General features: G+C 39.9%; 1 protein-coding gene across 1 annotated transcript; it reads right to left on the bottom strand.

Annotated features, from left to right (window-relative positions):
• Positions 1-15,325: 15,325 nt before the first annotated feature.
• Positions 15,326-48,207, bottom strand: Papolg (poly(A) polymerase gamma). The gene is made up of 22 exons (XM_034509133.1): positions 47,927-48,207; positions 44,608-44,769; positions 43,212-43,278; positions 38,271-38,352; positions 37,933-38,042; positions 36,841-36,894; positions 34,925-35,036; positions 31,432-31,521; positions 28,312-28,450; positions 26,352-26,424; positions 25,663-25,783; positions 25,234-25,318; positions 24,442-24,495; positions 22,747-22,866; positions 22,214-22,323; positions 20,418-20,539; positions 20,017-20,186; positions 19,561-19,649; positions 19,263-19,483; positions 18,703-18,768; positions 18,490-18,546; positions 15,326-16,744 (listed from the first exon to the last, which is right to left on the bottom strand). Exons 1-22 carry the CDS (start codon positions 47,941-47,943, stop codon positions 16,646-16,648), a joined length of 2,220 nt encoding a protein of 739 aa, XP_034365024.1. The 5' UTR covers positions 47,944-48,207; the 3' UTR covers positions 15,326-16,645.
• Positions 48,208-72,089: the final 23,882 nt, after the last annotated feature.

The following is a 72,089-nucleotide window of genomic DNA, read 5'->3' as shown; positions in this document are numbered from 1 at the left end:
TGTTTACCAACATGAGCACGGGCCACCTCTGCTGTTTTCAGAGATGTTCTATATCTTCAAACAACACAAATCCCCTTGAAAAGGTTGACAGTGTGACAAAGTGCCACAATGATCCTGCCTGAGGCAGCCGCAGAGAGATTTTGCTGACCCACCTCTGCTCTACCTCTCGTAGGAAATGCTCCCTGGAAACTGGGTTGAGGGAGTCTGGAGTGGTTGGACTTGGTCAGTCACTGCTCCTGACTGACCCCCTTCATGATCACATACTGTTGCCAGGTTCTAGGGTAAACTCTGGACACCCAGCACCTCATCCCTCTCCCCTGAGTAGGGTTGGTTGGCAACAGAGGACAGGCCATGCACACTTCCCATCCTGTTTGAGTCACTCCGGTGTTTCGGAGAGATGTTTTAGTCATCCTTAGAACAGGTTGGCTTTTGAATTAATCAAGCCCATGAAGGAGAATCCAGGCAGTCTACACAGCTGGGTCTCATCCTCACCTCCGTCTTTACTTTGTAACTTTTCTTTCTGGAATTTCCTATTTTACCCTAGACTCTCAGCTCAGGCAAGCTCTGGGAAATTTTCCCCGAGCCCCGAGGCTGGAGGGGTGTGGCACTGTCTTTGTTCTCCAAAGGTTTTGTGCTCACCTCATCTGCTGTAGATGTCTGTCTGCCCAGGTCTCTGGTACAGTGTTAGGCACAGGATAGGTTCCTACTTAAGATGTATGTAATGTGTTACACTAGAACAAAGAGCATAAATTCCAAGAGACTGGAGAAAGCCACACTTAACAACCCTCCGACTGTTCCACATTCCCCCATACCTACTCTCTGCCCCCCAGTCTCCACAAGGCTGTCCCCACCCCACCCCTGACCACACTAGATCTCTAAACTCCCTGGGGCCTCCAGTCTCTTGAGAGTTAGGTGCATCTTCTCTGACTGAACCCAGAACTGGCAGTCCTCTGCTATATATATGTTGGGGGCCTCATATCAGCTGGTGTATGTATGCTGCCTGGTTGGTGGTCCAGTGTCTGAGAGATCTCAGAGGTCCAGGTTAATTGAGACTGCTGGTCCTCCTACAGGGTTGCCCTCCTCCTCAGCTTCTTCCAGCTTTTCCGTAATTCAACCACAGGGGTCAGAAGCTTCTGTCTATTGGTTGGGTAAAAATATCTGCATCTGACTCTTTCAGCTGCTTGTTGGGTCTTCCATAGGGCAGTCATGACAGGTCCTTTTTTTTTTTTTTTTTTTTTTTTTTTTTTTTTAGCTCTCCATAGCCTTAGTACTAGTGTCAGGCCTTGGGGCCTCCCCTTGAGCTGGATCCCACTTTAGGTCTGTCTTTGGACCTTCTTTTCCTCAGGCTCCTCTCCATTTCCATCCCCGCAGTTCTTTCAGACTGGAGAAAAGAGAAGTCAATTCCCAGAGGCAGACATCTCTGAGTCCAAGGGGAGAGCAGAGAGAATCACATAACGTAACTTACTCTAGAGCTGCGGCTTCCTCAGGGCCTCGGCTGGCTTCTACGATTTCCCTCTCCAGGTCTTGTATTAAACTTGTAGTGTTGCTATGACCAAATATCCTGTCAGAAGCATCTTCAAGAAGGAAGGGTTTATCTGGCTCATGGTTTGAGGAAATACAGCCCATCCCTTCTCCACTGAGATTTATCATGTCTCTGTTAAGACGCTGGGGAAGCCAGCTTCTGTCTTCCACCTTGAGTCACTCAACATGGACGCTCTTGTTGTTCCGCCCTTTGCCTATCTAACTGACAGGACAACTTAAGGAGGTAGAAGGGAAAAGGCTTCCTCATCTGGGCACTGGGACCCACACCTTTCCCTTCCAACTGTGAAGGTAAACCATCATCATACAGAGAAGAAACTGAAGACCTGACTAGTTAAGCGTCTAAAGGTGCACCACACAGCTGATAACAGTTTCGGGGGCCACACAGAATTCTCTACCTTCTGTTTTACAGTGATTTGGGGAAGGTTGGAGCTAGAATTCTCAATGTCAGTGACTAAAAACTATGTATCTTAAAGATCAGTGTCTCTAGTTCTTATCAGACACCACAACCTTCACAACTAATTCCATGATGGTAATAAGACGCCCGACATTGCCTGTCTATGGTTTGCAGTTTGGGAGGTTGAAAGGGCAGCACATCGGGAACACGTGAGAGAGGGAGAAATCATGTGGCAAGATGGAAGTCAGTGAGCACTTCAAGGGTGGGGTTCCCTGTAGTGAAGTAGCTCTCTCCTTAAAGCTACCAAGTACTCCAGGGGGCGGAGCCTTCAGTAGACCACTTCCTTCCCAACAGGCAACGGGCATCCTCTGTCTTAGAAGCACCCCTTAACATGCTTACACTTAGTACCTAGCCTCCAGAGCGGGTCTGTTCCGCGTACAATCAGACCATCTCCAGCATAGCAGTGGTAAACTGCGACCCCTAAAGAGCACCGCTGTAGAGGTTAGGCAGCTACGCCCCTGCATGTGGTGGCCGAGGTGGCTTGCAAGTACTGAGGTAGGTACTCAGAAAGACTCACAAGAGCCCTTGCTGGAGTCAGCACAGGGACCAAATGGACCAGGAGAGGAAAAGAGTATCTTATTCTCACCTTTTGTTGAGGGAGGAAGTGATGAATGTCTCTGACACCCCTACCACGGCAGATCAGATCTCCCATGGAGGAAACTCAGGAACCACAAGACAGCCACCGCACTGGAGGCTCGCTAGGCGCCTTGGCGGCCTGTTTCTCCTTTAGCTCATGTGCGAGGTTTCCGCCCCTGCAGACATTCCCTTGTGACAAGTGGAAAGCTAGCTTAAAAAAAAAAATCTGGAAAGAATGAATGCAGCAAAGCGAGAGCAGATACCAGGAGCCTAGCCAGAGGGGACACACTGAGCCCTGGACAGGCTGGAAGAAGGGGGCTTCCCGAGGAGGCCCCGCAGTGCTGACCCAAGTTCTCTGTAGCCTGAGCTTCTGACAGGCCCTCTTGACTCCTGCATTAAGTGGTCAGCTGTGAGAAGGGCCACAGGGCAGGTACTGCCTTCAGCCCTAAATCACACACATGGGCAATGTGGTACTCTGGCCAAAGTTCACTTATGATCAGAGTGACCCCAGCAACTCTCATATTCTTAGCTCCCCTTCTTAGCTCCCCGTGCCACGGTCTGCTTTGCTGAAAAGTGGGAGTGTTAATAATGGTGTCTAAATTAATGTGGATATAGAATACGGTCAGAACAAAGCATGGTATGGAGTCTCCCTATGTGAGCACACTGGCTTTGATTTCTGCAGCTGACACCTGCCCTCAAGCTGTTCCTACATGGAGGTTGCCATCTTATTCAATACTTAAGTGAAAGGCTGATATAAAATAATGATTTTTATAATCTTAGCCTGTTCCTCTCCAAACTTCCGCCAAGAATATTACTTCCCCCCACCGGGCTGTGATTTCTTGCTTTGTGCATCTCCTTGTCTTTTTCTTTTCCCCACAGCCATGCTCCAGAAGGGCTGTGGAAGCAAGCACTATCCTTGGGGTAGGGTGGGGCGCTGAGGAAAATTTGATGGGAGCCCCGATGACTCACGAGCTGCTCATGTTTAGACAGAGAGCCCAAACTGGAGTTTTTGGGCCATGAAATAAAGCTGTTTCCACCTGGGGCAGACGTGGTCCCTGGAAACCATGGTCTTACCCTTTTTGTTCCTAGGTCTTACAAACGCAGGCGGCATTGGCTCATCTGGATGCGGGTGTGGCCTTTGGGGGACCTGGCTAATTTGTCTTGTTTCTAGTTTCCTAAAGATCCTTCCATCTTTGTGGAAAGCCATGGGGTATGTTATTCTGAATGCCACCTCAGTCATTCTCCAGAAGCCCATGCACAGGACGGTCAGTGGGGACTGCTCAAGGTGAGAACCTTTCTCGAAGAACCTGGGATAGATAGAAGCCAAGCTCTTAGGTTGTCACAAAGGCAGCTCCCACCAGTGGCACTAAAGCCCAGGAGTCTGTGACCACTTGGAAAGGAGTATAGAGCAGACTGATTCCTAGTCCCTGTGTACACTGCCAGATACTGCTTGCTCTGGAATCAGGCAGTGGCTCTCAAGTTGGGGCAAATTCTACAGAGGCTGTGACTGCAAGCTGCAGCAGCCAAAGCTGTCTGGCAGCTGAGGGTGAGCACCTGTGCCCTGGAGCAGCCACCAGCTGAGCTCTGGGCCCCTTCTTCCTCTCCATCCTTTTACATACTATTTTATTCCCACAGTGTAGTACTTAATGCCGGGTTTTAACAGTCTCTCCGGCATGTACTCAGATTCCATTTCTGCTGTTCGTCTGACAAGGCTGGCAACATCTATGTTTCAGGTGCTGTTCAAATGCAGAGGTAGGTGTACAGGTGCAGATTGTAGAGTAAGAAAAAACCTCAGACTTCTGCCACAGGACACCAGCATAGCAGGTACGTGTTTTGTGTGGAAGTCAGGCCTTGTGTGCATGAAGGGGGAATGTATGGCCACACAGAGACCTGAGAGTGAGGGCCACAGGCTGAGTCAAGGGTGCACTGGGAAATGTTCCTGGCCCACAGGGAGAGTGTGCTCAGGAGGGGAGATAAAGACGGCGAACCTCATGTAGGAAATCCAGAGCAGGTGAATCTGCAGGCAGAAAACAAGGTTGCTCAGGATTGGGTAAGTGGGTGAACCTGGGGAGCTCTCTCCCTCTGGTTCTTCCGAAGTGATGGAAATGTTCTGTAGTTCCCTGATACGGAGGCTGCACAGCCCCGCCAACGCACTAGAGCTGCACGGCTGTTTACACCAAGTGCGGAAGCTTTTTGTCATGTGAAGCACCTCTTAATAGAGCTATCTAAAATCACGGCCAATGTCTGACTGCGCGCAAGGCAGTGAGGGGCCTGTGAACCAGCTGAGGGGTGTGAGTCTACGCCAGAAGAGACAGGAAGCTTCCCTGAAGTCAGTCCAGGGAATGACTGGATTTACATTTGAAAAACATCTCTTTGCTCTGTGCTGAAGGGGCAGGTGTGGGAGCCGGGAGCAGCTTGTAACAATCCTAGGGAAAGATCGAGGTGGCGCCCACTAGGTGCTGGAAGCTGAGAACTATGTGGTTGCATATGTACCCTCTTTACTGGGGGTTCCGCAGGGAATGCGGTGTGTGTGTGGGGGGGGATGGGAAGATGGGGTGACTTTTGGTACTAAATAGTACAGTCTCCATTTACCAGAATGGAGAAGGCTGTGAGAGTAACTCATTTGGGGTTGAAGATGAGAGCTACTTTTGATATGTGAAGCTTGTAAGGTCTCCTAGGCCAGTGGTAGTTGTGTCTAGAAAGCAGGCTGTCTGGAGGTGAAAGCTAAGGTCACTGGCATATGCATGCAGTCTAGTCTTGAGACTGACTGGATGAGACCTTGAGAGTACAGATCCAAGTTAAGGCCTACGGTCTGGCCCTTTGAACCTCAGGCTTTTAAGGTCTGGCCCTTTGAACCTCAGGTTTCTAAGGTCTGGCCCTTTGAACCTCAGGTTTGTTTCTAAGCCAAGGAAGGGCTACCTTGCACATCTCAGACTTCTTTACGCATTTTGCTCAGCACACTTTTGATCTTAGCATCTTTGGCTTTGCTGTGTCCTGCACACTGGTTACAAGTCAGCTATTTTACCAGAACACCAGATTCCTATGAAAGATCTGGCTCACATGTCCTGTGTAGGGGGAGATATTTAGAAATATTTAGAAATAACAAGCTGCGTCCTGTCCAGCTTGTTCCTGGGCAGCCACCATTTTCCTGCTGCTACTCAGCTATGACGCAGGCCCTGGCACCCACAAGACACCAGTGTAGGGGATGGCTCTGCCAATCCACCACACAGCATCCACAAAGCTCGGCTGAAGCCCAGACAATATCTGCCCTGCCATCCTCAAAGTACCCAGTAGAAATGAGACTCTTAAAGCTTAATAATTATCTAAAGGATTTATATATTTAGAAATGCTCAATCAATAAGATGCCCACACGATTAGAGTTGTTACCCAGTATCTAACCTTTTGATAGAAGTTGCTACCCAGGGCAGCTTTCGACCCATCCGTGGTTCTCCATGGCTGCTAGCCTCTTTCTTCTCCTCCCCTTCCTCTCTTCTCCCAGCTCCACCTCCTCATCTACTGCCGGATCACCAAGCTCTACTGAGAATACAATGTAGCAGAATAAGTATCCTGCTGCAGTCCTGCTTTCCAGAGGAACACCTTTCTTGCCTTCAGGGCCATAAGAGTAAAGTCAACTCCTTTATAGAAAAACTAAGAGTCTTTGTTTCTCTAAGTGCCTTCCAGAATGGCAACTGCTTCTTCAGGGTGAGTGACCCAAGGGGGAAAGCAGGGCCAAGGCAGGAAACTAAGTCTCTACAATCTATTATCAGAAGTGGCATGCCATTGCTTGTGTGATGCTGTTAGAATGGAGTCGAGTGTAACTCCTCCAGGGGACCATACAGAGCATGAACACCAGGAGATCATTACACAAGACTTGAAGACGGTCCACGTATATTCTCTCCCCATATGGTTGCTCCTCTTCCAACCTGGTCCCTCAACACCTGCATGTGTTCCCAAAGGGGCTACCTAAGCACCTATCATCACTCAGTCTTCGAGGCCCCACCTCCGCTTTAAGGCATGTCCAGAAATCTAATTTAACAATAAAGCTTCCACCTTGATCTGTGACCTTTGATCTCTCTTCCTTCCTTCCTCCCCGTTCTTCTTGAGAAAGTGACCTTTATTCCTTGTGCAGCTTCCTCCTCCACAGCAGGCTCTGCTACAGTCACCAGCGACCTCCTAAATGCCAGGTCACGTGGCTGCCGCTTTCTTCAAGCTGACCTCTGCAGCACCTCCTTCTTCTTTTTGCAGTACTGGGGATGGAGCTCAGAGCCTCACAGATCCTAGGCAGGTGCTGTATGCTCACCACACCCCGCTCATTCTGCAGCATGCAGACTAAAGTGTGAGCAACACATCCTCAAGAAGAACAGTGCCTTCCCCGCAGCATGCAGGCACTGCGGATGCTTTAGTCTGTTGTGTGCTCACCTTGCCCCGCCCTCTCTGCAGCAAGCAGGTGTCCTCACACTCTTGTCTCAACAGTTTTAACTTCATCTTTTCAACCTCCCCAATCACTGGAGCTGTAGGATCAGAGCTGAGTCTCTGGCAGCTCTGATGGGCTAGGCTTGGCCGGCTGTCCTCAATAAGCCAATTAAACAAGTGATAGAGAAGCAGAGAAAAGAGATTTTTTTTTTTCCCCAATGTAGCCACATTGGGAAGAGGAGCAAGTAACAAAGGCCAGGAAATCCCCAACGCCCGTTTTCTGGGTCCCGATGCAAGGATTTGTGCTTAGCATGAGACAGGCCGTCCTGCCGAAGGGTGGTGGTACCGCCTATGGCTGTCTGGGCTTCAGGCTTTCTCTCCTGCAAGGTGGTAAGTTGTGAGAAGTCAGGGAAATGTCTTCCTAGGAACCAAATTCCTCCTCTGGCAGGTGGGCACCCAGTCTTCAGCCATTTTTTCCCCTCAAAGTATGGAATTCCTGGGGGGAAATTCCAGTCTTTTGGGGACCATTGCTTCAGGAATTGATGGCCACAGTATTCTACAGAGCACAATGTCCCAGAATCTCTTTGTTACTGCCAGGGTGATTGTGTTCTTTCTTTACCTACCCAGAGTCTGAGATTGCCTACGCTCTGCTGGCTGTCCCATGCTTCATGGCTTCTGCCCCTCCCCTGCACCACCCTAGCAAGTCTATGTTTTGTAAATGTTACTGCAGCTGGGAATTTTAGTTTTCCAACTCTGATGTGAAGGAAATAACAGTCTTCTTGACTGTAAGTCAACTTCCTGAGCTGGCAGGGAATTAATCTCAGAAATTGTTGAGTATCCTGTATTAGCTTCTTTTCTTGTTGCTGAGACTAAATATTTGTCCAGAAAAATAAACAAACAGAAACTCAAACCAAAATGAAAACCACTTAAAGATGGGTTTATTTTGACTTCTGTGCAGACAAGGTAGCAGAAGTTTGGGATGGCTGGTACAGTTGCCTCAACAGTCAGGAAGCAGAGTGGTGATCCTTGGTGCTCAGTCAGCTCTCTCCTCACTCAGTCCCTTGGATTAATGCCACCCATATCCAGGGTGGGTCTTCCCTCTGCAGTTCAACTTTTTGGAAGCAGGCTTACAGGCACACTCAGGAGTGTGCTTCCATGGTGAGGCTAAATCCAGTCACAAAGATTAACCATTACATCTCCTTTGGCCAGAAGTGTGACAAGGCTAGCTCCCCCAGGGATCCCTGATAGGCAAATCCATTGAGCTTGGGTTCTCACTGGGCTTTGGAGATGTTCCCTGATCCAGCTGAGACCAGGTTCACAGGTCAATAACCTTGATTAGAGCAAAGGCATATTTCTGCAGAATGTGTGTTCTTGACCCTGGGTCAATCCTCCTTACTGCATCTATCATTATGCCTTTTAAGGCTGCAGTGACACAGTAGCACCCAGATCCCAGCCCTTGGACACGTGCTGATATTTTCTCCCTTAGCTCCAGGGGCAAGTCTCTCTGTTCTCCTCTCACAGCACCCACCGCAGGAATCCTGAGCCACCACTTTGACCTTGTGTAATAACCACCTCAGAGAGGATAGCACAAGCCTAGCCAACTGCTCCAGAATGCAGAGCACAGCAAATTAGCATATGCTAATATGGGGGGGAGCAATCTAGTGATCAAGACTTAACTTTTTCTTTTCTGCCCTTCAGTTTGTAGGAGGCAAAGATCCACATTCAATTCCTGACATAGACTTGATAGGAGACATGATTTTGGGTCGGCTTCAAGTGGGCTTGCTCCACAATCCAGCCCATCTAGCAAGTCCTGAGAAGGTGCTGAGGGGCGTGACCAGAAGCCTCTAATGAAAAAGGCCAGGGTCAGGTCTGGGCATGCGCCACTCCCCAAACTAGCCAATCAGGTAAACCCACTTTGGCTATGGGTTGCAGTGAGGATTCATCCAGCCAAGAGTTTTTTTTCAGCAGAACCCTTTTTCTGGAGCTGGAAAGCCCGCACAGTATGGTGGTTGGTGGTGAAATCTAGACACTCTGACCAGCATGTCTCCTGATCTGTCACGTATTAACACTTGGGTGCGCCAGGCAGCGCTGATTAAACACCACCAATCTGAAGTCAGGAACCTCTCTTCCCAGCCTCCTCTGGTGTTCTCAGAGTGCTTAGTGATGGCCGTGATGGCTAAAAAAGACGCACATCATCTTCCAGGCTTCCCTCATGTATTTTGTTGACAGAACCCATCTTCCCCCCCCCCAAAAAAAAAAAAAAAAACCCTCTGAAAACTCGTTTTGTCAGCTTGGTTTCCTCTTTCATCTCTTAGGTGGATCCTAACAACAACCTCATCGTTATCTCTGGGCCTCTTTCCCTCCAGCATCCATGGTAAGTGGAGCTTTGATTACTTTTCCAGCCAAACACATCCAGTTCGTTCGTTCGTGCCTCTCTCTCTCTCTCTCTCTCTCTCTCTCTCTCTCTCTCTCTCTCTCTCTCTCAAGATTTTTTTTTCTATTTATATGAGTACACTGTGGTTGTCTTCAGACACACCAGAAGAGGGCATCGGATGCCCATTACCGATGGTTGTGAGCCACCATGTGGTTGCTGGGAGTTGAACTAAGGACCTCTGGAAGAGCAGTCAGTGCTCTGACCGATGAGCCGTTCTCCAGAGCCTCACCCAATACTTTTAACTAGTCGTTCCAATACTGTCTAGTTTCCAGAACATTCATCTTAAACATCTATGGACCAACTAGGCTGGTTGCCTACTGATTCCCTCTGGCCCCAACAGCATAGCCTTCTCAAACCTATGATACCCTCTCTTCCCTTCTTCCCTCTCCCCACCCCCTCACCTGCTGACCATGATGCAACTGATTGGCTGCTGAATTTATAGGGAGTTTAATGGTGCTTTCCCTCTGGGTGCTCAGCCGGAGGCAGGCTGTGAGTGGGCCTTGCTGGGGGAGCCACTGCTTTGTGCAACCTCAGGGCCTCCTGCAAATCAGACCTGATGGCCTTCATTTCCTGTGCTCTGGGAGATTAGATACAGCCTAATCAAGGTCTATTTTTTTTTCTTTTCTTAATATTTGAAACTACTAAATACCAGTTGCCATCCAAGTGGGTGGTGTTCAGAAATCCCCACTTTTCTGATGTTTGACTAGTTGGTGAGTTTCAAGAAACCAACCTATTTGGAAAGAACCTGCACTTAGTTCTTTGAACTGCTATAAAGCTCTAGCAGGAAGTGAGTTGGAAACAGGGTTAGACAGTCTTGCCCCATGCCCAGGAGAGGTGGGAGGAGGGAAATACAGGTGCAGCTGGTATGGGTGTAGCTTTACACTGTGACACCCTCCCCTTGTGTAGCTGCTTACAGATCTAGTTGGATCAGAAGTGAGGATGTCAACATACAGATGTTTACATTGCAGAATGTTAAACTCTGGTGGAACATCAGCTCAGCCAGATGTTCTGGATGTTGTGCTGGCTGGGCAGGTGGATTTGCTATGTTCTCTAAGCTGCTGTAATATACATGTGAACTTTGTAACAAGTCATGAGTTCTGCTTTTTCCCCCTACAAATACAGCAGCTGTTTTCCTGAAAGGCTTGGTGACAAGGTGTTTCAGCATCTGCCTGAGTTCAGCTGTGTCCACTTGGCAAAAGATCACCACAGCTGGGCTTGTTGCTCATTGTTCCCATAGAAGATTGGAAGGCGGCGGTGGGGGGGGGGGGGGTCATGTACACTTTGGCAAGGATTCCAGTATGGCTTTTTTTCCCCCCAAGATTTATTTATTTATGTATATAAGTACACTGTAGCTGTCTTCAGACACACCAGAAGAGGGCATCAGATCCCATTACAGATGGGTGTGAGTGAGCATGTGGTTGCTAGGAATTGAACTCAGGGCCTCTGGAAGAGCAGCCAGTGCTCTTAATCACTGAGCCATCATCTCTCCAGCCCCCTATTATGGCTGTCTTAAAGTCACCTACTCTCCTGCTTGTAACGCCTCACTCCGTTTGTAAGCCTAATAAATGGTCAGTTCCCCCGGTGTGAATCCTGGAGATACTTGGAGTGTGCTTCTGAATAGTTAGCATTTGGAGATGGTCAAATTGTCTCACCAGGCCTTAGTTTCCTCATTTGTAACACAGTAGTGCTGCCTTATAGGATTGTAAGGATTTGTCAAGTGTTGTAAAGGGCCCATTATAAATGCTTAATCAATGACAGTTATAATTAAAGTCTAGAAGTAATATAATTACATAATTCTTACTGCTGGAACCCTATAGTTTAGTTTCTGGACTGTATTGGGGTATATGATACATGGGTACAATAGGAATTTGAGTGAGCTTATGTCTCTCACATGAGAAAATCTTTAATAACTTATTACGTACATTTGTGTTTTGCCTGCATGTGTCTGTGTGAGGCTGTTGGATACCCTGGAGTTACAGGGAGTTGTGAACTGCCATGTAGGTGCTGGAAATTGAACCAGGGTCCTCAGGAAAAAGCAGCCAGTGCTCTTAACCACTGAGCCGTCTCTCCAGCCCACTTGAGCAAATCTTAACACACTATTATTCTTCAGTTCAACTTTGACCCACTCTGAGCATTGATACACTCTGACCAATATTAAAATGTCCCAATTAATAATTTTTTGTTGCGTATTGGCTTTTGTTTTGTTTTTGAGACAGTTTCTTTGTGCAGCCTTGGCTGTTCTGGAACTCACTCTGTAGACCAGCCTGGTGTGCGCCACCACCAGCACACTAGGACTTTTAAAATTATAGAAAATAAAAATAACTGGTATTACAATAGTAAGGAAAGTTATTTCTCCAATCTAAGACATTCTTATGTGAATATACACATACATACATTTTATATGCAGATATATTTACATATGTATATGCACAGCCATCAACTTACATGAAACGGACTTCTATGGGTTACTATTAGAGAAACACATTTTAATGTTTTGCTTTCTTGCATCTTAGTCCATTAAGTCTATCTTTAAAGTAATTGTATTAAAATTAAGCAAACCTCTGTTTCCGTCCAAAACCAAAGATGCATGTGTTTTCTTCTTCACTGTCCTCTAAGTTTTCTCTAAGGGAGGGCTATTGTTTTTCTCATGAGACAAGGATGTAGCCCAAGCTGGCCTGGAACTGGATAGTCAAGGATGACTTTCAACTTCTGATTTTCCAGCCTCTACCTTCCTAGTGATATAGGACTGTAAGTCTGTGCCATCAGGTCTGCTTATGAAGTGCTGACGATCAGGCTCAAGGCTTCCTGCAGATAGGCATGCACTCCATCAATGGAGGGGGGGAGGAGGGGCACATCCCTAGCTGACCTCTAGAGAGAGATTCTTGGATAAAGACCATGTGTTAGTTTGCTTTCTATTGCAGTGATAAACACCATAACTATCTAGTCAGAGTAAACAAATATGTGAATTGAGTGTTACACAAGTTTGAATCATTTAAGTGTTGTTAAGAGGTACAACAGAGATATGCATACTGTCAATTTTTACCCAGGGAGATGTGAGGACATATGAATTTCCTTATGTAACTTGTGATTCTAGGTCTGGTACCCAAGGCTGATTACTGATACTTCTGTTTTCAACTGGAGGCTTCTGGCTCCCAGAGCTGACAAGAGTGACAGCATCTTCAACACCTGACAGATACCTCAAGTATCCCCTTGAAGAAAGTATGCACAAGGCCACCCAAAAGGACAGGAAGCTGGCACTTCTTTAAATTTAGATCATATTTGCAAATTATTACAGCTTGCTACTAAATGTTGCTAATAAGTGATTGTGTGTGAGCCAAGTTGAGTCCGAGCTTTGCTTTCCTACTAAGTAGCTAGGAAATACTATTTTCTATCATAAACAACCTGAGGCATAAGTGACTGGACTGATGTCAGTTTAAGAAATAAGTCTTCTGGCAGTTCTGAAATACTCCCAAATAATATCACTGAAACCACCTATTTATCAAAGAAAGTTTATTAGATTACTTATTCCAGACAAATGAAACTCATGTGTACAATTATAAAATAAGACAAAACTAACATGTACCACACAACTATTGAGAAAAAAGCAGCAGCTGCAGCCATTTTACAGAACACTGGCGTGATGTAGCACCATGTACATCAAAGATATTCTATATGGGTCTTTTCAAAAATTCAATAATAGTTTAAAATTGTAACAAATTTAGAAGCTGGAGAGATGATTCAGCAGTGAAGAATTCTGTCTGTTTTCCCAGAGAGACCTAAGTTTGGTTCTCAGCACCCATGTTGGGCAGCTTACAACAGGTTATTACTTCAGCTTCAGGAGTCCTCTTCTGGCTTCTGTGGGCACCGCATTCACATTACACACCCACAATCACATAATCAAAAATAAGTTTAACAAATTTGATAATCTAGTGTTCAATTAACTTCAAATACAAAATTATTAGATTATTTCCAAAATAGAAAACTTGGAAAGGACCTTATATAATTCCCTTAAAAATCCTAAGGAAAATTGTCATTATTGAGACTGATTTCTTTCAGTCATTTGCACAAATCCTAAGCTTTGTGTGATTTACTAGGTAGTTATTGATTTAAACATAAATTTGTTTATACAAAATATATATGTAAAAAAAACTAAAGCATTTATATTTATTGGTATGTTTAGTGTGTTTTGGAGGAGCAAGTGAGAACTTTCATGCATGGAACTCAAAGGGTTTGGGTCTTTATTCTTCTGTTCTCTTTGAGCTACTATCCTTTTCTAAGCTACTCTATTCTGAGTGACCTTGATCATGAATCTAAGTTAGTATAGGAAAGTTGATGGGAAACAGTTCTCTAAATACCAACCACATTAAGTTTCACCCAGAGTATATAAAATACTTAATGAATACAGTATTTCTGAGGCCCCTCATAGTTCACCCTGTTAAAGAGCCACATTGCATTTAGAAATATATGGCAGCAAAATCAAATGGAGTAAATTATAAATATTCTAGGACTGTTTAATCCTGGTAGTTTCCACCCTCAGCCTCCTCTTTGAGGGCATGGACTAGTCTGAGAAACCGATGAAAGCTAACCTCCTTTGACTGAAAAAATGCACAAAATCCACATTATATACAATTCCAAAGGATTCTCAGGTACTCATGACCCTCAGGCTAGAAATTCCGATTTTAAAACCAAGAGACAAGCCAGGTGCTGAGGAAGGAGGATCACCAAGATCTGTAAGCCAGCATGATCTATACTGCAAGTTTCAGGCCGGCCAGGGTTACAAAGTGAGATCTTGGGGGATACTGTCGAAAAGACGTTGGCCCGCTAGACACTGTCCATTTTCATTTAATTGCAAAATTAGCAAGCATTTCACTAACACTACTGAATGGCGGTCTTCGGACAAAATTAGTCTTATTTTATATTGTCCTTTGTTAGTCTCCAGAGCACAGTCACTGAAAAATGAGCAGATTAAAGTCCAGTACCTTAGGAAAATGAACATTTGTCTAGGTGCTGCAGGTTACCTGGCTATGTAGAATAGAATACATTTCTAGCTATAGTTACACACTTGAAAACAGCTAGGCAACACAACACTGAATCCCATACCTTTTTACTTACTTGGAATCAGTCCAGACACTACAATGGTAACAAAGTGTATGACGTTTCCCCTACCAGTCAGGGCAGGAAGCTTTCACTTTTGAATAACCCACCATATCAAACCCATCTAATTCCTCAGCTGATCATGCTGAATAGGCCCTTGGCCTAAGAACAAAACTACTGTAGTGCCAAACTAGGCTTCTTTCTCAGACCTAAGATTTAATTAGTCTTCTTCGTAGGTGCATAGTCAGCTGGCAGTCCTCTCATAACCATCCAACTTCACACTCAAGAGTATGCACAGAACAAATCCCAAACATTTAGATTCAAGGAAAGTTTAACTTTGTAAATTACTTTACTAAGGAAGCTGAGACTCCCCGTGGTCTTTGATAGAGAATGTGAGTAGCGTGACAGCCTTGCTTTTTCAGCCCTTGCTGTTTGCTTTCAGCAAGTTTTTTTTTTTTTTTTCCCATTTTTCTTTTGTATACATTAAACACTAGAACCTGCCTTTCAGACACCCACAGATCAGGAGAGGGAGAATACAGCACTCTGATGATCTAAGCTAAAGAATTTAAATGGGTGGTAAAGGTTTGCAAGTGAAAATGGATTGCTATTCCTCCACTGACTGTGGCTCCCCATGTGTCCTATGTATTGCACAGCCAGGTTATCTCCTGCATACTCAGTGTACCCCCCACCCCTGCCTCTGCACCGATGAGCACTGAGTGAAAGCTGAAGGTGGTGTGCACAGTACTCCTGCCTATGCTTCTGCATTCCATTTAAAATATGTTAGGTGTGTTTAAAAAATTAAAGACAGACAGTAAAGGTTTTAAAGTTTCTCTTTGAAAAGATGATATCTTACAGTACATACAAAAATACTCTGAAAATACATACGACTTCATTTACAAAACACGGAGTCAACAGATTACAAGAATTACATGGTTGTGGATTTTTAATAAACTGAGCATGCATTCATGAAACTTAAAAAATATTAAGAAATGCACTGAAAAAAGCAGTGTAAAAAAAGACAACTCATATAGTTAAATGAAAACTACAAAGGTCCTGAGCCAATTAATGGTTGGTAACAATGTCATTCAAAAATGCCTTGAGGTTTCAATAAAATCCACTGCTTATTTCTGCATGCCTAATCCATGAAGAAACTGTTGGTGACTGTGGGAAGTTATGGTGAGGGATTATCATGCTGAGTTACTTTTATACTTCAAAAATACAAGTCTGCTATACTTAAAGGGATCTTATTGATGGTAGAATGAATTTTTCCTCTGTAAAAAATACCAATCAACTAACAAGAATGTCATGAGATAGTAAGATATGTAACAATTTCACCATTCATATACTGACTTTCAGTATCCTGGCTGTAGTTTGATTTTTAATAAAGATGCATTTTGAAGGCCTCCATGGGAGGCAGAACATTCATGGCGCCCAACTCTTGTGTAGTCACTGGACTAATCCTCCCTGGTAACTATGCAACATTTGGACAAAAGCACAAAAAATAGTTAGATATTTATGTGCTGGTTTGGAAAAAATAATTTAAATAAACAAAATAGATATCTACACAAATGAAGGAAGCAGAAAAGATATCTCACATTCATTAATCTTGGGTTTCACAAAGTGGCTTCAATGCTAAAGTAAACACATAAACATTTGGAAAATTACAAGACAGGGGTTTTTTTTTTTTTGTTGTTTTTAACTTTTTCAGCTCTATACAATGATTACAACATAAGACTTAAAGAAAAAGAAAAAGAAAAAAAGAAAAAGAAAAAAAGAAAAAACGAAAAAACAGTTCAGGACTTGTTTTTATCAGAGTCCAAGTGGCCAAGAACTGGTTCCCATAACAGAGAAACAAACATCAAAAGTTAAGGCAGTAAAACCTCAAAATGAAAAGCCATAATATTGTAGGTGACGTTTACTAGCAGGTGTCCTCAGAGTGTGTGTGGCAATCAGTGAGAGAATGCTACGTCATCTCAGGGTTCAAGTGTGAGAGTTCAAAAACCACTCCAAGGTCATTCGGCTGGCGACTGTCCCTGTCACCTGTTTGTATGGCAGCTGGTTCTACTTTGAGGACTGGCTGCCATCAATGCCATGCATGTCTGCACGCTCACCTAAGTGGAGAGGCACTGCCATTACCTATTAAGGGTCAGGCGGATCGAGTTCTTGATGACTCGGATGTTGTTGGCTGGAACTGGAGATGATGAATCTGGCAGTTCTTTACTGGGTAGTCTCTATTAGAAAGAAAGAGACAGAAAAGCATGTAAATGCACATGCTCATGCGTGTGCGCGCACACACACACACACACACACACACACACACACACACACCCTCTCATAAGGCTCCTAACACTCACATGTATGTTCGACATCTCCTTCCTCTTCCCCTATTCATTCTAAGTACGTTTTTGCTCTTGGTCATTTTTTTTTTTAAAGACAGTCAGAGCTGAGAAGCAGAGGAGAAGGGAAGAGTAGAGGCAGCAGCATGTGATGGTGACAGTCGAGGAAAGCCTGGAGAATCTGAAGTAAAAGTGAGGACTAACAGGAAGATCTGCTCCCTGACAGCTATGTCCTCAATTAGTGTTTGCATTGTGTAATAGAAACAATATAAACCTTGTCAACAGTTCTCCTGCAGAGGATGCATGGTAGACCATTTGTGTGGCATGCATGAAGTTCTGGGTTTAATCCTCAGCACCATAAATAAATAAGTAAATGACTGGTAAAAAGTTCAGGCATATAAAAAATAGAGTAGGGCAATAAAATGTATTCAACCAGATGCTATACAATCCTATTCACTTATACTTTATCCTTTAATTTCTTTTTGTTTTGTTTTAACACAGGTTTCTCTATGTAGCTCTGGTGTTCTGGATCTCAGATGCTGGGAGTAAAAGCATGCACCATCCCCTGTCTGTACCTGACATACTTTAAAGTTCAATGATGCCATTCACTGTTTTGTATTTTAATATTCACTCCAATACTTTCTTAGATTATCATATTTAATACATATTTCTGTAATAGTCTTACACTGTGAGTTATGTAATTTACACTGCCTGTAGAAATATTAGTGTGTTTTCAAAGGGTCTGACAGGGTAAAAGCTGATTATAAGGAAATGCACTTTCCTCTTTGGAGGCATGAAAATACAGTCTCAGAGAAAGGCTTCCAGTGTTCTGTATAAAGCTCCGTTCTTAGCTTCCCATGCTTAATAATATTCTATTTATTAGTTTTAATGGTAATTCTTCAAAGAGTAAATTTTAAAATTCAATGCTAGAATCTATTTAGCTGATTAAAAGTATTCTCCACATACAGTGTTATATTTGGCTCCTCTAAAATACAGATATATTTGATTTCTTTCTTTCTTTTTTTTTTTTTAAGGATTCTTTATTTTATGTATATATGAGTACGAGTACACTAAAGTTCTCTTCAGACACATCAGAAGAGGCATCGGATCCCATTACAGATGGTCATGAGCCACCATGTGGTTGCTGGGAATTGAACTCAGGACCTCTGGAAGAGCAGTTGGTGCTCTTAACCTCTGAGCCATCTCTCCAGCCCACAATATATTTGATTTCTAGTAACTTAAATTTTGAAAGCCATGTATATAACAAAAGCTATCTCTGGTATTAGTAAGAAACTTGTGAACAACTGTTCACAGATAACTAAGTAAGTCACAAGTCTTCTGAACACATTTTCTCTTTTGTAGACTTTGAGGAATGCCCACTGATAACTGTAAGCTATTTGTCATCTGCAGTCCTAACCAATCAAATTGCTTGTCTCTGAGAACAAGGACATAATTATACCCTTTTCTGATCCTAGGTTTTTGTTTCTTAGTGACAGGGTTTTACTCTGTAGCTCAGGCTAGACTTAAACGTGAAGCAATCCTCCTGCCTCAATCTTTTAAATACTTGGATTAGTTTTAGTTTCTTAATACATTTTTTGCATTTGTGTTTACCTATAGAGATATTACCTATTATCTATTACCTTTTTTCGGGATGTATCAATAGTTGGAATAGGCATAGAATCTCCACCAATTGAATCCTAAAAATAGAAGAGTTAAAAATACAGGTTTAAATTTTCTTACTCTATATAACACTTATTCCTACTTAAAAACCCGACACATGAAGACTGAACTACTTCCTCTGGCACTTCTCACACTACTACTGTCACATTCTGAGACAACACCAACTCACTTACCATTGGTTTTCTTTTCCTATCCTCAGCAGCACGGGACTCCTTAAATGCTGACTCAAGTCGAATGAACTAAAATAGAAACAATAAAAATGAGTTGCTATTATGAATCTGCAAAGACCATACACAGCTATATAAATCAGGAAACTCATTAGTCTACCATCAGAAACTACAGTAATTACGATTAAAGACTTAGATTAACTACAACTAAATTGAGACTGAATTCAATTGCTTCCCTTAGTTTTTGCAGCTGAAGTGATCTTTTTGGTTAAATCAATTCAGATTCTAACGAAATACATTTTATTACCATCTACTGAAAGCAGAGATCACATAACAAAAGAGACAGTATGGTCACCACTAATCTCCTTAGGTTTTGTGTAAATCAAGAGATGTAAATCAATCAAGTAGACTTTCAGACCTCAGTGATATTTGAGATGAACAACTATTGTTTCTTAAAGGTTTAAAATATCTTTTTAAACAGAATGAATTGTCGAGTCTGTTTACTATTAACATAGGAAAACAAAACAAAACAAAAGGCATGATCACCACTGAAGGTATAATGTTACCTTCTCTATGTCTTTCAGCCTCTTAGAAGTCCCATCCGTAGGCGGTGAATGTGATCTTTTGGGTGTAACATTCTTAGTAATATTTGATATTCCATTTAGATGTGGTTGTCCCTGGATAGGGTTGTGAGGGGTTGTGATTCTAGGAATAACATTCCGTCCTACTACAGTAGGAATGGTGCACACAGCTGGGGAGGTTACAGCTTTTACTGTAGGGTCAACCTCTGAAAAGACAAAAACAAGGTTAGTAATCAAGTCTTTATGTAGTAGAGCTGTCAGTGGCAGAAGCTGAGATACCTACTTGCACCAATGACTGGGATGGATAGCCCCTGAGCCGGGGGAACACTTGACAGCTTCTCCACAATCACAGCCACGGGCTCAGCACTACTCCTAGTAAAAGTGTAAAGTTATCAATATTAATTTATTTCCTATTATGGATTTAAAGCTCTCACCTTTAACATTTTAACATTACTTCTTTCTAGTATTTCAACCTTACTCACTAGAAAAACAGAGAAAGTCAGATAAGGTGGTGAAGCAGAAAATGTGTACATCCACCTGTATATCACGATTCCATTAAGTCCTTAATCATGAGGCAACTCCTGCAGCTCTACACAAATTGTTAAGCATTCCTAAACAAGAAACTAGCAGCTAGCAAGAGAAAAATCTCTGAACGATGAGAACAGGCCTTTTAGAAAAGGTCCAGAAAGTTCTCATCATCCTTCAGTAAAAAGACTCAAAGGACAATTCTGATCCATACCTTTCTGCTTCTCCTGTGGGGCTGTCTGGGTTGGAAGGCTTATTTGCAGACACTGGAGAGTTAAAAGGTGTTCCACTGTCAGTGTCTCTGGAGCTATCCAGATAATTGCTATCCAGAGATGATCTTTTGGACTGAAGGCCCCCAGAACTCCGACTTACATCAGAAAGACTCTGCCAAAAGAGAAATGGCTGTTAGGGTTTTAAAAACGAATGAGAATACAGAGACTACCTTCTGTTTCCAAGTACACAAAAGAAAATAATGTGATAAATGAGATTTCAGACTGACTGTGACTGTCTACACTATCCAATTAGGTTTAGGAAACGTGTAAAGTTCAAATTTGGTCTCAAGATCAAATGTCTGAATTGAAAGTTAGGACTGGAGAGTTAGGATAACAGACCTACCTTTTTCTTCTTTTGAAGAATCTCTGCTGGTAGGTAATGATGAAGCTGTTTTTTCTTTACATGAGTTGCTTCAATTTTCATTCCATCCTTCAGCATATTTATATTGTTTGCCTGCCTGTACACTGTAAAAATGTTAATATGATAAATGAGAAGTTTCTTTCTGAACCACAGGCTTTTTTCCTTTTCTTAAATACATAGACCATCTATGCCCCACTAAAACCACACCCTCTCATGGGAACAATATTTCTAAAATACTTCCATTGTGTTACAATACTATTTAAGAATAGACTGGTTCTATGTGTATATCTTCTAAAAGCTTTCTTTTAGACAACACTTACTAACAAAATAAATATGCAACAGATATTTTTTCCCCAAATCTTCTTGTTTGCTGATTTAAAAAAGGCAATCTTTCCTCATAATTACTTGTCTAAGATAAGCTTTTCTTTTACACACACACACACACACACACACACACACACACACACACACACACACGCTAGGGAACCAAGCCTTAGGCTCTTGGGAGAGCCAGTCTCTACAACTTCAAATGCAATTCAAGTTCTCTTTCTATCCTAAGCTTGTTTTATTATTGTAGCCCACATTAGATATAGAACATGGGAGTTCAGAGCCATCTGTAAATCTATCTTAAGTGTATAGGTGGAACATTTGTCTTAGAAAGCTTGGAACACCTTGACTGCATCTCAAGACATATGGCTCTAGATTTCTGTTGTAGTGTTTTTTAAACCTGGAAAAGTCTAGTTGTATTACCAAAAATTAAGGTAGTTTGTGTCTAGCCAATTAGATTTTAAGTCCACTGAAGACAGGGAGAAAAGTGCTGTTTCTCAATGCAAATACTATGACGTATGACATGAGTGTACACAAGTGGAAAAGAATATTTGAAAAATCTTATTAACAGAGTATCTCAGCATTCTCCTTTTTAAGACATATAATCCCAATTTATATTCATAATTTAATTGAAGATTGCTTATGATTATCAGGAGTACTTGTTCAAATTGCAGATTCTCGGGTTCCTTCCTCAGAGTCTTATTTAGTGGTTTAAAAGAAGAATATTACCATGATAAACATGAGGACCAGCTAAAACGAATTTAGAAAGCTCACATGTGCCAAGAACAGTAACAGCATGAATGTGCACACTACTACAGCTCAATACTAGCCCAATTTATAACGGATATTCCAGAGAGATGTGGCTGCAGCTAGTTATGAAGGAAAACTTTTTTTCTATTTATCTTGAAACATTATCAGCAAATCTGTGTCTCCTGGTGATTATTTAGGATGAAAAACATAAAAAATACAGACTGCAATTATAAACTTTGGTTGAACAAACAAGAAAGTCACCTGAGGAGTTTAGTTTCATTTTAAAATAGAAACCACATTAAGATGGTGCAACAGGCAACTCATTTAGGAGTACCCAGGGTCTTCTCACTCCTGTCCTCTAGCCACATTGGTTGGTTCCCAGACTAAGCAGCCAGCAGTGCCTTTAAAAAGAAAACCCTGCCAGAGACATCCTCTGCATTTGTACATTTGTTACGTATCACTCTTTTGTACAAATGTAGCAACACTCCGTAAGACCATTACTCTGCAAAGCCTTATTATGTTGAAAACTGCTTCATCATTTCTTTCCTTTTCCCAAACAGCAGCGTCAATTTCTACAATAGGGCTACCATTTAATTAAACCAAATCAGGAACTAGAGAGTATCTCCAGCTAAACCCTAAACAGATAAAACTGAGTTACAGTCATGGTTGAGAATCATAGCCCCATGATTACGAAGTCTTACCTGTATCTGTAAATGACTGTATATCATATGTCAAGTCTATGTTAACACTTTCTGCATTTTCTACTCTCCGAAAAATTATCCCGAGGAACCACATTGATACGTAATTGTTGCTATAAAGTAAAATTTAAAAATTTCCATTAATTTTTTTCAGTCTAACAAATGCTACTGAATAATTAAACTTGGCTTCTATTTCTCTACCTTATTAATAGATTTCAGAGATGTGAGCATCTTAAAACTACATTCAGAACACTGGTACAGCTGCTTAATATTGTTTTAAAAGAAGATTAAGTCGTACTGAAGAATGACTTGTTGACCATTTAGAGGATGATCCAAAAACTAATATGGAGTTTTTGCTGACATTTACTGACTACTGCAGTGTATACTAATAAAATAATAATAAGTACACGATCACTCATATTTGAAACATATATCATTCTTCCACCAATGTCTGTTAAGGACAGTCTTAAAACTCATTTGAAACAATACATATGTCAAATAATAATATTTTTAAAATTTATTTAGGGACAACTTACGCTTTATGATGTTCCTTATTTCCTGGGAATGACTGGGGATTCACATGGGCAAGAGTAATAAATTCATTCCGTTCCAAGTTTCCAACAAGTACACGAATTTTAGATTCTACTAATCCAACCCTGAGATATACAACAAGATTTCTATGAAGTTATATAAAAATTGACAACTATACTGAAGTAAACCAAGTAATACATCAACTATGAAGCTTTGCATGTTCACTTAAGAAGATAGACTAATTATAGTAAGGATTTTTAAAATACCAAATGGGGCAGCAGTGTGGCTCATAACAGGTCAAAGCATTTGCCGCGAAAGCCTTACAGCCCAAATTAAGCCCTGGAGTCCCAGAGGAAGGAGAGAGCCACTTCTGAAGGCTGTCATCTCATGATATACACATGCATGCTGGGACATGAGTACACTCTCATACACAGTAATAGTGACAATAATAAAGTAAGGCATCAATCAGGCAAATGTCAAATTTAAGTGACTTTTTAGTTAAAAAGAACTGATGTAAGTTTCATGCATTTCTGACTCTAACAATAGAGTTAAGGCTCTAACAGGCCTTCAGCATAAACAAAAGCTGTTATTTGATGTGCTCTCTCATCTTTCCTAGTTTCATATCTTTACATGTAAACACTAAGGCTAAGCTACCTCTATGAACAAGAACAGCTAATGTAGGCATGTAATTCCTGAAAAGCAGACTCTGATTTTCACAAAATACTGGGTTTTGCATTTCAAAAAGTCACTAAATTTAAATCAGCTATTACAAAAAGATACAGACTTTGCCAGATTTCAACAACTTAATTTTCTCTCACTTAAAATATATAACTGTCAGCTATATATTTATTAGTGCCTATAAGTCATAATAATTTCAAGAATACCTTTAAATATTTTCACTTACAAAAACTGACACTATAATTGTGTTTCAAGAGGAGATGTGTGAAAATCTGAGTTACTGCAGTGTTGCTACCTAAATGAGAAGTAAGTAAACTTTTTCTATTATATACCAAACAGTGGTTTTGAGTGGTATAGTCTCTGTGCAACTATTTACTTTGATATATAGCAAAGAGTAACATTCAGCAACATATGAAGGACTGCCCTGTACCAGTAAGATCTCATTGTAAGTGGCAGTCTGAATTTGTCCTAGGATGTAGTTTTCTGACTCCTCACCTAGACAAACAGTTCATCAATAAAAAAAATTAAATTACCAGAGGGGGAAAAAACACCTTGTAACAACAGGTCAGACTGGAAGAAATTACGGGTAGCACACCTCCTGCCCAGCGGGCCCAGGAATGTGAATATACTGATGGCAGAGAGGATGAATTTACATGCACTCAAAGATATATTGTAGCCTGATCAAAACTACTGTCTACTGTCAGAAGATTTAAAATTCTGACACGTGTGCCACCACCTAGGTTAAGAAGGGTCTTCTTCCCTTTTGAGTTTGATGGGAGAACAATAATAGTGAGCTACAGTTGCTTAAATCTGACTCTGAAAAATAGCAAGAAAAATCTGCTTTCACTGCCTTCTATCACTGCTGATGTTGAACTCTTAAATGCTCCATCATGTATATCAGTCACTAATAAAATACACTGACTTTGAAAGCCAAGCAAGACACTCTTTTATAATTGGTGTGGTACTGTGTAACCATTGTTATCATCAAACATAGATAAGGGAATGTGAAACGAAAGTCTTACCATTCTAGATGGTTCTCTTCTGTTGATGCACTGGCAGTCAGTACTATATAATGTCTACACAAGATTTGCAGCATGATCAAGGAGGAAAAAAGCCAGAAACATCTGTTAGTCTAAGTTTTTTATCCGTTTTCTTTCTTCTTCACAATAAACTAAATACAACCAGTTTTTGAAAATTACAGAAACTATAGACCCCACAATTAAAAAACAGCTCACTTTTAACAACTATTCCCAATGCTAGACTAGCCACTGCTAGAATGAGGGCACCGACCAATCAGGATTTCTATTGCCTATTCTCTACCTTGCTTAAGAAATGTGAGTAACACTGTCATCTATCATAATTAGCTTTCTAGATTCAAAGCCCCACTGAACATGTGCTGGCTCACACCTAAATTCCTACCACTCAAGAGGCTGAGGCAGGAGAATCACTGTAAGTTCCAGGCCCACCTACATTACAAAGTAAGTTTGAGGCCAGCTTGGAATACAGAGTGAGCCTCTGTACTGAAAACAAAGCAAGGGTCCAGCAAAATGGGTTAGTAGGTAAAGACCTTGTTACCAGGCCTGATGACCTGGGTTTGATCCCTAAGACCCGCACAGTCTATAGAAGGCAGATCTAACTCCTGCAAGTTGTCCTCTGTCCTTCACATGAGTATGACAGCATGCATGCCCACAGGCATACACAACCTAACCTCCTTAAAAATAAAGATATAAAACAAACAAACAAAAATCATAAACATGACAAGTTAAATTTTTCCCCCAGATGCATATATACCAAGATTACAAAAGTTTAAATACCTGTATTTTTGAAAGAAATTTGGTGGCTCTAATAGTTTGGACCAATCTGATTTCCCTTGAAGAATTTCATCTGTAACTGCAAGACCTAAACAAAAAGAAAAAAACAAAGGGTTTTTAGAAACTAGGTCTAATTTTGAAAAGTGCCCAGCTTTTGTGTCACTCTACCCAAACCATTGGACCCAACAAATGCCTATCTTAGAAAATGTAAATACACTGTGCTGTTTCTGAGAACATAAAGGTTAAATTCTACCATATTGGACTGGTTCAAATTTTGGCTTAATATTATGTATTTTGTAAAGCATTTGAAGTTTTACAAAGAATTAAGGGTTACAGAAGCCTAACTGACAATCAATAACTACCAATATAGAATAAAACTATCTACTAAAATCTTGGGAATATGTAAGGGACAACAGAGCCAAGCATATTTACCTTGTTTAAATTCTTCTACCATTACTGTTCTAGTTGATGTAGACACATTATATGTAGAATTCTGTTGTGGGTAGGCAGGGGTAATTATTGGCATAAGATGATACCTGTCTGATGGATTTACCTGTGAAATTAGAAGCAGAATAATTACCTATTCTTCTACTCAGTAGTCCTCACTTTATTTCCCCCAAATTATGAAGAATATGAAATATAAATTTAATACTAAACTCTCTCAATTCTAGGAAATATCTTTCTCTTCTGAACTGCATTTCTTCCCGAAGTCAGACATATTTGTCAGAATTCTGCAGAAGTTAATTTCTCCTCAATAAAGTTATTAAATGATGCATCTTAGAAGCAACAGTTTTTCAGAATTATTGAAATATAATTACAGAGACATTATCTTTGATTTTATATATAGAAATGAATGCCTATTTTTATTAAATTAGAAGCTATGTGAGCATTATGAATCTGCTTTAAGCTGACTACAAAGTATTCTTTTATATATTTCAGTACTTTATTATAAGCAACTACTTGTAAGATAGTTTTTTACAATGGGTTATGATACTGGTCTGATACAACCACTTATCTAGTCATATATGAACAATTTTTAATGCTATAACATTTGAACTATGATTTAGAGAAAGGCCCTACTCCTAAATGATTGAATAAAAATCCATAATAAATTCTCATACCCGAGGATCCCAGACAGGCAAATTCAAGTTGCTTTCTTCTGGTTGCTTCAACAGCACAGGATTTGGCCATTCCCTAACATAAATAAAGTAAAGTAATTCACAAACACTTCAGATGCCATATAAAAATATTAAAAGTATTAAGCTGTCCCAATCTTTACATGGCAATGTACAATATACAAGGAAGAATCTGTTTATTTGCCCTTCCTTAGAAATACCAATGAGTCCTTTGTTAGTTAAAGCAATCTGAACCTCCCCTTCTTATCTGCTTTCATAGATTTGATTTGATGATATAGTAACAGCAGTAACTAACATTTGCTGAAAATACCAGCACATGAAAGAAGCAGCTATGATTATCATCTCCATTTTCCTAGGTAAGCTTAATGTACAAAGCCCAAATCTACGGGGATGTTTCTCTCTTAAGATAAGGCTCATTCACAAACTCAAGTGATGCCTTACTGACTTACTTAAGAGAGGCACAGAGGTTATGAGCACTGATTGTTCGAGAGCATCATGGGACAGACCTAGGCTCTCTGCACATATGTGGATGTGCAGCTGGGTCTCCATGTGGGACTCGTAATAGCAGGAGCAAGGGCTGTCTCTAACTTTATTGCCTGCCTTTGGATCCCTTTTCCCAACTGAGCTGCCTTGCCTAGCCTTAATAGAAGATGTGTTTAGTCCTGCTGCAACTTGACACTGCCAAGGCTGCTTGATATCCATCCATGGGAGGCCTCCCCTTTTCTGAGGAAAAAAGGAGGAGAAGTGGATGGGAGGTGAGAGGAAGGAGAGGAATGCTGTGATTAGGATGTAAAGTAAATAACTTAATAATAAAACAACAACAACAAAACAAAACAACCCAGAGCACTAATTGCTTATCCAGAGGACCCAGGCTCAATTCCAGCATCCACATGAAAGGCTCACAATTCTAACTCCTGTTCCAGGGGATTTAATGTCCTCTTCTGACCTCTACAGGTACCAGGCACTCAAGTGGTGACAGACATACACTTAGACAAAACAATACACCCATATACATAAAATAAAATAAAAAAAGGAAAAACAAAGAGGCAAAACTAGGTGTGGTGGTACACATCTGTGATCCCAATACTTGGAAGGCTGAAGCAAGAGGAATTCAAGTTGTATGTAAGCCTGGACTACAAAGTTAAGCCCCTTTTCCAAAACATTGGTAGGGAGTAGAGGGGAGGGGAGGGGCAGCCAAGGGAGCCACAACAAAATTATTCATTTGTGATAACATGAATGGTATTGGAGGCCATTACATTAACTGAAATAAACAAGGCTCAAGATTTTCCTTCACTCATTAGAGGAATCTGAAATGTTGGCCTCATAGACGGTGGAAGTAGAATAGTAGCTAGCAGAGACTAAGAGAGCAGGGTAGAAAAAAGGATAGGAAAATGTCAGTCAATAGATATTAAATCAGTTAAGTTTTGGTGTTCTGTTGCACAGGAGACTGACTACAAGTAATGTTAACTGTACTATGAACTTCAACAAGCTAAGAGGCTGTGTTCACCATAAAGAAATGATAATGATTTGAGGAGAGACACATGATAATAACCTTGATCCAACTGACTGTATAATGTACACTACCAAAATATCATGGGCACCTCATAAGCATATACAATTTTATGTATCAGTTATAAAAAGAAATGAAAGAGTGTCATCTGGATGTCCCATTCTCAGATAAATACATCTTAAAGCTTTTAATGAATGTAAAACAACACAAATATCTATGCATGGGTTTGTTTTCCTTAAGGTCTCTCTCTATAGCCAGGACTAAAATAGACTATGGAGCCCAGGTTGTCCTCAAACTCATGGCAATAGTCCTACCTAAAGCTCTCAAGTGCTAGGATTATAGGCAGAAACCACTATGCCTAGCTACAGTTCTTAAAATTTCAAAAACCTTTTTTACACATTCATAGAAGTTAACAATTAGTCAATATATGCTTACCATTTGGAAAAAACTAAAAAAAACTTGTGAACTAACGTTGAAGCTGCTGCATTTGGGTACAGCTGGCAAGTTCTGGCAACCAGCATTGCCCAGGAGACTCCACCAAGGAATCCCAGCATATTGGAATAAATACCACGACCTAGAAATATAAACATTTGTTAATTCTTATTCGGATCTATTATGCTTGAAATACAACAGGAAAACTTCATTCATAAAACTGAACACAAAATTGAAATGATAAGCAGATCCTAACACTAGGCTCAGAGTCAGTCAGCAAACTTTGGTTTCTACTTCTGGCTCTCTGCTTTGTCCCCTAGTGTACAAGGACCTCAGTTCCCTGCTTTACTGCCAACTATCCTGAATAATTCTACTGAAATTAATCCTAAATCCTCCTCCCTCCGCCCCTGAGAAATATCTGGAGTTAAAGAGATAAATAAACAGAAGAAAAAAACATCTGGTGATAAGCAGGTAAGAAAGAATATTTCACTAACAATCAGATACATGAAAAGTATTTTGAAACCAAGCACAAAACTGGCAATAAACATCAGTATTTCATAGAAATTGGATAAGTCTCCATTGTGAATATACCAATGATATCAGACTCACCTGTGAAATATTTTATAGAAATCTATGGAAAACTATTACCATATCTCATTAAGCCAAATATTAATATGCCCTTATTACACAATGTGCTATTATTTTATGTTCCACATAGGAAAATCCTACAAAAATATCAGTTTAAACATTTAAATATAAAAACTATGCAGATAAAAATTGAAAAATACAGTGTTTGGTTTGTAAGAAGAGAGAAATTGTTCATGTAACCCTTTCAATATAAATTACATTATCCTATTTAAGGCCACAGGCAAAAATCACCTGCTTAAACTCATTTAAATCCTCCACTGTTCAATATGATGGCCACAAGCAACATATGGCTCTTTTCCTGCAACTTCACACACCGTAAGACTGATTCATTTAAACTACACAATTCAACGCTTTTTGGTATATTCAGAGTTGTACAACTCCCACAGTCATGTCTAGGACAGTTCATCATCTCTAAAGAAACCTAACCAGTCATACCACACTCCCTTCTCTGGACCTGGAGACCTAAACAACCACTCACCTACTGCCTGTCTTATACATCTGTCCTAATTATGGACATTTTCATATAAATCAAAGCATATATATGTTGACTTTTAGGTAACTTCTGTGACACTTAAAATGGTGTCAACATTCATTTATGTTGTATCGTTTACCAGTACTGAGTTCCATTTTATTGCAAAATAGTATCTGATGGTAAGGATATACCATGTTTTTATACTCACTCATCAGAGTATGAATATGTGACTTGTGTGTACTCTTTGGCTATGAGGAATGATAATATGATATATGTGACAAGATTTTTAAATGAACATTATTTTACCTTTCTTAGGAATCATTTAATTTTAATACCAATGAAATAAAACACAAATTTAAAAATTCAGTTCCTTAGTTGTACATTTCAAGTGTCTAACAGTCACAGAGTTAATTGGATTTGACAATACCATATAAAACATTTCCATAATCCGAGTTTTTATGGAGAGATCTGTTTTAGGATATGTGAAACCTGGTACTGAAGTACAGCACTGCTTCAGTGTGGTCACGAGCCAAATAATGATGTCAGTCAAGGACACATTACATACATAATGGCAGTTACTTAAAATTAACTATAATGGAGATGGAAAAAATGTATAGCTGAAGAGGAGGTAGGAGAAAAGCAAACACCATAAAAAAAAAAAAAAATCAAGAAAATTGAGAGCAATGTTGGACTGGAAAGAAAGCTGGCTTCTAACTCATAAGCTACTCCAGTGATCATTCTCAGCATTTTAAGTACCTGGGAACATTGGTGGGAGCCATTATTCCTGCTTGTATAAATGGGTTTTGATTTTGAAGTCAAAGTTTTGCTGGCCTTGATTGAATATGTGACCCTCCAACTTCAGCCTATTGGACACTGGAATTATTGGCATGCCACCATGCCTAATTTGTTATTACAAAGGAATTTAAAAACTTTTAAAATTTAAGTTTAAAAAATTACAATAAGTTAAATATATTATTGAAGAAAGAAAAACATTTTATAAGTCAGTGAGTCATAAAGTCTATAATAGAAGATATTAATATCTCAGGCTGACTCACTCAGATCAACTTTGGGTTCAGCAATTTCCATTTATCATATGTATCTCATCTAGATCATGCTTTGTGTTTTTGCTGTGTGTTGTTATGTCTAGGTATCTTCTATATGAAAGTACTTAGCACTGCGTTACAAAGGCCTACATTATCCAAGTAAATAGGCTTTCAGTTTAGGATCAATAGATTTCCATAGAGCCCAGATAAGCAGCAGGCTGTACTAACTAGGTTTATGTGAGCACATTCTATTTTGTTTACACAGGCACAAAATGACCTAACAATTCATTTTTCAGACCATATATCATCATTCTTATTTTACTTTTAAAATCATGTGTGTGTAATGGTTATGTAGTATTCATGAACATGCGTGTACAGGTACATGCACATGTAGGGCAGAGGATGCCTCTGGGTATCTTGTTTTTTCTCTCCCTGACTGATTCCCTTGAGCTTTAGCTCAATGAAGCTGAAGCTAGGGTAATAGGCAGCAAGCCTCAGAGACTCTCCTGTTTCTAGCTCTCCAGTGCTGAGGTTATGAATATAGGCACACACAGTCATGCAACCTTTTGCATGTGTGCCGGGGATTCAAACTTAGATCATACAACAAGTGCTCTTACCATTGAGCCACTGCTTCAGCCCTCATCTCCCCATTCTTAAGCAGGGTCTGACTATAGTTATAAATAATACAGAATGTCCTATATCAGATCAGAACTAGGCAAAGGGCATTTTATGAGTTATACACAAACACACTCACACTCTCTCATATATATGTATGTATGTGTCTATGTACACATACAAATACATATAGAGAAACATACACCACTACACCTGAGAAACAGCTTTTCTAAGTTTACAGACCATCAAACCTCAATATCATCAGTAAGTTCAGAATTTTTTATGTGTTTCAATTACTGGCAACAGAAAATTTAAAAAGACACATAAAAGACTTGGGATACTTACGCTTTGCCCATAATTTGACAGCTCTTAGGGTAAGTCTAAAAGTTTCTTTATTTGGCACTAAGTGCAAAATTTCATCAGTAACTCTACATCCTGAAAAAGAGACAACATTGATTTTTCACTAAGGAGTAAAACTCAAGTTAATTCAAATGGTCTCCTAACCTTCAGACTCTAAAATGTTAAAACTTGAATGCTAAGTCAGGATAAATTTAAAATTTTGAAATACATGTGAAAAGGCCTCTTACTTTTGAGGAATCGAAAGAATGTGGGTAAAATCCAATGCTGAAGAACAGATGTGTCTCTTCTACATCTGACTTAACCACAATGCCTCCAAGTCACAAAACTTATTTAATAGAAACCTTTCCACAAAGAAGTGTAATTTGCTATCACATTAAGAAAAAAAAAAAAAAAAAAAAGCTGGGCATGGTAGTACTTGACTTTAATCTCAGTCAGCACTCTCAAGGTAGAGGCAGGTAGATCTCTGAGTGTGAGGCCAGCCTGGTGTAAGAGTGAGTTCCAGGACAGCCAAGGGTACACAGGAAAACCATGTTTCAAACAAACAAACAAAGTGTAAAGAAAGGAGAATATAAATCAGTGGCTCTCAAACCTGAAGAACCTGTGAGGTTGAACCTACTTTTATAAGAAGTCTCTATCTTTCCTTACCATGTTCAGTGTGCTAACATGTGCACCGATGGAGCACTGGCAACCAGTGTTACCTTAGAGGTCAAACAAGGCAGTGGCAACAAAGTATACAAGTGTACAATACACTTCACTACTCACACTGGCTCTGGGTTAAACAAAAGCAAACAAAAGGAAAGAGGTGTGTCATCTCAGCTGTATGCTAAAATGGCCTTATTTTCAAGGAATACTGGGTTGCTTGAAATTATAACTAAAGATAAAAAAAGTTACACAACTGTATTCAGTAGATAGTCTCTGAAAAATAAACTAAATTCCTTGCCTCAGAGAAAACAATGATACTATTTACTGCGGAGAAGAGGTAAGCTTTCAAGTTAACTTAGTTACAAATCACTTTTATCTACTATTGTGAACCTAACAGCCTGTAATGCTTTAAAGACTCATGACAGAACTGGTACTAATATTAATTAATCAATATAACTTAAAACCCACTTTATAATGAAACCTGTGCTAACATTTGGAAGATAAAAATAACTTTATGAACTAACATTTTCCAAATAGCCAGAGTATGATAGTTAAAACAAACGCCCAAAAAACAAAAAACACAAGAACAATAAAAACAAAAAACCAGGCAAAGGCAAAAAAGGTATGTTCAAAGGACAAGAGAGATCACTAGATATTAATGTGACAGAATAATTCCATTTCTTTTTGTATTTTAACAAGAACAAGATCTTAGATAATACCTTAACTATAGAAACAGATAGGGTAATCTGGAAAAAAGTCCATTTTAATAATTCTATATATATAGAATTATTGGGCTGGAAAAATGGCTCAGCGGTTAAGAACACTTCCTGATCTTCTAGAAGTCCTGAGTTCAATTCCCAGCAACCACATGGCGGCTCACAACCATCTGTGATGGGATCTGATGCCCTCTTCTTGTGTGTCTGAAGACAGCAACAGTGTACTCACATACATGAAATATATATAAAATTATTAATTTACAATTGCTTTTTATTTCTAGTGAACTATAAATATTCTAAACATTTTTCATTCATAATATTGTAAATATTGACATATAATCCAGATGAAAAATATTTTGGGGTTCTCAATAAATCTTTTTTTTTTTTTACCTTTTGTAAATATTTAATGCTCCTAAGGTTTTACTAATTGCATTATTTAAATTTATATAGATAAAAATGATATAAAGCCTCATGCATGATAGCAATAGAGAAATAATTTTTTCTTTATATAAAGTTGATATTTTAAATTTATGAAACTTACAAAATATAAACTCAGCTTATGTTTATCATTAAAAAGTATAAAACCTACTTTTGTTAATTATCATCCTAAAGTATGTGATACAACCAACTAATGTAAGTCTTAATAAACAAATATACAGATTCTTTCAAAAGACATTGATGTGAGCATTAAGTGAAAAAGAGAGATGTCTTCCAGTTCTGGGGCCTGCCCTGTAGTATTCAGTCAAAAAGATTTCAAACATAACATTTTGCAGTTTTAAAGACTCCTCAACTTATTGCAGCCTGGCTTTGAATCCATGACTCCTCCAAACAATGGAAAGATGGGAGGTTTGAGAAGCACATGGGTTCTACTGGAGATCTAACCCAGATTCTTGTTTTGGACCTAACCTTAGTCATGGCTTACTCTATATATGGAATCAGAGTAGACCAGGTGGAAGCAGCGGTGTTCTACAGGAATATTCAGAACTTCCAGACCAGCCAGCCTCTTCCTAACACGTTACACTCTTTGGCATCCTCAGCCACCACCCCAAAGGCCAAACCTCTAGTCATTACTTCTCTTTTTCTTGTGCTCCTATTTCAAAGAGTCTATGCTATCTCCCATTGTGGATCTTCATTTCAATGAACTTCACTGCAATGATTAAACATTGGGGTAGTGTTAGTAGAACTGACTGTCTTTAATCTTAATAACAATCTCACTTGGCCACAGGGGGTTTTCAATAAATCTTAAAGGTTTACAGGGCTAGGCTTCTAAAAACAATATGTTTATGAACCACAATTCTAAACATAATCTTTCAAATAAACTGTGCTTTTCAGAATATTTAAAAATAATTATTATACAATTTCTATAAAGAAAACCATGACTTTACAATTTCTGGTGTGGGTGATGGAATGCAAGGTCTCTCACACTAAGCCTGTGCTCTAATACTAAGCCATCTCCTTGCTATTCTCACTTTTTTAGTTTGCTCAAGTCTTAAAATAGTTCATTACCAATTCTGCAACAGGGCTCTTGATGTGGATTTGGTTTAATGTTTGTATTATGTTAACTGGGTTCCCAAAATTGCACGAGAATCCCGCATGTAAGATGTTGAGGGTCTTTGCCCCCAGTTAGTTCTGATTCGTAAATAAAGTTGCAGGTAGCCAATGGCTGGGCAGGGAAACAGAGGCGAGACTTTAGGATTCCCAGGCAAGGGGATGGAGAGAAGAAAGGATAGAACCACCATGCAGGGGAAGCACAAAGATCAGGCCTGAGAAGAGCAGGACAGAAAGAAGCCAACATGTAAGAGTCACGAATAGTAACCCAAGGTGGCCAGGATGGAATTTAGGTTTTAGTAAGTAATAATTCAGGAATATTGAAGGGGAGAGTATGCTAGCCAGGTGGAGCTTAGGGAGTGGTCCTGACACTGAGCTGCTTAGAGCATATTAAAATATAATGCTGTGTTTGTGTCTGTCATTCAGGAATCCAGAGCATTGGAGCGAGTAGTGAGAAACTCCCACTACTGCTGCCACCAGGGCAATCTTTAGAGCACATTCATCAATTAATCGTCTACAATTACAGGCTCTATTTACCAAACTGTTTTCAAACAGGTATCTAAGAAACTTACCATTTAAACTTCGAATGCACCGTATATCAAGACTTCTTAGGCGAGAGTCATCTCTTAGATCTAAATTATCTGATATGGTTTGTATTGCCAATCTTGCAAAGACTAGATCAATCTTTGGAAAGAGATTAAAAAAAAAAAAAAGATAAAAAAAGAAAAAAGATTGGTCTTACTTCTCCTGGTCCATTCTTCCCAACTCAAAACTAAAAAGTTCTACTTATTAGTTTGGGACAGTCTACTAAAACATCAGGAGGCCTATGTGGGTGACCTAATGTGGGAGAATCACTGCACATCTTGAAATAAAGATGGAAGACACAACACACATTTACTTTTACTCCCTCTTGAAACTCAATTGAGGTACTAGGTAATGTTTTGGTTTTGGTTTAGTTTTCTTTGAGTTTAAAAACTGAGTCAAGAGAAACATCAGCAAAAGTCATGGAGGCTGGAGAGCATGCGGGCAGATGCTAACAGAGCCAGTGATCTAAAAAAAAACAGATTTAAGCATTTACTTGGGAAATAAAAACAGGTAGCTATGAATAAGTACATAAATAAATTTAAAAGAACATTTAGAAAATATAATTAGTATTTTTAGAAATTAAAAACAGGGCAGTGGATATTATTACAAAGCTTGAAAGACAAGAAAAAACCAAGAAGAGGAATAAAAATATTAAGATGTGGTTAATTAAGCAATAAAGGAGAATTGTGTGTGCTTTATTTATTTATTTTAAAAGAGAGCTGTTCTCTGGAGACTCAACACACAAATGTTAGGATTCCATACAAAAAGACCTGTGTGTAAATAAAGGCAGGAAATCCAAAATAACTCAATAAAAGTTCCAAGAACTGAAGGCCTTTCCAGTCTAAAAGAAGACTATTGCATGCCAAGCACTCAGTTAAAAACACAAACCAAAGCTTATTATCATCATGAATTCTACAAGTATGAAGACAAAATAAAAAACAAAACAACTAAATAAAACAAGAGACAAAACTGGCCATATATACAAAGGAGGAGTCAAAATAATAATATGTTTTTCTACAGCACAGAGGCCACAAGAGAACACAGGCCTTAGAGAATGTAAAAACTCATTTCCTACCTAGAATGATGCACTCAGCAAAATTATGGATTCTGTGTTTTTTAAACATGCAAGATTTAAAAAAAAAAAAAAAAAAAAAATTCTTATTTAGGCATCCAATGGTTGAGCTCCAGTAAAATGGTAGTATATCAAGAAAGAAGAAAATTCTAGAGTAGGGAGAGAAAGTTCCATGAAGATCATAGCAAGATTGACAGGATGACAGCTGTGCACAAACAATGGGCAACACTCAGCTGAGAACAGGGTGAAGATCCAGTAGACTTTTCCTCAAGATGCTGATGACTCTTAGCTTAAAGGGGATTATGACAACCATAGAAGACTGGGTTTAAATTAGACATAAGTGTAACAACCAAACAGAACTGAATAGTCACAAACTCCTGAGGGAAAAAAACTGTTCTAGAGCAAAGGAATTGTAATAAGTCAGTACACTCAGTACTGAGCTTTGAAACCTGTTTTTAAGATAATAATGTAAATAGAACACTGCTCCAAACAAAATTATAATAGTGCAATTATTTTAGATGATTATAGGAATGAGAAAGTTTGTGTACAAAAAGCATGAGGAAAGAAATAGAGGTCTGTAAATTTGCTACGCTGAGTGGTCAAGAAAAACAAGAAGGTGAAAAGACTACTATTTAATTCTTTAAGCTGTAGTTAGTACCAGGCAAGCTCAGGAGGCCAGCTAGAGTTAGTTACGTATGAGATTACTTCAAAACCCAAGCCCAAAACCAAAACCAAACCAAATAAAATGTGCCCATGCTAAGTCTGATTTTGAAACAAAACTTATAGGTTAAATATTTCAATTGTAAAATTAAAAAAATATTAAATACTTACTTCAATACCATCAAATTCAAATTTTATAACAGGTACAAAAGCGTCTTCTACAGCCTATAAAAGAGGAAGACAAAAAAATAACACATGGGTTAGCCTTTTATTTAGGTCACACAAAAGTCTCTGTGTCTGCTATTTAACTTATCCTGTTAAGAGTATCTGTCAGAAACTGGAAAGCAGAACTGTTGTTATCTTGATATTATTTCTAGAGTCTTAAATTGAAAATTGATTATTTACAAAAAGTATTAAGTGTAAACTGTATGGTGACCCAGTCATGTAGTCCTGGTACTCAGGAGACAGATCAAAAGTTCAAGGTCATTGTTGGCTACACAATGAGTTTGAGCCTGGTATACATGAGACTCCTTAAAAAGGTTTAAAAAAAGCATTAGTATAAAATTTTTAAAAAATATTTATGAAACAAGTGTCCTGGGGGCTAGTTCAGTACTTGACCTACAGACATGAGATTAGAGTTCAATCCACAGATCCTAATGCTTGGCACAATGGTGCATTAGGGAGGAAGCAGGATTACAGGGCTTACTGACCAGTAAGTGTACCCTTGTTGGTGATTCTAGACCAATGAGGGGCTCTGTCTGATAGAAGGTAGACAATGTTTTGAGGATGATACCTAAGTTGTCCCTGTGGCCTCCATAAGCACACACATCCAAGTGTATGATAACCTTCACACACTTACAAATACATACATACAAAATTACGCTGTTAGAACTGAGGCCAGTGTTTCATAGTTTGCTAGAATGTAAATGTTACTTGTCAAATGAAGGGCTAGATATACACAGTCATGAACTGAACCTCACACATACCACCCACAATTGGCTATACATCAATCACTTATCACATATTACAGTAAGCGGTCTGATCCTCAAAAGTATCTTACGAATGTTATCACCAATTCTCTACTTTTATAGATGGGAAACCAAGTTCAGACAGATGTGCCTACAGAGCTATAAAATCAATGTTCCTGATTCCTATGCATGATATTAACAAGATACAGCAACTTAAGAGATATGGCAATAATTTTAAGTCCTTACTTTATAGCTGTTTCTATGTTCAAAATATTAGATGTCAAAAGATACTTACTCTTAAGTTTCTAATGCCATCTTGATGTTTCAATTTTTCAAAAAAGGACTGAAAAAAATCTGATCTCTCCACATGTCTTGGGGCAACACAAAGTGCATCAATATCAGCTCCTACGAAAATAAAATTATTTCTTATTAAGAATGATAAATTATATTTTCATTAAAATTCACATAAACATAAATATGAACTAGGTATGAAAAATGAGTATAAGATAATGCTAACAATATTTATTAATGGTAGTAAGTTACGGGAACTATGTCTAGTACTCACTAACTGTGAACAAATAAAATGATTTCCTAAAAATTCTTATCACTAGAACATAACTAAAAAGAAATTACCTTTGGTGTGCACTCCAAGCCTGTAAGATCCAAATGTGAAAATTTTACCACCAACAGTAGCCACAACAGAAGGTGGGAGATTCTAAAATAAAGCAAAAGACATTCAATCATTTAAGTTATTTTGCATAAAGAACACCAAAAAGTTTACAGTCTTTTACTGCACAACTAATACACCGTATATTTATCAATCCTGTTGAAGAGATGTGTAAACGCACTTTAGGGCTCCTTTAAGGAACTCAACTAATTAATAAACTGCAGCTCTTTCCAGTAAAAGTCTCAGCCAATCCCCATCTTCCCTTTAGTTTTCGTTACATGCATATTTAATTGTTTGATTTTAGCTTTTTAGCCTTCTTCAAGAATGAAGTCATTCTTGATGGGAACATTTTATGAGAACAAATGGAAAGACTTCACTTTTATTTCTTTGATTGTATCATAATTAAAAAGCTACTTTTTAACCTCTTTCCAGGGCCAATTCCAAGTGCTTATTAGATATTTCTTGTATTCTGATTTACTTAATACCCATGCTTTAAATATTCTTCTATGGTAAAAGCGAGATAGCCCTTCTAATTCATTATTTCTGTTCCCCAATGGTATTATTGTCCCAATGTACCATTAGTATTCTTTTATGGGTAAGTTTTCTGAGTTTGAGACAGGGTTCCCTGTAGCCCAGACTGGCTTGAAGCAAACTTCTAAGATTTCAGTCTCCACTTCCCAAGTGCTGGGATCACAGGCCAGCACTACCATAGCCAGTTTCATTTACAAATTTTTAGTTTACATTCCTAACATATGTTGCTTCCCTTGTCAAATCCTACTCCCCTTATTCTTGCGTTTATAATAGATATTATCCTAACTTACACACTTGCCCCTAATCTTCTCTTACTGTTTTAAATACTCACCTATTCCATTTTATGAGCCACCTGCATAAAGCCAACTACCAGTGCATTCTTTCTCAACTACTAAAATAACAATTCTTGGGCCTGCTACTAAAAATCTCCACAATGTGCTCCTATGGTCTTCCTTTCCTCAAGTTTAAACTGCCAATTTATTTCATGATCTAACCTCCTGTCCACATCACTTGTCATTGTCTCTCCCTTGAATACTCACTTTCTTATCCCATCAGTACCTTAACACTATACACTTTTTTTATTGTATGCATGTTTTACCCAAATGTATGTATGTCTGTTCGACACATGTGTGCCTGGTCCCTGTGGAGATCAGAAGAGGGAATCAGCTACCCTGGAAGAGGAGTTACAGGTGCCTGTGAGCCATGGTATGGGTGCTGGGAATTGAACCAGGATCCTATGGATATTTTCTTTATTTGCATTTCAATTGTTTCCCCTTTCCAGGTATCCCCTTCAGAAGGCCCCTATCCCTATCCCATCCCCCCACTCCCTGCCTCTAGGAGGGTGCTCCTCCACCCACCCACTCCCATCTTCCCATCCTGGCATTCCCCTACACTGGGCCATGGAACACCCTCAGGCCCAAGAGCCGTTCTTCCTACTTATGTCCAACAAGGCCATCCTCTGCCACATATGCAGCCAGAGCCATGTGTACTCTTTAGTTGGTGGTTCAGTCCCCAGGAGCTCTGGGGGAAGGGGTCGCAGCCAGTGTTCTTAACCACCCTTCTTTCAGAGTTCATTTTAAGTTTCATTTCCTTCTATGAAGTTTCCCTGATTATCTTCAACTCTATAATAAGCTTCTTTTGTGTTCCTTTGACATTACAATCTTTTAAGTTATTTTATACTAAATTTACTTCTTGTGTGTATGGTAGGTATAGTGTGTGTGTTCTTCTGTAACAAAGGTTAGAGGTCAAGTCAAGTGTCTTTGTTGTTCACTCTTTATTCTTTTTTTGACAGGATCTCTCATTGATACTGAAGTTGAGGTTAAGGAGTAAGGTGTCATACTCAGATGTCTATTTTTCTTTCTCTCTACCTCTCCCTCCCTCTCCCTCTCCCTCTCTTTCTCTCTCTGTCCCTCCGTCCCTCCCTCCCTCCCTCTCTACCTACGTACCTATTATATCTACCTACCTACCTATCTACCTATTTTGCTTGTTTTGTTTGTTTTTATTTGAGATAAGGTCTGTCTATGTCCTGGCTACCCTTTGTAGTTTTGTAGACCAGGCCAGGCTTGAAGTTATAGAGCTTTACTTGCTTCTGCCTCCCGAGTCCTGGGATTAACAGCATGCACCACCATGGCCAGCCTTACCTATTTATTTTTAATCAGGGTCTTGGGATTTGAACTTAGGTCTTCATGCTAGTGTGGCAAGCACTGTATCAACCGACCTCTCTTTCCAGAAATATCTTTCTAATATGTAACTCTCAGCTCTTCAACTATACTTAAAAAACTTGTCAGAGGTGAGAACTGGATCTGCTACTCTCCTTTATCTCTCCATCCACAGTTCTAGATTGCTGGTGACTAACCTGAATAAAATGACCTGTACAAGACAGTTATTTCCTCTGTTTAATGAATATTAATGTTTCAAGGGTCTCAAAATTTTAGCTAGAAAGGAGCCAATAAAATTATTAAGACTCACATTAATAAAAAAGATAAATAAGCCAGTCCATTAAAAAATTTTTCATTTTATTTTCTATGTTGAAAAAAAAGAATCCTCGCTGGGTATGGTGGTGGTGAATGCCTTTAATCCTAGCACTTGAAGGGAGTCAGTCACAGGCAGATGTCTGTGAGTTTATGGCCACATGGTCTACAATAGAGTTCTGTAACAGTTGGAATGACATAGTTAGACCCTGCCTTAGAAAGAAAAAAAAGTATGATCCGTGGATTTTTTTATGACAAGTGATATTACAGGACACAGTATTTTTTTATACAGCTACAGAATTTAAGATTATTTTATCTGTGAAAAATACTAGAGTATCTCAACAATTATCAAATGATCTTTGACTTAGCTTAAATCCTTCAGTTATTTATTTCCCAAATTGGAATATTCATGAATGACAGTATAATATTGATACAATAACTGGTTACTTTATCTACTCGATAGCTATTATAATTGAACTTCTGATTACTCATGACTAGCATTTTACCTCCATAATCTACAGTATCCAACAACCTTAGGTACTGATATAGCCCTTCTTGACAGATCTGAAATGAGCTAGAGATCCTTTTGGCAACAAAAGTAAGTAACATAAAGATCAGATTAAATTTAATAACTTAAGACTAAGTCTTTAATGGCTTATTACCTTATTCTAAGTCAAAAGAACCAACCTTACAAATTCATCATAACTATAAGAGTTGTAAAAGAGAATTCTAACTGAAAATTCTAACAGAAAATATTGAGATACTTTAAACTGAGTACTATTAAGGCAAGAGATGAGAATACGGTATGGACAAATGAAACTGCTTAAACTCCACGAGTTAGGGCCACTTGGTTAATGGACAAATGGTTTAATATGAGTAGTATTTCCTCAAGATCCCACGGTGACAAGCTTGGTCCTAGGATGGCAGTATGGACCTTAGAGGCTAGGTGACTTGGACTAGGATGTGGGAGGATCCTATGTCACAGGGGTATGTTTTCAAAGGGGATGTTGTTGGATTCCACTGGTTATTTTCTAGGTGGAGTGTGACACTTGCTCTGACCCTCACTCCACTCCTGTTACAGCCCTCTGGTTGCCCTGCCTCTCACTACCACCCCATCTCAAAACTTCAGAGCTGTTTGAACTTGGACCTGAACCTCCAGTGCTGTTTGCTACCTTAATCTTTTTCTCCCTAAGTAGTCTATCTCGGGAATTAGTTATAGGGATAAGAAGCTGACTAATAAAACCTTTTACCACCTAGTTGAACATGCCCAATCTCATCCTAGTACAGTTAGTAAAATATTCACGCAACAATAAAGAAAACTCACAGTTCAAAACCCTCTAAAAAGGCAGAAAACTAGGTAAGTTCCATGAGGAAAATACTGCATAATTATAAACCAGGACTTGCAAACTTTTATGTCTGAGGGGCCAATCAAGTGCAATTAAGAGATTTACACACAGGAAACACAAATAAATAGCAGTCACCCATGTCTTGAAGACAGAGGTTCAGAGCTATGAAGTGCTGGAGAACAGGAACCTGATCTCATTCAAGCCTCTTTGTGCTGTGCTCAAAAGCAAGCCCAGTGCTGTCAGATGGGATACATTATAAATCTAAAGTCTGCCTTTTTAAAGTAAAATCTTCTGAAACTGAAAACTCTGGCCTGGTACATATGAGTCAAACTAGATGTTTTTATAAGCTTGCTGCTACAATTGGCTATTTCTGGGTGAAAACCTCATTTACTTAGAAATCCAGTTGTTTAGATCACTTTATTCTCAAATATGTCAGAGAGCCTGTTTTTGTTGTTACTGATGTTCAGTTTGGAAGCCAGTAGCTAACTTAATGTAAACCAAAATGGAGAGCTACAAAATTATAATACCTATTTAAAACAAAATGTTTCTATAATGATTTTGATACAATTGTAAGATATGAAAGTCAAAATTAATGGATTGAACCTGTTTTTTTTTTTTTTTTTTTTTTTTTTTTTTTGGTTTTTCAAGACAGGGTTTCTCTGTGTAGAACTGGCTGTCCTAGAACTCACTCTGTAGACCAGGCTGGCCTCGAACTCAGAAATCCGCCTGCCTCTGCCTCCCAAGTGCTGGGATTAAAGGCGTGCGGCACCACCGCCCGGCTGAACCTGTATTTCATTTGCTTACAACCTGGCACATACTACTATTCTGCAAAAAGACAATCACAACAAAGGAAAAGAAAACTGCCCTTTGCAAGCAAGGCAAAAAGCATCCTTCCAAAGACACAAAAGTAGACAGCTATATACTGTATAAGATTATATTATGCAGAAATGCAGAGTCTATTTTAAAGTATTTCAGAGAATTTGACTCTTACATATCATTGCTAGGATGAAATGACTGAAATACAAAACAGTGAGTTAATTCTATGCAGTTTCAATCTTACCTTACTTTCACTGATGTCAGAAATCCATTCTTTTACTAAATTGTTCAATTTACCAAGAACAACCAGCCTATAATAAAAGATGAGAACTTTAAACTTTTAAGACAAAAACAAAAACTACACAACATTAAAGAAATAAGCACACAGGCAGAAACCTTATGTTGATGCTACATTAAATCCATAATATATATATATATATATATATATATATATATATATATACCCATGCTATCATATCTGTTGATATACTGCACATCTGAGAGATCTAAGAGTGCCAGACATAATAAATGTGATGATAATAGTTTGGTCTTTGAATTGTCTTCAAAAATTAAAAAACCTAATATAAATCACAAGTTACCTTCAATCAGGCTATAGAGGCAAACTGAATTGTCAGCTCTGGTTTACAACAGAATTATATCTATTCATTGTGATATTAGAGACTAACATTCTCTCTCACTGATACACATGGGGTTTTGAATAATTAAAATAGGTTAGTTAATTACTGGCTAATTTTTGTGAAATAGTACATAACTAATGCAGTTTGATATTACTAAACTTAAAACCAATGGTATAAACACTCACATTAAAAATTAACAATAAAAAAAAAAAAGAGATGAGTTTAGGTAGCCTATAAATGGAAAACTACCTCCTGATTCTTCCAAACTTGCTTCTATCTCAGTCTTCCCCAGAAAATGGAATTCCATCCAGTAAGATGCTGAAAATCTTGGGACTCATCTTTGGAAAGTACCTCTATTTGTCATAAAAGAACCCTACCTTTAATACATCTAGACTATACTATTATCTCCACTGCCATCGTCAGGTTTCAGGTATCACTATTTCCAACCTGGATTGTTATAAGGACCGTTTAATTCATCTGTCTGCTTCTGCTTTTGTCCTTCAACCCCCACATCCCTTTACACTATTCCTAACACAATGGCCAGAGTAACTGTTAAAACATGAGTCAGACCATGCCAATCTCCTTCTCAAAATCCTAATGAGTTCAATTTCCAAAATCTTATAGTGCCTTACAAGATGCCCTTGTCCTAAGCTCCTTTCTACTCCTCAAATATACCAACTACACACTCACCCTAGACAGTCTGCCCAGAACACACATCCTTCAAACATCCACTTGGCTCCCTTCCTTTCAATGAGGTCTTCTCTAAAGACTTCTACCCTCAAATTAATTTTTCCTATAAGTGCTTAGTCATGTTTAACATTGTACTTATTTGACAGTTAGTCTCTTTTTTTTAATCCATATTAAAAATGTAAGTTCCAAGAGAGCTAAGATTTTTCTTTTGGGGGGCATTTTTATACACCTAGGCAGGATCACTAGGCATTCAATATGAGTTAATGATTAAATAGTATACTGTAAAAATATTTTATAGTTTCATTGGCATACCTGTGGTTTAATTCTTCTTCATCTTCAAATACTCCAAATGGTTTCATGGCATCAATTAATTTCTGTGTATAAATATGATCAATTTCTTTAGGACATGCCAAACTAATCGGAGAGGTAATTCCATAATGCTTTTGTTGACGCTGGCTGTCCAGCATAGTGTTTCTGTTCAAGAAAAAAAGAAATAGTGAAAAAATGTAAAATATCATTTTATATGGACACAGTGAACCTCTTAAGTTATTTGAGCCACCTTGAAAGTTTGTGGGACATTACCAAAGAAGTCAGTTTAAAAAAAAAAAAAAGGAAAGGAAAGGAAAGGTGGGTATTCAGTCTTTATGCAATGTTTTTCATACAGCTTCCAGCTTCCATGGTCAGGATGTCTTTTCAAGCCCAAAGCAGTATGTCTTGGCATCAAGACAACTGTATCAACACCACTCAGTTCAAATGCAAAGTGCCTGAATGGGCTCTATGCCAGGCTCCCTCTACTATTCCCTGCAGGCTGAGTCAAGTACCATCTAGGTTATGAAATCTTTGAAAAGCAGTCAAACACTTGAAAGACACTATTAGTAAAACAATGGTCTTCCTAAAAATAAAGGAACAAAACATCCCATCATAAGGTCCTAAGGACATAATCTAGCCTTAAAAAACCTCAACTAGTCCTTGGAAACCTACATTCACAAACATCTTTTCCTGAAACCAGTTTACAGTTCTGACACTTAATGACTGTTCTTAGTATTCTCTTCATTTTAGACTGGAGCTCATACCATTTTCACGCTGAATAATTGTCAAATTCTTTACATTAAATAGCATATTTTGAAGGATACAAGTGACCCTTAATTACCCTTAGCCAGTATAAAATTACAATCTTGAATAAAGCACAACAGAATTTCTGACTACATCTATGACTAAAAGATGTGGGGTAAATTTTGTTGCAAAAGTAAAAATGAGTATATACTCACAACCTAACTAACTTTTTTCATATTTGCATAAAGAACTATTCATAACAGTAAGAATATAATCTCAAAATAAAAGGCAGTCTTTTAATGAGTAAATTAGCTCTTTAAAAAATAACAAAAGAAGAAAGGAGGGAGGTTAAATGGGACAGGCAATAGTGGCTCAAGCCTCTATTCCCTTCATTCAGAAGGCTAAAGTAGAAGAATCTGAGCTCAAAGTCTGGGCTACATAGCAACACCTTCTCACCAAAGAAAGATACAACTGGATACTAGGATTTCTTTCTTCTTGAGAAAAGAAAGAAATCTCACTATATAACTCTGTCCTGGAACTTACTAGGCTGGCCTTGAACTCAGAGATCTGCCTGCCTGTGCCTCATGGGGTTAGGATTAAAGGTCTGTGTTAGCATGCCTGGCTCTATGATTAATTCTAATATTCTATAGCACAGTAAGGCAACTGTGATAAATAATAATTACAGTGTACATATTTATATAAATAATCAGTAAATGCAATAGACAAGTCAATTACTTTAAACTAATCACTATATAATTATGTACAGAGTATCAATTTAAATTTTAAACACCACAAAAATACAACAATGGTTAATTCTTTTTGCATTTTAACTGCTTAAAAATTGGCTTGGGGTTAGAGACATACCTCAGTGACAGACTGTTTCATGTGTAGTGCCCTGAGTTCCATCTCTGAACCAAAAACGAACTAACAAAACAACAGTGGCTTATTACTAGTAAGTCCACAAACTAAGACATATTTTTCAGCTACAGGTTTTACGGGATGGGGAGAAAGAAAGGATAATACAGAAGATAAGATAGCTTAGCCAGGTTTGGTGGCACAAGGTCTAACGCTAGGAGTCCAGAGGTAGAGGCAGAAAGAAGCTCATGGCCAGTTTGGGCCATGTGAAACCTCATCTCAACAAACAGCCTATATATACCTTTGAAATGACTTAATGAAAAATAAGGGAGTATTTAAAAAAAAAACTTTATCTCCCATTTTTATCTTGCTGTAGAACAAATAACTTCAATTAATTATTTCAAGTTGTATTTCTCCTTAAAGATACACACACACACATCTTTGAGAGAGATAAGGTTGTCTGGGCAGGTTTGTTTTTGATAAATACTGGCACAGATAAATTTTCACATAATCAATCCCAACAGGAGCTCTTGAGAAGTAGGTCTCAAAAAGTGCTATGAATTTCACTTACAAGGAAAAACTTTACAGAAATTTTACTGCAAGTACAAAGATAGGTAAATAGAATGTTTACTGACATTCTATAAAAAACTTTTAAATAACCCAAAATAGTCACTAAAGGTACTACGCTGGGCTGTGTTTATAAACGGAATATATTAGTTAATGAAAATTAATTAGAAATGAAAATATTAACATAGAGAAAGGTCAGAGAGAACATGATCTAAAGAACCAGTCTGCAGAGTACTAACTGATAATACCCTATAAACAGTTTAAAACAGGTACAATGGGTTATGGACACAGGAATATGTAGCATCAACATTTAAAATGCAGCAACAAGAAACACCAAATTCAGTACTCTGGGGCCTTGGAAGAGCGTCGTGAATGGAACCAGAGAAGGGATAGGAGTCTTCAGATGTATTGGAATGCTTGACTTCTTTTAAAGAGGAAAGATTAAAGAGGTAAGAACACGCACCCCATGTTAGTCTTTGGGGAAAATGGGTGGTGGCTACACAAATGGTGTTTTTGTTTTTCGGTGCATGTTTCTGTATGTTTAAATTATTTCCGGATAAAGTGAAAGGTAAGAAATTCTAATAAATTCCTGGCAAGTACAGAAACTGCTTCTGTACTTATCAAAGTGTGAGCAGGGGATAGACACAGCCCGGCAGATACTGTGGGTCGGTGGGAGGAAATAGAGTAAGAAGGTTTAGCCTCTCTCACAGTGCAACCGCAAACCTACGGGCTCCGCTAGGTCAGTCCCTCTCCCGAAAGACCTGAAAGACAGCGGGTCCGGCCCGGGAGGAGGGGAGGCAGGGGGATGGTATTTGCGCCAATGCAGACAGGAGCAGACGGGCTCAGACACGGCTGGGGCAGGAGAGTGACCGACCGTTTTTCTCCTCAGCCACACGCGCCTTTCCCCCTCATCCTGGCATGGGGGCGTCCTCAGAGGCGGGCGGCGGGGGGTGGGGGGTGACGGCGACTCCCGGATCCCCGCAGCCCAGCCAGGTGAGCCGCGGGTAGGGGAGGTGCCCTTGCGGAGTGGCGGGCAGCGGAAAGCAGAGGTCCCGGCCGGCTGCGCGGGGTGCCGGGCGCAGGGGCTGGAAGCCGCGGGGCTGCCCACCTCAGCGCACCTCTCTCCACCTCGCCCTCAACCGCCGCCCCCACTTACGCAGACATCTCTTTCATCGCTTCCTGCGTCTCTCTCCAGCGAGTGTCTTTCGCTTTGGGGTCCTGTTCTTGCCCTCTCTTCCTTCCTCTGTCCACTTCCCTTCGCTCGCTTGTAGCTCGCTTGCTCGCTCACTTCCCCACTCTCTACAGCCGAGGCATTCAACCGAGTAGTGAAAATACCACAAAACCGGCTCTATTTATGACAATACAGCGCGGCCGCCGCCAATATGGCGCGGCTTCCCAGGCTGCCTCTCGCCCTCCGCGGCCCCGCCCCTGGAGCCCTGGGCCCGCCCTCGGCCACACCCCCAGCCTTGAGCTCCCGGGTCCCGCCCACCTCAAGTGTGCACGCTTGCAGCAAACGCGTCTGTCAGAGAGTGTCCAGTCGCCTGGTCTGTGGGGTTGTCGATTCAGGCAAACCTCTGGGAAGGTTATTTGTCAATTTCCCCTTGTTTCTGCAATAAAAGCATCTAGAAAAGACCACCGCTTTCCCTAACACCGTATTAACTGTTCCGTTATCCCACATCTTAAAGTCATAGACATAATCAGTACACATTGAGAAGATTTTTGTCGCCGAGCGTCACACCCAAGAAGGTGCGACTTTAACACAACCATTCCAGAGAAGAAAGCTTATAAATAAGTCAGCCTAACTTGTATCCTTTTCCCTCTCAGTACCACCTCCAAGCCCCGATTTATGACTTTGCGACATTTAGCTGAGATGCTGAACATAATTGCTACCCGTTAGCCGTAGGATAAACCCAAGTATTTCCACCCCTCTCCCCCCAAACTCCCGCATTTTCAAATAGTAAAACTCATGTTCTGTGTGATTATGAGGCTGAAAACGAGGGAGAAAGAGACCAATGTTTAAATGTTAAAGGATAAAAGTAATTTCAAACCATGTCTTTCCGCCCCCTCTGGAGTCAAGCATGCTTGTTTGGGGACTGTGACTCAATCACAGGAAAGGAGGTTTCTTACTGAATTATTCATTTATTCACTCAAGATATTTATCGAAAATATGGTCTGTCAGTTTGTTTATGCTCCATGTTCTTTCTGATGCATAAAAGCAGATCTATTGTTTAACCTCAGCAAGTCCAGAGTTTCCCCATCAAAAGGTGGAGAAAAACTTCAGATATGAGTGATATTATTCAGCTGCAGAAGTATATATCACACACGGTAGAAACTAGATTCGTACCCTCAAGAGTTTATTATCTAGTGGATGAGAACATATATCCACGGACTATTTAAATACAGATGGGGTCCAGTTGTCATTGGGGGACCAAAAGAGGACCATCTAAATGTGGTGGGAAGTCACTAATAGCTTCCTAAAAGAAGGGACTCTGTATTTTAGCAGGATTTGAGACTAGAGGTTTTGTAGGTTAGGAGGAGACAGAGTCCAGGAGGTGTAGGGTGATAGCTAGAATGGGGTGATAGCTAGAATGGGGTGATAGCTAGAATGGGGTGATAGCTAGAATGGGGTGATAGCTAGAATGGGGTGATAGCTAGAATGGGGTGATAGCTAGAATGGGCTTGATTCAAAGTAGACCCACGCTTGTTATTTGCCAGCCTTGTGACCTCTAGAACTTTAAAATAAAATTTTTGGTTAATCTTGAACTTTTCCTGTAAGAAAAAAATTAAATTACATTTACTTTAGCCTGCAAGGGAGTCAGAGGATGACTTCTGGGAGTCTGTTCTCCCTTTCCACCATTTGAGTCTCAGGGATCAAAATTAGTTCCTCGGGTTTGGCAGCAAACAGCTCTATCTACTGAGCCTGATTCATAGTTAACTTTTAAAATACTTTGCTATGCGTATCTAATAAGAACACTTTGCTACACAACCACAATGTTACTATGCTCGGGCACCACTGATAGTGATCAGGAGGAGAAGTGACACCCAAGCCTTGCAATTCTTAAAAGCCTCTTAGCTCACTTTCTCTCAACTTTGCTCTTCATTGTGAATTTTGGAGGATGCTTTCCAGCATCTTCTACCTTCACCCAGTTTATTGTCTCCTTAAAGAGGAAAGGTTGCCTTCTGTGGTTCGGTTTTATTTTACTACCCGGTTCCTTCAGCACTGACTTTTAGCATTCGTCTCTGGTTTCTAATGTAAAGTCCCTGTCACTGGTAGCGTTGTAGTCAGTTTTCCAGGCCACAAACTCTATCTTCAGATTCAACTAACCTTGTATTTTAATTATTCAAGATAAAATTCTATCCACATTGAATATGTACACGCCTTTTTCTTGTCATTCTCAAAACTACTTTTTAAAAAGACACATCTTACTCGGTAGCCCAGAACTCACTATGTAGACCAGATTGGCCTTGAACTCACAGAGATTTGCCTGTCTTGCCTTCTAAGTGCTGGGATTAAAAGTGTGTGCAACTATGTCCTGCTCCCAGAACTATTTCCATTGTTTAAGGTATTATTAGTAATCTAGAGATTATTTAAAATGTACAGGAGGGTATCCATAGGCTATATGCAATATGTTAGATTTTTTGACATTACTCCCTATTTATATAGCATTGCATTAAGCTTTATAATTAATCTATAAATAGTCTAAAGTATGTAGGATGATGTTTGTAGGTTATATGCAACATGGTGCCATTTTATAGAGGGAACTTGAACACCTCTTAGGGCTAGTGTTGGAACCAGTAAGAGGTCCTCAAACTAGCCTTAATGCCAACGCCAACGGATGACTGTGTTCACACAATTTGAAAAGTAAAGTTGGTGCAGAGGAAAAAGGACAGGAATCTATTTACTTTCCTTTTTATGTTTCTGTTTTCTATATAAAACTAGGAACATAATTTGAACAATTTGAAGAGTCTATTGTGTTTTGCTTTTTACACTTTTCCCCCTTTGTGTATGTGTATCCATGTCTGTGTGAGGATATATGCACATGTGTGCAGGAGCCCATGGAGGCCAGAAGAGAACATAGGACACGCTGGAGTTTCAAGTGGCTGTGAGCTGCCCAATGTAGAAGCTAGGAATTCTTCTCTGATCAATCCGTGCTTTAAAACACTGAGCTATCTCTCTCTAGCCTTCATTGATTTAAAAAATAGTATGCTTATAGAAAATAATGCAAATATAAAAAAATTAAACAAAAATTATTTCTTATTTGTGTGTGTCCATGTGTGGTGGTCAGAAGATAACTTTGTAGAGTGGAGCCTCTCCTGCCACCTTTGTATGGGTTTCAGAAATAGAATTCAGGCCAACTTTTTACTTGCTATGGCATCTTGGCAGCCTTCAAAAGTCTTTTCTTTAAAAGAAGTAGATATTTAAAAGATTTCCAATGTCAAATCTCTGAGTTTTCCTGGTCTATACTTGTGAGGTAAGGTTCCAGGAATCTGTGAAGAATATTTTTTAATTAAAACAAACAAACAAACAAACTTGCTAGCATTTAGGCATAATGGTGCATGCCTATAATTCTAACACTTAGGAGGAAGAGGCAGGAGGACCAGGGGTTCGATGTCTTCCTTATTTCCATTGTATTTAAGGCCAGACCAGAATACATGAAACTGTTTAAAGAAAAACAAAACAAAACAAAACACCAAAGACCAAAGACCAAAACTGTGTTTCGTTAGCAGAGGCTTTGCTCTGTATGTTGAGATGTGAGATTCACCAAACCAAGCAAGGCAGCAATCAACAGCTTTTCAGGGAGGCTTCTATGCAGCCTTCAGTCAGGGAATTCAGCACCCGTCCCAGATGTTTGTTTTCTCCTCCATGTGTTTGGAAGAACAGAAAAAGTCTCTCCATCAATTGAAAAACTGTCCCCCAGAACTCAGGGGATTAACATGTAAACTCAAAGGGCAGGGAGGTGGATGTCTTGCTTCTTTCCAAATAGAAGCCAAGATTAATTATGGGATTCACCTGTTCCTGAAACAGGTTGCATAATAGACACTTGCTGTGTGCTACCTTGAGGCAGCCTTGGCCCCACAGCTCTAAGCAAATTCACTCTCGCTGTGATCAACTCACTCTTTCTCAGCAGGCCAGAAGGTAGGTACAGGATATAGTACTTGGTTTACAATTATGTTAATTTTGCTTTTTGTTTTTCTTTAGCAGTTGGAGATTAATGAGTAAAAAGGGATTTAAAATATCAACCAGCCTTCTCCTGAGTACTTGACTGCATTATCTCTGGTAATTTCAACACTCTGATTTCCTGAGCCAACCGGGTATATAGTTGCTTTTTCTAATATAACCTATATTAGAAAGACAAGCCTCCAAAGAACTTCAGCTGCCACGCTGACTCCAACAAAGGCTATTGTGAAAATACATCTTTTTCGGACTTTACATATTTTAGGTGACATTTTTAATAGATCAGACATTTCTAAAGTGTTTTACAAAGACTATTGCTATGCCCACTTGGGTGTAGCTTAAGCATCAAACTCTGCCCTCAGTGACCAATAACTCCAACAAAGCCATACAAACTCCAACAAGGCCACACCCCCTACTACTGCCACTCCCTGTGAGTTTATGGTGGCCATTTCCTTTTAACCATCACAGATAGGACATGACCTGAGAAGTTCATTACTACGTTGACTTTATCACATGGCACCAGAGTGTATTAATACTAACTAAAAGGCTCAACGTGACTAGATAACATAGAAGTAAGATGCTTTTGAGCGAAGCCATTTGCAGCCAAATAGAATGCAGCCTCATCAGAGACTGAATGGAACTGCCCACCTGGGCAGTACAGAGGAATTTTAGTCCAGCAAGGAATAACATCCAAAGACCTCGGTCTGTGTGAACTGGATGAAATACTGACACATTAGCGCACAGCCTCAATCCCCATGGCTGGAATAGACATGCCTTTAGCACACACCTTTAATCCCAATCCTTGCCATCTAACTGAGGGGCAGAGAAAGTGACAATCAGAGAAAGATTTGACAGAGTGAGTCAGAGATGGAATATGCCCAGCTCTCCTGAGAACAGACAGGCAAGAGAGGCTACTTAAGAGCAGAGCAGGGAGAAGTGGAGTTCATGCAGTTCTGTTTAGTTGGTGCAGTCAGTGCAGTTCAGTTTGTGACATTCAGAGGCAGTTTTTCCAAGCAGAGCAATTCAGTCACAAGCCAAGAGAAGCCAATTTGAATCCATCTGTCAGCTTGGGGAGGAGTTTGAGCCAGAACAGCTGAGTTGAAACAGCCAGCCAGAGTTCAGAAAAAGCTAGAAAAAGTAAGTTTATTCAGCATTAAATCTAGAAGGTTGGAAAATTTTAGTCCTAGGTTAGCAGATGGACACTGGAAGCTGAAGCCTTCAGGATCTGGCCTTGCAGAAGATCTGATTGTACAGAGCCTAGAAGCTTCCAGGATGAGGCCTAGAGTTAGAATAGAGAAAGAAACACTCGAAGCTCTGCCCAAGCTGTGCATTCGCACAGGTGGGTATGGCTGTCATCTTACCCCTTCTTCTGAGGAAATAAAAGTGACATTTACAGGGAAGCTCTGGAATTAATTAATAACTCATAGGGGAAAGAGGGATAGAGGGATTCTTGTTTTCTAGACCCCTCACTGTTGGGGTGATCTATTATGTAATCATTGTGTTTGGAAAAGGAAAAAGGAGCTGGAGAGCAAAACTAATTGCTACCTGGGCCATAGAGTTAAAAAAATTTATCATTGAGAGTTACTAGGACTTATTCTGAAAGTAAGACTACTCCTCCAGCTGTTATACATGACAACAACGTTTATCTGAGAAGCCCAAGATTGGATCAATATTAAAGGGTTTGTAAATAAAATTAGTATCTATATCTAATAAAGGTAGACTCAGAAGAGGTGTTCAGTATGATTGACATGCAGCTGTGATACTGAAAACAGCCAGTATCCAGGGACAAAGATATTTTTCATTAAAATTTACTCTAAAAAAAAAAAACTATAGAGAATATATTAAATACTAAATTATCAAAACCTTCCACCATAAAGCTGGGAATGAGACAAGAACATCCACTATTCTCATGAGTATTTGATACTGTCCCAGCAAGTACAAGAGACAAGAAAACAAAATAAAATGTATAAGGCTTGAAACAGAAAGGAATAAAAAGAAGTAAATATTTTAAAATAATTTAAATGCTTGAACAATAACTAAAATAATAACAATTAAAACATATAGCCTACCTTTCTAACAGAAAGATAGAATAAATAAAAATGTAGTAAACAAAGATTTATTATATTGGCTTACAGTCTGGGGAGTCCAATGATGTCTGTCACACACTGGAGAGGCCAAGATTCTAGTACAGTCCACAGATCTGATGCTCAAGACCTAGGATGCTTGGAGAGCCAGTCTTCAGACTGCATTGGAATCCTGGAGAAGTTGCTTCTACTATCTGTAAAGAAAGAGAGTAAGGAGGCAAAGTGTGAAGTTTGCTTCTTCTTTTATCTGTACTTTTATCTGCACTGCTGTGAGAAGCACCGCCCACATTTAGGGTGGGCCTTTCATCTTCAAGCAATTGCATAAGGAAATCCCTCACAGGACTGGCTACTAGCTTGTGTTTTAGTTTTTAGTGGATATGATCAAGTTGACAACCAAGATGAGCCACTACAGTACTTCATGCCTGTAATCCCCACAGTAGTTCACAACAAATTTCAGGCTAGCCTGGCATATAGAATTAGACCTTGTCTCAAAAGGCAACATCAAACAACTTCAGAACATATCAAAGACAAATAAATAGCTTTGTAGCTGAGAAGCCTGGAAGATCCTATTATCTTAACTAAATTATTAAAATTTATATTACTAGCCTAATATAGTGGCATATGTCTTATAATCCTGCCACTCAAGAGGCTGAGACAGGGCCATCGAGAGTAGGAAGCTAGGCTACATAGCAAGAACTGGCCTAAAAAAATAGTTGGCCTTAAGTGTAAAGGGAAAAGTAGACATTATCTGTTTCATGATATCATGAACCAAGAAACACATAATGTCACGTCTGTGGAGTTTCTTCATTCTGAAAATGCACAACGTAGATTTAAGTATAAGAGAATATAAGATTAGTACATCAAGGATATTCTTTTCCATAACTGACTCCATTTTTTAAGAAATGTCAAGACAAGACTGGAGAACTATTCTAGATCAAAGAAGACCAAATGGATATGATCCAGAATAATATGAAATATATTTGGCTTTTCTATCGTTTCTACCATAGAACTAAAATATCCCAAAATTTCCTGAGTGATAGGCATATCTCTTATTAGTAACAATGCCACTTTTCATATATAATACATGATTTTATGCTAAATAGGTGACATGGGGTGCTATCAGGCATCCTTAGGATGGGGCCAGATGATTAGAGGGCGAGCTGCTGGATATCTCAGCCGCATCTAACAACCTCTGGAAAGGGGCTAGGACAGAAAAACAAGCATTGTAAAAACTCTTTAGATTTGATGAGCTTCTGGTTTGTTAAACATGTGAGGGTACTGGGAGAGCAGCAGGCTCAGAGAGGGAACAACCCCTATCTCGCACACCTTCACCATAGCTGGCTGGAACCACCTTCATCTAATTGTTCATTTGTGTCTATTATATTAGTCAGGATTCTCTCATGTTGTGGTGACCCCCAACCATAAAATTATTTTTGTTGCTATTTCATGACTGTAATTTTGCAACTGAGCAGTGTCTCAGTTCCTAAGACCATCAGAAATAAGAGCTTTCTCCAAATCACAAGTTGAGAACTGCTGCTCTAGAATAACAGAACTCATGGAATGAATCTCTGTCTTTCTCTGTCTCTGCCTCCATATATGTGTATATATATACTGAATGACTTACAGGCTCTGTTCCAGCTAATCCAACAATGACTGGCTATGAACAGAAAGTCCCAGGATCCGAAAGTTGCTCAGTCCATGAGGCTGACTGACTCAGCTGGTCTTCAGTATACTCTGAAATCTCCAACAGATAGGCTCTAATGCCAGCAAAGGAATGGACTTGCTAACCAGGCAAGAGCAAGCAGACAAAGAGCAAAACCTTCCTTCCTTCTTATATAGGCTTCCAAGAGAAGGTGTGGCTCACTCTTCTGAATTAAGAGTCTGTGTTCCTGCCTCAAGATCTGGATTAAAGACTTGTCTTCCTGCTTCAAAGATCCAGTTTAGAAGTAGATCTTCTCCCTTCAAATTAAGCAGAAAGCCCTCACAAATGTGCCCTCCATTTTGGGGTTTTAGTTAATTCCAAATGTTGTCAAATCGACAATCAAGAATAGCCATCACATGTATTTAACGTTATTTATAATAAACTGGTAAAGTCCTGAGTTCTGATGGTATTCTACCAATTCATATACAACCCAAGGAGAAAGCTGCAGGAACCTGGTTGTTTCTGGTTAGTTGGAACCACATCTGTAGGACTGATTCCTCAACTTGTAAGATCTGATTATGTCCAGACAGCATCTGAGTGGACCTGAGCTGTAGAACATTGTGTTGTGGAGTCTGGGCAGGGGTTGCAGGGGAAATCCCCACACATTTTGGTACATGGAGCTCATAGGAGTATTTGTATTGACTGTGAGGCCAGAAGAGAAATGATTTGTGTTAAACTTGTTACAGATTAGTGAAACATGTGATTCTGGATTTTATATTGGATCCTGAACCAGAAAAACAAACAAGTAAACATTTTCCCTGCAGGATGTTTCTGAAATAAGTGGTGAGTTTTTAAATGAGGTTGTTTGTTATGGTTTGAATATCAATGTTCCCAAAAGGTTCTTGCATGAAGATGATGTACCTGATGACTTGTGGTTTATAAGTGACATTCTGGAAAATGAATCATTCAGGCTCCAATCCCATGAGTAGATTAACCAACCCAATGAGGGGCTCATAACTGGACTGATTATTGAGAAGTTGTAGAAACTGTGGGAGCTGCCGTGCAGTGGTGGCGCACACCTTTAATCCCAGCACTTGGGAGGCAGAGGCAGGTGGATTTCTGAATTCGAGGCCAGCCTGGTCTACAGAGTGAGTTCCAGGACAGCCAAGGCTACACAGAGAAACCCAGTCTCAAAAAACCAAAAAACAAACAAACAGACAAACAAACAAAAAAACAAATGTGGGAGCCGAGGAAGAAAGTTCCTGTGGGCATGCCCAGAAAGAATTTATCTTTCCCCTAACCACACTTGATTGCCTCTTCCTCTCTCTGCCCTCTGGCTGTCCTGAGGTGAACATTTTTCCTTTCTCATAACCTCCTGACACAGGTTCAGAAACAAGAGAACCAAGTGACCACACACTGAAAATACATATTTGTTTCTTCAAGTTGACTTTTTGCAGACATTTTGGAAAACCTGTAGTTACAATTTGGATATGAAGTATTCCCCTCAACAGGGTTTATGACTTGTTAACTGGGTTCTGGGCTAGTGGCAATATTAAGAAATGATTGGATCATGTGGGTGTTAACTTCATCAATAGGCTATTAAGAGATGGAAACTGTCTAGGAAAAAAGAGGTCAACACCCAATTAAATACACACCCAAGTGAGCCACTTCACCACCACAGACGTGGCCTGAAGACTGGATGCTGATAAATGCCAAAAGGCACACAGAGGTGCTCTCCACAATCTCCCCAGGCTAGATACAACTCCACAATCTCCCCAGACTAGACACAACTCCAAGAGGCACACAGAGGTGTTCTCCACAATCTCCCCAGGCTAGATACAACTCCAAAATAGAACGGATAAAATTACTTCATAAAAAACTACAGCATAGGCTACAACAACATAAACAGAACAAAACAAAAAACTTGTGGCATAGTCATGTAAGTGAACATTAGTAGCAATAAAAAAATTAATGATTTTTTAACTATAGTCAAAAACACAGTTGAACTTCCCAGTGTTGAGCAAGATACAAAAGAAAGATAATGTGTTGCATACATTTGCATACAGTTCAAAGCCAGAAAACATTAATTCATTAAAAAGAATTTTAAACCAAGAGTTGGTAGAACACATCTTTAATCCCAGCACTTGGGAGGCAGAGATGGGTGGATTTCTGAGTTCTGAGGCCAATGTGCCCCACAGAATAAGTTGCAGGACAGCCAGGGCTACACAGAGAAACCCGGTCTTGAAAAACAAACAGGTAAACAAACAAACAAACATTTTCTTTTTATGTGTATGCATGTTTTGCCTGCATGTATGTATGTAAACCACCTGAACCACCTTATGGTGTCCTCTAAGAAGAGAATTTCAGGTCCCCTTATGGGTGATTGTGAGCTATCATGTGGGTAACTGAGATTCAATCTTGAGTCCTCTGCAAGAGCTTCCAGTACTTTTATCCACAATAATAATAATAATAATAATAATAATAATAATAATAATAATAGAATCATGAATGATAGGTAGAACAAAAGGCAAGAATCTTAAATGTTCAGAATTTTACTTATAGACATCTCCCCTCAGATAAAATGTGGAATATTTGATCATCTCAACAGATTTATTCCTCTCCTAGATTATAACTTTAAAGCTCAAGAATATAATTTTATAATACTGTAGACTGCCTGAGTTATATACTTCAACTCCTTATAGTAACTATAGGATTTTGGTGGGGTATACCTATTATTAGTCAGGGTTCTTTAGAGTGACAGAATTTATTGAGTGAATCTATGTATCTAAAGGGAATTTATTGGAATGACTTACAGACTGCAATCTGACTCTGCAGCTGTGAGTGGAAAGTCCAAGAATTTAGTAGTAGCTTTGTAAGGCCCCCACGAGGGGAGGACCTCACCCAAGTCTCAGGAATTCACGGCCACCCAATAACTCACAAGACACCGAACTTGATGCAATCAGCAAGAGGTATATTTCACTCAACATGCTGAGTCAAGACCCATGACCCATGCAGGGGTAGTGGGGTCTGACCCCAGAGCTTTGGAGGCAGAGAAAATTTAAAGGCAAAAGCCACAAGGAAAAAAACACAACCCAGGAGGGAAACCACAACCCAGGGGCAGTGAAGGAGGGTTATTGGAGGGTTACCTGTGGAAAGTCCCAGCCCATTATTCAGTTTGTGACAGGGTCCAAGGAACAGTCATAGGGAACATTTTGTATAGGCTATTCTCAAAGAGCCTATTCGTAATCAACCATCTATCTTGTGGTCAGCCAAGTTCATGAAACACAGAGCTCACGACCAAGCTGACCTGCACTCTTGGTTCTGCTCAGCCTGTTAGGAGTTTTTGGAATTTTTTAACTCTTTCAGCTTAGTCTTATGAGGCTGGCATTTTAGCTGGTCTTCTGTATAAGCTGGACTCCTGAAAAAGTAAGTTCCAATGAGTGGGCTTCTTTTTTCTATTGTCTTTACATGGGCCTCCAGGAGAAGGTATAATCTAGATTAAAGGTGTGCCTCAAGATCTGGGTTGAGAGCATGTGTCCCTCAAGATCCTTATCACAGGTGTGAACTGTAGTTCATTCCAGATGTAGTCAAGTTGACAGCCCAGAATAGCCATCACAGTATGTTCTAAGCACCCCTTTTCACCTCTTTACTCTAGGCATATTTCTGATGTGTTTGAAAAAAATTATATGTATTTATTTATCAGGTGTGTGCATGTGTATGTGTGGGCGTACCACAGTATACATGCGGAGGTCAGAGAAGATCTTCAAGGGGCTGGTTCTCTCTTTCCATGACCTCCTGGGGATGACAGTCAAGTCATCAGGTGGGCAGCAGGGATCTGCCTGCTGAGCCATCTTGCTGGCTTTACTTTCTTTTCTCATAGAGCATCTCGCTGTATAGCCCAAGCTGTCCTCAAACTCAAACATGTAGACTCCCAGATGGCCTTGGAACTCTGCAACCCTTCCTGGCTTGAATGTGTGATTATCCTACCTCTAATTATGGAGTGCGGGGATTACAATCATCAACTCTCATGCCCAGTTGTATTTCATGATTATTAATTATTGCACATTTATTCAGTGAAAAAAATATGTTAAGATAGGGCGGTAGATAATAGCTTAAAATTACTGCACAGCAGAAATCGATACTTTGGGGAGAACTAACAGATACTTGTGGCCTGTTTTCTCCCACACTTTCCAGTTGTGATGGCTAGTTTTGGTTGTCAACTTGACTGCATGTACAATCAACCCAAGCAGCTGGGCACACCTGTGAGAGGTTTTCTTAACCAGATCATTAGAAGTGAGAATACTCCCCTTCACAATGGATCATTTGAAGTCAGGAAGACCTACCCTAAATCTGGACCATACTTTCTGGTGGCGGTCTGAATAAAAAGACTTGCAACAGATGGGGAACACCATAGAAAACCGCAACAACCAAACTGCAGAGCTGTGGAGCCCAGTCCTAGTGGACACACCTCCAAAACATGTCCACACCTAAGGCTCAGGGAACATTGTGGAAGAGAGAACAGAAAGATTTTTTTTTTTTAAATAGTCATGGGATCAGGGAGTTTGCTGTAAAATTGTGTTTCCTAGCAATGTCAGAAGCTACACCCACAGCCTGAACGTGTGCTGAACAAGGACAACCACAGGCATGCCAAGGTGAGTGGGAGAAAGCTCAAGAAGCCTCAGCCCTACACAAAGAACTACAGGCAACTGAGGATTGCTGAGGCAGGGAGAGATGCTTCCCCTGGTAAGAGTATACCAATTGATTATCCAATACCAGCTGGTCATCCCTGAAAACATACATACAGGTAACATTATACAGACTGAGTAGGTTATATGGTTATATTTAGGATATATATATATATATATATATGTGTGTGTGTGTGTGTGTGTGTGTGTGTAATAACAATTAATGAAAAAGGAGGTCATGAATTTGAAAGAGTGCAAGGAGGAATATATGGGAGGGTTTAGAGGAAAGAAAAAATGGAAGAAAGAAATTTTGGTTCTTGCCTGTTTGCCCTCACTCTTTAAAAATAATAATTATTAATTTATTTACTTTACATCCTGATTGCAGCTTTCTCTCCTTCTCCCAGTCTTTCACTCTCACCTCCCTCCTCCCATCACCCCTCCCTTTCTCATTAAAGAAGGGGAGGTCTCCCATAGATATCAACTCGACTTGGCATTTCAAGTCCACAAGATTCCCTGATCTCCACCTAATATTCAGCTATGGGTCTCTGCATCTATTTCCATCAGCTGCTGGGTAAAGCCTCTCAGGGGACAGTTATGCTAGGTTCCTGTCTGCAAATATAGGAGAATAACATTAATAGTGTCAGAGTGGCCTCTCTCTCATTCCTCTCTCTCAAGTTGGGCCAGTCATTGGTTGGCCAGTCCCTCAATTTCTGCTCCATCTTTATCTCTACACATCTTGTAGGCAGAAAAACTTTCAGGTTGAAGTTTTGTGGGTGGTTGGTGTCCCCATCCCTCCATTGGAAGTCTTGACTGGTAACAGGAGATGGCTGTCCTGGCTTAACTCTTACATTTGTTGAGTTTTATTTGATGGCCCAGGACTCAGTTTATCACGGTGAGTATCTCCTTTGAGTACTTGCCAGAATGCCACCACTGGCTTTTCCGTCAGTTTGCTTGTGTTGGTAACTGAGTTCTATATCTCTGTTGACATTGTATTTATGCAGCTCTTGCAGTTGTGAAGAATTGAGTGCTGAATTTCCCAACTATAACTACGCATTTGTGTATTTATCCTTGCAGCAGGGTCAGAGCTTTTCATGCATTTTGTGGATTATGTATTTTATGTGCTAAATGGTCTTAAATTCACTCTGGCAATCTGTCTTTCAACTAGCATGTTTAGGTCATCTACATTAATGTCTATATTGAAATGTTTGCTGGATACTTTTATGTCAACTTGACCCAAGCTAGAGTCATCGGAAAGGAGAAAGTCTCAACTGAGAAAATGCCTCCGTAAGATCTGTCTGTAAGACATTTTCTTCATTAGTGACTGATGGAGAGGGCTCAGCCCATTGTGAGTGGTGCCATCCCTGGGCTAGTGAAGCCAGTGAGCAGGCTGAACAAGTCAATGAATGCCTCTGCATCAGCTCCTGACTCCAGGTTTCAGCTCTGCTTGAGTTCCTGTTGTGACTTTCTTCAGTAATGGATTACAATGTAGAAGTATAAGCCAAATAAATCTTTTCTTTCCAAACTTTCTTTTGGTCATGGTGTTTTTCATCATAGCAATAGTAACCCTAACTAGGATAATATGTCTTGGCTTTTATGAATTATTTTTATGTTTTCTCTGTTTATATTTTATCTAATTCTCTCTTATTTCAAATTTTTAAATAATTAATTTTTGTTAGTTATGGTGTTTTAGGATATATTGTTTGTATAATTTTCTCCACAGTTACTTAGATATCCTAACATACTTGCATAGCTAACCTCATCCATCATTATTTAAATATTAAACTTTCTAGGTTAGCAACTGGATGTTACAAACACAACTCTTTTCCTTATGGATTAGACATTTGAACACTTGTAATAATGGTATTTCACAGAAGCAGTCTAGCAATCCAAAGCTTTGTGTAGATCTCAAAAGGGTGCCTTCTGAATATTTTCAGAGAGACTGAAGATTTTTGTCTTTACATTCTTGCTTCTAATGTTTTAGCATCCACTTGCTGCTTTACATAATAACTTGAAAAAATTCAAGAAACTTTAACTCAAGAATGGGGCAGAAATGGAATGCAATTAAAATTTATAATGACCAAATAGTTTGAAATGAAACAAGTGAAAGCTGGTTTCCACTTGTGTCTCAGTTACTAGGTCATGTATGTTACTTCAGTGCAGTCCCTGACGCAGAATGACAGGTGGCTTTCAATAGCAGGTGTCATGTGGGAATGCAATACTCAAATCTGCAAACTATGACAACTTAGTTATTTCTTCAGTAGGTTGCAGCAATTCTCTGCAAGCGTCCACTAATCTGCTACTCAGGCTTTCACCTTGGTGTTGTTTGCTGTGGGGCACATTATTAAGGCTTTCTTTTGTTCAAGTAGTTTGGAAGCATGTAAGTCCTGTCTCATTTTATCTGAGTATCTTTCCTAATAAGTAAAAGATAAATAGGGGAGCTCTCAAATGTCTCGGGTGTCCCATCATTTAACTCAGCACCAGTAATCCCATTACATTATTCTATGCCTTAGTTACTTGGTTGAACACAAAACATCAATTGCCCTTAGTTCCTAAATTACTCTTTATCATGCTTTATTCCATGCAATGTCAGTGACAATTACATGATGCCTAATTACTTTCTGTTCTATTACTGTTTTTATTGACAAGATTCACTGTGATACTAATTTTAAGGAGCTCCAAAAACATCTCAAACACACCAAGAACAGCACATGATTTCATAAAAGCTATAAACTTGAATATGTCATATTTTCTTGACATGCTAAAATGTGTAAACATACAACAATCAATAAAAGCACTGCTTTTCTGTACACAGTAAGTGAAATTCAGAAAAAGGCTCTTTAGTACTCTGTGTTCTAAAAAAACCTTTGTATCTAGATTCAGAGCTTGGGTTTCCCCTCATGTATGGAACACAGTAGAAGTTTGGTGAAGTCAAATGCACTTTGGAGACTTCATTTTCTCAAAAGTTCTTCTCTTTAATTGCTACTTGGATTACTTATGTTTAGGTTAAAGACTAATTTTGTGATTATTGTGGTATTTGATATGGTGGTTTTGTTTTGTTTGAGACAAGGTCTTTCTATGGCTGTCCTGGAACTCTTTGTAGACCAGGCTGGCCTTGAACTCACAGAGATCCACTTGCCTCTGCTTCCCACACGCTAGGGTTAAAGGCGTGAGCCACATGCCCTGCAGGAGTGTTAGCTTGATTGGACTGAAGGGAACCTAGGTAGTTAATGAAGCACCCCTCTGAGTGTGTCTCCAAGTATAACTCCAGAGGTAATTAGATTATAGGGGCTCTGTCTATTGATGGATTTACAGTGTAAATAGATTATTGAGCTATAATGGAATGTAGAGGGGGGGATCTAGTTGGAGAACCTGGGCCTTCAGGGTAGGGCATGCTTCTGAGAATAATGCTGTATTCCTAGTCTCTCTGCCTCTCTTCTCTACCACTATGAACAGTTACACGTTCTACCATGTCTTTCTGTCATGATCTTTGCCTCACTATAGCCCCAGACACAATGGGGCCAGTCAACTGTGGCTAAACCTTTGCAACATGAACCAACATAAATCGTTTCTCCTTTAAATAGGTATTTGTTACAGTGACAAAAGATGGATCAGAACATTGGTGTTATATTCACATGATGTAAAGAATGCTCAAGAAATTTCTCTTTTCTTAAGAACCTCACAGCCAAAACTGAATTAAGTAACTAACTTTAGTAATGTTAAAGCAAGTGTTTAAGCCAGTCTATTGGCAGATTCAGATTGAGTGTATGACTAATATTATATTTATTATATGTCATGTTCTAGTGTAGTAATATATCATATACATTATAATATATATAAAAATTAAAGTACAGCATAAAATTGCAATGTCGTAGTTTAGCATGAAGGACTGGAAAATACTAAGCCATTTTTAAAATATTTTTTTAACCTGGGAGAGAAATGTGGCAGTTTGGCTGAAGGGGTGGAGAGTTTTATACTGCAGATGACCAACAAAACAGCAGACGTACCAGAATCAAGAGGTTCTTGTCGGCATTTTGTGTTATGGATGCAGTCTACTTCACCAGCTACCTCTACAAATACTAGAGTTCTATTATTTTTAATAATAGATTGATATAATAGTCCAGTTCCTCTTATTCTGCATTATATTATTATTTAACATTTCTCTTCCTCAACGTAATATTTTTATTAATTATTTTGGAATTTCATACAATGTACCCCCATCATTCTTGCTTTCCATTCTTCCCAGGTATACCCTTCCACACTTGCACCAACCACCCCAAAATAAAAGTGCACCAAGCTCAATTTGTGTTGCTAACTACTCACTGGAGCATGGTCTAACTTCTACTGGCCAGCCTCTTAAAGAAAATGGAGTCCTTCCCCACCTGCACCAGAAGCCATCAACTCTGAAGAGCTTCACTTCAGCATCTTTATCACGATCTTTAATGACTCTCTTCAGTGGCTTCTGGGGAGGAGGGAAGGAGGAGGGGGAGAAGGAGGGGAGGGGGAGGGGCTGTCCCATTCTCAGTTTTGAGTATGAAATCATCAATATCACTGCAATAGGAGCTTCCTTGTCCATAGCAGCCATGGCAGCACAGATCTGTAAACATTGGCCTTTCTTTTTGTTTTTTTCTTTTCTTTTCTTTTTTAGTTTCTATGAATGCAAGCTTTATTATTAATGTGCCATCCATAGATGTAAATCCCAACAGCCCCCTGCCCCAACAAGGAAGTTGGAAAGTCAGAAATTCTGTGATATGCCATCTCTGCTGTGGTACCCAGAAGCAAGTATGAGACTCTTCAGGGCTTCCAAAGCTTTGGGGAGTCCAGGGTCATTTTGAGAGGACACCTTAGGCTTCTGCCTGGTGGTCCCTCTTGATGTACAGTGGAGACAGCCCTTGTGGGCCTTAGACAACTGCTTGAACATCATCTCATGTCTCTTCTTGAAGAACCAGTACCTAATTCGTCCTTTTGTCAGTTTGAGTGCATCAGCCAAGGCCTCCAGAGTCTCCTCCTTAGGGTTGGGGCCTGTCTCCAAGTGCTTTTGTAGCACCTGGAACTGCTCACAGGTCAAACCTGTTGATCATGAACATGAACATGGCCTCCAGTGGCAGCATGGATCATAGACATAAATATAGAAGTTTACTGAAGCATGGACCATAAAGGTGTTTGGAAGAGGTCAATCCAGAAACCTAACTGTTCCTCATCTTGGATATCCTGCTGTTGCTCAGAGTCAGGGTGATTAGGGGGTTGGGTGCTGGGTTTCAGTACCTGAGCAAGCTCTAGGCTGGGGCAAACCACCCCATCTTTTTTTTTATTTTTTTCTGAGTCCATGAAACTATTTTAAAAAGCATCTTCTCATAAAACCTGCCTTTTTTTTTTTTTTTTCAGTTGTTTCAGCCACCCCATCTTCCCTCAAAGCCTCTGTGGGTCTCGGAGGCTTCGCAGAGCTTCCCCAAGCCCAGCGGGCACCAGTGGCTGCTGACATCTTGAACCTCTGATTTCTTAACATTTTAAACAAATTAACTCCAAAAGAACATAAAGTGACCTACAGCTACTACATTCTGTCCACATTTTTATATTTTTTGTCAATTTATTTCTTTACTAGTTGAACAATTTGAGAGCCATAAACTTGCTTTGTTTCTGTGTTGGAGATTGAACCCAAGTGCCTCTCTCTTGTTAAAACTGATTTTGTATGTAAAATTAGTGTCTTAACAGACACCACTGATTAGTATAACATTTTAGTACTTTGGTAAAAAATATACAGTTGTATTTCATCCAAAACTTCCAATTAGAAAGCACATGAAGAAAATTTTTCTCTAAATTATATGTAAAACATTTTCATTTTGAAAACAAATATTCCAACATAAACAATGACATCAAATCACATGATTTCCACATGGATTTTGCTGTCACATTGATAAGGTAACACACTATACTTGCACAGAGTGATTGATCATGTAGAAGTTTAGGAAGATCAGAATCAGGTTGTACTGACTGGTTTTGTGTGTCAACTTGACACAAGTTGGACTTTTCTCACTGAGAAAGCTTCAGGTGAGGAAATGCCTCCAAGAGATCCAGCTGTAAGGCATTTTCTCAATTAGTGACCAAGGGGGTGGGGCTTGTGGGTGGTGCCATCTCTGGGCTGTTAGTCTTGGGTTCTATAAGAGAGCAAGTTGAGCAAGCCAGGGGAAGCAAGCCAGTAAGTAACATCTCTCCATGGCCTCTGCACCAGCTCCTGCTTCCTGCCCTGTGTGACTTCCAGTCCTGACTTCCTTTGGTGATGAACAGCAATGTGGAAGTGTAAGCTGAATAAACCCTTTCCTCCCCAACTTGCTTCTTGGTCATGATGTTTTGTGCAGGAATAGAAACCCTAAGACAAAGGTTAAAGTAGGAACTTAGTCAAAGGCAGAATCAACTGATGAATTCTAAGTCAGATGTGTGTGTGTGTAAAAGGGAGAGAGAAAGAGAGTATATGTGAGTGTATGTGTCAGAGAGAGTATGTGTGTCAGAGAGTGTATATGTGAGAGTGTCTATGTGAGAGAGATGTGTGTGTGTGAGAGTCTGTGTATGTGAGAGAGTATATGTATGTATGAGAGTGTGTGTATGTGTTTGTATGTGTCAGAGAGAGTATGTGTAAGAGAGGTATGTGTGAATGTGTGTGAGAGAGTATCTGTGTATGTAAGAGCATGTTTATGTAAGAGATGGATAGAGATAGAAGAGATATATGGATAGATAGATAGTGTGATGGTTTGAATATGCTTGGCCCAGGGAGTGACACTATTTGGGATATGTTGTCACTGTGGAGGAGGAAGTGTGTCACTGTGGGCGTGGGCTTTAAGATCCTCCTCCTAACCACATGAGAACCAGTCTTTTCCTAGCTGCCTTTGGAATAAGAGGTGAAACTCTCAGCTCCTCCTGCACCATGCCTGCCTGGGCACTGCCATGCTCCTACCTTGATGATAATGGACTGAACCTCTGAACCTGTCGTCCGGCCCCAATTAAATGTTGTTCTTATAAGAGTTGCCCTGGTCATGGTGTCTGTTCACAACAGTAAAACCCTAACTAAGACAGATAGATAGAGTAGAAGATAGATGAGATTTATTACAGAAGTGAAACACTCTCAGGGGGCTGAGAATGGATGGTGACTGTAGCAGGGCAGACCTCAGCACAACTGGCTCCATGATGGAATGCCATTTGGACTGTAAAACTCAGCACATAGACATACCACCTGCCAAAAACTAAAACAAAGACCTGACCCATCAAAGTCCATATAGTTCAGGGAAAGCCTCAAAATTTAGTAACCTTGCCTTCTAGTTTAGGTACCTCTGCTTCTGGCTAATTGTTTTTGTTAACTGAGGTATGTCAACCAAGAACATGGTAAAGACAAAATGAACAGCTCAAACCCACAGGTTAGGAGAAGACTCTAAAGGGAATGGCCAATCTCCCAGAAACAACTGGCAGGACCCTTGTAACCTTCACCAGGCTACTAATCCACAGAACTTTCTGAGTTGCTCAGACCAAGGTATATCATACCTAAACTGGACAGCGTAGCAAAGGACATCTCAGCCAGATGCTAGGTTTGTGCTCAAGTGAATCCAAAGCAGGAAGCCTTTACCCAGGAAAGGATCCAAATGAGAAACCAACATTCCAGCAAACTAGGCAAACAGCCTGCTTGGGGTGCGGGGCGGGGGTGGGGTGGGGTGGGGTGTGTGTGGTAAAAGTACCTGCTAGTTTTTAAAGATTCCTTTTACAGATGGGCTGTGGTGACAATTTTGGAACTTTGGTTTCTTTTCAAAACACAGAAATAGCACAAGAATATGATTTCATTTTAATTTGAGGTGTGGTATATGACGCTACTTCAGATTGTCCACAGCAGCTGACTATGATTTGCCTCATGCTCTAGCAGGGATGCAATTTTACCAGTGGCAGACAGTGGCTGTGATTGTGTGATGTTTGGAATTCTGGAGACTTTTCAGAGGGTATGTAAATTCCAGGGCCCCAAGAGGCCAGGTAGGTTATTGGTTGTTGGTTGGTTGCTGTTCTTTGCACTTTGTTAAGTAGTTGTACGCAAAGAAACAAGAAACTAGATATCCTGGTGGCAAAGGTTAAACTTGCCCCAAGGAACTCAGTGCCCCTAATCAGCAGGATACTTCCTGCTAGTCTAAAGATAATGCCACACCCCTATTCCCACCCCCACTCCCACCCCGACTCCCACTCCCACCCCCATGGAAAAAGGGTGGAGAAGTAGAAGAAAGAAGAACCCACAAAGTAACAGAAGATAGCTACAGTGGGTAGAAAAGTTCCTCATCTGGACAAAAAAAAAAATGCTTAAAAGCTCTTCCAGGAACTCTTTATTTGGTTTTCCCCTAGCAATGGGGTTCAACAATGACTGGGTTTTAGCCAAAACCTTGCAATTAATAGCCAAAGCTTTAGACATAGATTGAAAGTTTCATTGTGTATATAGAGCACAGAACTCTAGCCAGGTAAAAGAATAAACAGGATATTAAAAGAGACTGCAACAAGACTCTCATTGCTTCAGCTTATTATGTCCCATATAGGGAAGGATTTACTCCTATGAGGTTATGATTGGATGAGTGCCCCCCACCACCACTGCTTCCCAAGTAGCAGTGGGCAGAAGTCTCTAACTGTTCCTTTCTAAAGTCATTCCAGGCCCCCCAGTGCTCCATACAGGCTATTTATTTATTGGACTATCCAAGGGATCCAACTGACCTCCGAATTCAACATCAATTTCTCCTCATTCCAGTCCAGTGACACTGTCAGACAGGTGGCCAAAGGGACACAGAAACCAACTTGGAAAGGACTCTATGTGGTGATTCTCTCCTTTCCTATAGCAGTAAAGGTAGCTGACATTACACCTTGATCCACTATAGCCAGGTCAAGAAAATGGAAGCCACAGACAATGCTGTCAAATGAACTGTGTCTAGATTATAAACACATTGAAATGAAGGTTTCATTGAACCTGGGCCCTTCTACTCTTTCCCCTCTATCTTCTCCTGAGATTTGTGTCTGGTATGAATACCAACCCATAATTCCCTTGGGCCTGAACCTAGGAACTAAGGAAGACAGACACAGGGGAAGTATTAGCCAGTGCGACTACACCCCAGCAACCCATGTTCTAGCTTGACCTTTACTTGCTGATACCTACTTTAAGTGTGTGGTTGTGTGAAGAAAAGAAAAAATTAAAAAAAAATCTATCTTTTGAGATAGAAATACAAAATTTACTATTCTATACATGCCCTGTTGCTGGGAGCCCTGGTTGTCAAAAACAAGGGAGTTTCCATTCAAAAAATTGGAACTTAAAACTGAAGCATCTTACAGAAAATTCTTTAAAAGATTCTGGCCTTTGGAAAACAGGAAAAGCCTGGGGAATCAGACTCTATGCCACAGGAAGAGCCCCTGGGAGACAGAGTTAATCATTTCCAGCCAAAACTCATCCAGGGTTGATGGTTATGGTTAGACACCCAGCTTCTGTAGTATATAGAAAGAAAGCCTAAGCAGTCTGCCAGTCTACTGACCGACAAACCTCACTGACTGGGGCATCCCAGATTGATGCTAGAGGACTCAGAAGGGGCTAACACCTGTCTAATATCCAAAACTTTTAACCTAGGCACTTCCCCACATTCCAAGGCATGTTATTCTGCCCTGTGGGTTAATTCATCTGGACAACAGCACTATTACTGAGACTACTTGGTGAGCATGTATGGCGGTTTGACTAAACATGCCTCTTCTGATGCTTTCCAAACTAAGAAGATAGGTTGATCAGGACCTAGAGGTATTTGAAGTTTCAGTTTCTGAATTAAACCAACAATTAGATTTTTATTGCAGTTAGATTCTCCCTATAAAATTGGAGAGGCTTAGACTTCTAATAGCATAAAGGAAACTATAGATGACTTGAAAGAAACTTGTTTCTGTGCTGATTGATAAGGAATAATTAGAGAGAATCTAGACATGATTGGGAAACAATCAGCACCAGTTCTGTTCTCTTTTTTTGTATTGCACTGAGTGGGCCTTCATTTCTCATTCTGCATCTTAAACTAAAACAGGATGAGTCCATGATTTGACTCATTCACTAGCACCAATGGGGAATGTAACGGAGTTGCAGATCTTAGCACATCTGACTCCCTGATGGAAGTACTATTCAGACTGTAAAACTCAGCATTTAGACAGCCCTACCTGTCAAAACTAGAAGACATGATCCATTAGATTTCATTGTTTTGGTAAAGTCTCAAAATTTACTAACTTTGCTTTTTAGCTTCTGTAGTTTCCCTTCTGGCTAACTGGTCTTGTTAACTGAAGTACGTCAACCAAGAACATGGTTTTCATGCTGAAAAGCTCAACCTGAGAAAGACTCAGCGCTGCATTGGGATCCTGAACATTCAGTGTCGTCACCAGTCAGCTAGTAATGACTTTCTATTGGCTTGAACCCACGACTGAGCAGTCTTCTCTGGTGAATACTCCACAACAGTGACTACTGTGCCTCTTTACACAGTGGTCTGTGTATTTAGCCTGGCTTATTCTATTTCTAAGGTTTCTAGACCCTGTAGCTTTTCCTAGGGTGATAGACACAATGAAAATGAGACAGGGCACCTGTAACCATGTAGGAACACTAAAATGTACTAGGCTCATGCTCTGGACCCCTCAGCGTCTTGGTTCCTATGATCTCTGCTCAAAGACTTCTAGAGATAGTTCAGAGGACGGGAGTGAGCAAAGGGACCATAGGTCTGACTGAGCATTGCAGCTAAACCCAAACTTGAGTGTGTGCCTAATGTTTAGTTATTATATAATGTGTCATACTATAATTACATATCATATACACTGTAAAACACAAAGTTTTAAAATAGAATTAGTCATAAATAGAAGTTGCAACCTTTACTTCCTGTATTCCAGTGAACACATGTAGCCTGAGGTATGCTTACTCTCTTGTGGGTGCTATAAGATTAAAGTACAAAGAAATTCCTTTACTTGGCATAACACAGTCTTCACCTGTGTAACGTAGCCTTTGCCCGGTATAACACAGCCTTTGCTTGGTGTAACACAGCTTTTGTCTGATGTAACACAGTCTTTAAGGCCAGGTTGCTGTTTTATCTGACTCTTCTCTTTGAGCTTTCTTCCAACAATACTAAACTGATTGTAGTCTCTCATGCCCAGGCCTTTGATTAGGGTATTGCCTGTGCCTAGCATCCATTTTCTTTCTTTGTCTGGCCAACTTCAGTCGCCCCTTCTGCCTCATCTTGGACATCATATTCTGTAGGGTTCCCTGATACACACCTCCTTTTTGAGACTGTTTTACTGGCTTGCCCCTCATGGCTTACTCGGCCTGTTTTCTTATAACACATGCCCAGGGATGGCATCTCTCACAGTGGTCTGGACCCTCCCACATCAATCCCACATACATGCCAGCAAGCCAACCCGCTGGAAGAAATTCCTCAATTGAAGTTCTTCCTTCTTGAGAGACACTAGTTAGTGTCTAGTTCACACACACACACACACACACACACACACACACACACACACACACCCCAACCAATGCAAAAATCACAAATGGTTGTGATTTGCCTCACTTAGCATAACGAGCCCAAGATTCATTCACAGAAAGTGATTGGTTGCAGTTGTGTAGTGGTTACGGACTCTGGCGAAGAGTCTCAGGCCAAGATGCCGTTGAAGAATACTCCAAATAAAAGACATCCACGCCTGTAAGGCTTATGTCATACCCACAC

The sequence above is a fragment of the Arvicanthis niloticus genome, chromosome 7, assembly GCF_011762505.2.
Source record: "Arvicanthis niloticus isolate mArvNil1 chromosome 7, mArvNil1.pat.X, whole genome shotgun sequence".
Taxonomy (NCBI): Eukaryota; Metazoa; Chordata; class Mammalia; order Rodentia; family Muridae; genus Arvicanthis; species Arvicanthis niloticus.
The sequence above is the reverse complement of the archived record's forward strand: the minus strand, read 5'-3'. Positions and strand labels throughout refer to the sequence as shown.

Bases quoted from the DNA above. Each gene is read 5' to 3' on its own strand.
- Papolg (XM_034509133.1), bottom strand. The intron at 25,319-25,662 runs GTAAATATGCTT...CTTTTTGTTTAG, and splicing joins GGTAGAAGAATTTAAACAAG to GTCTTGCAGTTACAGATGAA. The intron at 16,745-18,489 runs GTAATAGATAAT...TCTTTCTAATAG, and splicing joins TTGATACATCCCGAAAAAAG to AGACTACCCAGTAAAGAACT.